This window comes from Myodes glareolus, chromosome 17, assembly GCF_982192425.1.
Source record: "Myodes glareolus chromosome 17, mMyoGla1.1, whole genome shotgun sequence".
NCBI classification, from domain to species: domain Eukaryota; kingdom Metazoa; phylum Chordata; class Mammalia; order Rodentia; family Cricetidae; genus Myodes; species Myodes glareolus.
In genome coordinates, this window is record NC_142042.1 from 12,621,667 (window position 1) to 12,679,418 (window position 57,752).

At 43.9% G+C, this 57,752-nt stretch overlaps 1 protein-coding gene across 3 annotated transcripts; it reads right to left on the reverse strand.

Annotated features, from left to right (window-relative positions):
* Positions 1 to 8,069: 8,069 nt before the first annotated feature.
* Positions 8,070 to 49,821, reverse strand: Syde2 (synapse defective Rho GTPase homolog 2). 3 transcript variants are annotated; one of them, XM_085677601.2, is made up of 8 exons: positions 48,511 to 49,821; positions 39,062 to 39,745; positions 35,655 to 36,739; positions 31,366 to 31,492; positions 15,827 to 16,008; positions 14,184 to 14,415; positions 10,671 to 10,718; positions 10,010 to 10,148 (listed from the first exon to the last, which is right to left on the reverse strand). In XM_085677601.2, exons 1-7 carry the CDS (start codon positions 49,697 to 49,699, stop codon positions 10,696 to 10,698), a joined length of 3,522 nt encoding a protein of 1,173 aa, XP_085533727.2. In that variant the 5' UTR covers positions 49,700 to 49,821; the 3' UTR covers positions 10,010 to 10,148; positions 10,671 to 10,695. The 3 variants fall into 3 exon arrangements, with proteins under 3 accessions (XP_085533726.2, XP_048309621.3, XP_085533727.2); XM_085677600.2 differs by lacking the exon at positions 10,671 to 10,718 and having other exon boundaries at positions 8,070 to 10,148; positions 39,062 to 39,742; positions 48,511 to 49,818; XM_048453664.3 differs by lacking the exon at positions 10,671 to 10,718 and having other exon boundaries at positions 8,070 to 10,148; positions 48,511 to 49,818.
* Between the last annotated feature and the right edge of the window lie 7,931 nt (positions 49,822 to 57,752).

Genomic DNA, 57,752 nt, shown 5'->3' on the forward strand with positions numbered 1-57,752 from the left:
AGGACCACAGATGCTGTGAAGAGACCTCAGGACCACAGATGCTGTGAAGAGACCCCAGGACCACAGATGCCGTGAAGAGACCCCAGCACCACATATGCCGTGAAGAGACCCCAGCACCACAGATGCTGTGAAGAGACCCCAGGACCACAGCAACTCTCAGAAAGTAAAAAAATTACAGACCTAAACAGAGAACTCTCAACAGAGGAATCTAAAATGGCTGAAAGACACTTAAGGAAATGTTCAACATCTTTAGTCATCAGAGAAATGCAAATCAAAACAACTCAGAGATTCCATCTTATACTTGTAAGAATGGCCAAGATCAAAAACACTGATGACAACTTATGCTGGAGAGGTTGTGAGGAAAAGGGAACACTTCTGCATTGCTGGTGGAAATGCAAGCTGATAGAGCCCCTTTGCATGTCAGTGTGGCTATTTCTCAGAAAATTAGGAAACAACCTTCCTCATGACCCAGTAATGCCACTTTTGGGTATATATCCAAAGGATGCTCAATCGTACCACAAGGACATGTGCTCAACTATGTTCACAGCAGCATTGTTTGTCATAGCCAGAAACTGGAAACAACCTAAATGCCCCTCGACCAAAGAATGGATAAGGAAAATGTGGTACATTTACACAATGGAGTACTACACAGCAGAAAAAAAAATAATGACATCTTCAATTTTTCAGGAAAATGGATGGAGCTAGAAAACATCATTTTGAGTGAGGTAACCCAGACACAGAAAGACAATTATCACATGTACTCACTCATAGGTGGTTTTTAAACATAAAGCAAAGAAAACCAGCCTACAAACCACAATCACAGAGAACTTAGACAACAATGAAGACACTAAGAGAGACTTACATAGATTTAATCTACATGGGAAGTAGAAAGTAGAAAAAGACAAGATCTTCTGAGTAAACCGAGAGTATAGGGACTTTGGGAGAGGGTTAAAGGGAGGAGGGGCGAGGCAGGGAGGGGAGCAGATAAAAATGTAGAGCTCAATAAAAATCAATAAAAAAATAAAATAAAAAAAAACAAAAAATGTAATGTATACTTAAGAAATACAGGTTCAAAGATAATCATCTATAATAGTCAAGTTTATAGTCATATTAATTAGATTTTCTATATGTATAGAGATATATTTTAGTTAGTTATGTATTCTTCAAGAAAAATGTAAGGAAAAAAATTAAATTACGGTTGGCTTATAGTTGAAAGGTTTAGTCCATCATTGTCATGGAAGGAAGCAGAATGGCACACAGGCAGATATGGTGCTAGAGAGGTAGCTTATAGTTCTACATCAGGATCAGCAGACAGCAGGAAAAGAGGGAGCCATTGGGCCTGGCTTGAGCTTCTGAACCTCAAAGCCCACCCTCAGTGACACACTTCCTCCAATAAGGCCACACCTACAACAGTAAGATCACACCTCCTAATAGTTCCCCTCTTTATGGGCCGGCCTATAAAGGTCATTTTCATTCAAACCACGCCATCAACTGAACCATCTTGCCGGACCTTAAAAAGATTCCTCAAAGAAATAAGAAAAGTATATTACAGCCAGGGATGGTGGCGCAAGGCTTCAATCCCAGCACTTTGGAGGCAGAGGCAGGTGGATCTTTGGAGGTTCAAGGCCTGCCTGGTCTACACAGTGATTCCTGGACAGCAAAAGCTGTATAATTAAATCCTGTCCCAAAAACCAAAAACAAAACAAAAATTAAGATAGATAAGGATATAAACATGATGAAACAGCTATAGGAAATGTTCCTTTTTATTCATGAGTTTTACATGCATGTATGTATGTATGTATGTGCATCCAGTACATGCCTGCAAAGGCCAGAAAATGGCCAGATCCTCTGGAACTGGAGTTGCCGTTATGAGCCTCCATGTGGGTGTTGGGAACCAAAACCCCACTTGCAAGAACAAGTGCTGTTCACCACTTAGCCATCTGTCTAGCCTAAAATGTTTCTTTTTATAGGTAGGAAAATGTGCTCACCACACCGCATTCAGCTCTGCATTTGAAAGTGTTTACACTAAAAGGCTGAGGAGAGAAAAGACAAGGATGCGGCTCCTCCTGTGCCCATTTGCTCAGCTTTGAGCTAACGTAGCACTCATATCTGCTGTGCAGTTACTTCCTCCACATGGAAAGAGGAAGACTCACCGAGCAGTCAGAAGTTCAGAGGACTCTGAAGCTAGGAAACTGCAGGACTAACAAGAGCCCACCCTGAAGTGTGTAAGCAGCGAGCAACTGCTGGAGGGACGAGAGTCTTCGTGGAGCCGCCTGCAAGTCCTGCAGAGTCCTGACCAATGCATGCAGGGGTGGGCTTCCCGAGGAGGCAGCTGCCTCTGAGTCACCCATGTGCTCGCACGCATGCCAGCCTCATAAAGTTACTTGTTGCTCAAACCACACTCGGTTGGAATTGGTTTGGTTTTGTTGTGGGTGCTACCTGGAGTGAGCAGACATTTGTTCATGTCTCCCCGGGAAACGTGGGACGAGATCAAGTGTGGATTCACAACCTGGGACAGCCAGTGGTATTTGTGCTGCTGTTCCTTATCTGCCAGTCTAGACAAGCTGTTCTCACTTACCTCATGATTCAAACTCGCTCCTCCTTGGTTGGGGTGAGCATGACATGGCCACAGGGGGAGGTTAGGCAAGAATGGACGCAAACCAGCTGGCAACCTAGGTCTTGCAAAGGTCAAAAACAAAGGGTGGCTGTTCGTTATCTGCAGCTGGGGCAAGTACATGGGTGGCAGGCTGCTCTGGTAATGTCACAAAAACACCCTAGATGAGAAAGGGGGTTCCCTTGCTTGACTCAGCATGAACAATACACTTCTAAAGTTGGAACTTTAACTCCTCCATGGAATTTTATTTTGATGAATGGAATTTCCACAGACATATGTAGGGCTATAGAAGGTAACCCAAGATCTTACTACGCCCATGTCTTCATTAGGCAAAACTGATAAACCCCAATGACTTGAAAATGTATTGAGAGGCCTTAAAAGCAAGGACGAAGATTATCCAACCCAGAGACTTCAATGCTGGACAAGAAAAATAAAGTCGTCAAAGGCAGTATCTGCTCTAGGTGGTCTCTCTGCTACTCTGTCAAGGAAGCATTCCACTTCTAAGTGCTGCTTGAGTTTACGAAACGACTTCCTTTTAATAAAGTACAAATTAGAATTTTGCATTTCTAGAAAATAAAATCTATACACACGTGAACTGGGCTAAAATCAAAAGGGGTATATTTTACTCATGGTTTGCGTAAAGGAAGATCCACTTAAATAATCTAAAAACCCAGAGACCGGTCTTGTGGTAAGATACACTTCCCATTCATGCCTCATCTAATCACCCTCACTCTGCAACAACAATACCCAGAATCTAATCACCCTCACTCTGCAACGATACCCAAAATCTAACCATCCTCACTCTGCAAGGATACCCAGAATCTAATCATCTTCACTCTGCAACGATACCCAAAATTTAGCGACTCACTTTTGTAAGTGACTAATTCCCCAAATCCATCTTAAAGACAGATGCATAATTTCTCATCAAGGAGTATTTTCTGTGTAGGTGTGTTCATGTGTCATGTGTGTGCTCATGTCCATGGAGGCCAAAGGAGGGCATCAGGAATCCTGGGGCTAGAGTTACAGCCAACTCACAGCCAGGTCCAATGGCAACAAATGTCCTGAACTACTGTGCCATCCTTACAGCCCCAAGGAGCGAATATTTTTTAATCACATTTTAAGTCACTTATAGTCCTTAGTTTTTGTCGTTCCTTAATAATTAAAAAAAAACCATTCTAAAAGTATCTTTTGAAATCATTCATCTTTTAATAAATAGCTGATTCTCTTCTAAGCTTTTGCCCCTCTAGGCGTATGGCAATGAACTAGACATTACAAGATTCTTGTTGCCATGGGAACACTGTTTACATATGAAAGGCCGATAGATAACAAGGTAACTCCAGATAAACACTCTGATGGAAATAAGCCAGTGCTAGTAGGTGTGATACAGCTTATGTTTTCATAAACTTATTTATCGTGCATGTGTACATGCCTTCATGTGTAATACTGTGCCCTTATGGAAGCCAGTCTCTCCTTCCACCACGTGGATTCTGGGGGTCAAATTCAGGTCCCTAGGCTCAGCAGCAAGCATCTTGCCTGCTGAGCATCTCCAGCCTGCAATGGTTTGAATGACAACGCCCCCCACAGGCTCAGAGGTTTGAACGCTTGGTCCCCAGTTGATGTTGCAGTTTGGGAAGTTTAGGGGTTGTGGCTTTGCTTAAGGAAGTATGTCACTGGGGGCGGGCCCTGGGGTTTAAAGGCCATGCGCCATTTTCACTTTACTCTCTACCTCCTGCAGAGATGGTCCAAGACGTGAGCCTTCACCTTTCAATTCCACCCGCCATGTCTGGCACTTTCTTGTCATAAGGGCTCTTAGTTCTGGAGCTGTAAGTCCAAACACACCCTTCTTTCCTTAAGTTGTCTTGGTCATGGTCCTTATCACAGCAATAGAAAAGTAACTAATACATAGCCTCCTCGAAGTGACATTTCATCAGAGGCAGGGAAGATGAAAAGGAGCTACCCATGGAACAGGAGGATACAGAGATTCCCAAGCAGAAAGGTAAGGAGAGAGAGAGAGAGAGAGAGAGAGAGAGAGAGAGAGAGACAGACCCTGGGACAAGTGATGTCCCAGGGTGGGTAGAGTGCAAAGAATAACAACACCCAGGAAGTGACATACTCTATCCAGGTCACTTTAGTCCTCGTAGAGAGCAGAGACTGTGGACAGAGGGAGGGTCAGTGGCAGCACATATGGAATGGAAGAAACAAATCAGACTGTCAGCAACAACAAAGCAAGAGGCAGGTGGGTACCTAACACGCACAGATCTTCAGGGGTGGATGAGGGATAGGCAGAAAAGACTAACCCTGGAATGGCAAGGTAAGACCAAGAACTGCGGAGTGCTGTGCACATCTGCCAGCTTTGCCTGCTTCCCATGCGGATTTTCTCCTCGTAGTCAGAAAATGCATTACCATATGCTTTAGGTCACAGTGGTTCTCAACCTGTGAGCTGCAGACCCTTCGGGTGTCGAACAACCCTTTCACAGGGGTGGCGTATTGGTGTGGGAGAATTGTCTGTATTCTGTCAATCATATTTTAATAAAACACTGATTGGCCAGGCAGGCAGTATAGGCGGGAAAGCCAGACAGGAAGAGGGGTGGAGCAAAGAGACTGGGAGTATGTCTTCTGGGAAGAAGAAAGCTCTTCCGCCATTCCTGCACAGACCACTGAAGAGGCAACATGTAAGTTGACAGCTGAAAAAGGTACCAAGCCATATGGCTAACATAGATCAGAATAATGGGTTAAGATAAGTCATAAGAACTAATAAGTAGCCTGACCTAATGGGCCAATCCGTTTATAATCTTATGGAGTCTTGTGAGTGATTTTCTTTGGGGTTTGACGGCTGTGGGGTACCGGGCGGGACAGAAACCCCAACAAGCCGGCCCCCTCATGTTACAGCGTATCAGGTATCCTGAATCTCAGATACTTACATTATGGTTCAACAGTAGCAAAGAAATAATTTTATGGTGGGGTGGGGTCACCACATGAGGAACTGAACTAAATGATGACCGCCATAAGAGGGTTGAGAATCGCTGATCTAGGGGAAGGACACAGCTAATTCCTAACTCCTGGAGACAGGGAACGAAACTGGTGTTTCTGTCAGGAAATCCACATCAGAAAGGCTGCAGAGCAGTGGTGACCACGGCAGTGACGTCAGAGTAGCCTGTTTCCGCCTCCTTTCAGCTTTCTTGGCCTGCCGATTGTCTTTAATATACCTTAATAAACTGAAGCATAACTTTAAAAAAAAAATCACAGATTCTAAGTGTGCAACCTTTGAACCAACAAGAACAAGATGTAAGAGTCTGTCAACACCTTAGGAGAACCTTGCCTCTGACTCGTGGTTTTAAGATTCCTTTTCTGCCTGAGTTAGCCAGTTAATTTTTGGCTAAGTCAGAATGTAACTAAGAATTCCTACTTCCAGCAACACTCTGCTCATCAACTGTGAACCAAATGATTTTTGCAAACTGGTCAGGAAATGGGGAACAAAGATCATTTCTCCTACACTCAGATGAACAGGAGCCCAGTTTGGATTTGTGGGGATTTTTGAGACAGGGTCTTACTAAATAGTCCTGGCTGGCCTTGAACTTACAGTGATCCTCCAGCCTTTGGGGGAATTATTAAGTCTTAAGGGCAATTCAATTTTAGCATTTCAAAGTACCTGAAAATGATGGTTTTAAATTCTAAAATTACATGCTGGGCAGTGGTGGTGCACACCTTTAATCCCAGCACTTGGGAGGAAGAGGCAGGTGGATCTATGGGAGTTAAGAGGCCAGCCTAGTCTACAAACAGCCAGGGCTGTTACAAAGAGAAACCTTCTCTCCAAAAACCAAAATAAGTAAATACATAAATATAAAATTACTTTGTGATCAGAAATTCCAAATTCATTTTCTTTAGGGTCCGCAGCATAAGACTACACATTCTGCCATTCTTCGTGGACAGCTATTGCATGAGAGGCAGCGACCCTTAGAGAGAGCACCGTGAGCACGGAGAGCACATCTCGCTGGCTCACAGGACTTCACCACGCGGCTTGACAGCAGCCGCTACTAATACCATCCGATCTAAGACCCACTTTAACAGGAAATCATTTTGGTTTCTTTGTTTGTTTGTTTTTAGACAAGGTCTATGTAACCTGGCTGCACTGGAACTTGCTTTGTAGAACACACTGGCTACCAACTCACAAATATTCACCTGTTTCTGTCTCCTGGGTGCTGAGATTACAGGTGTGTGCCATCATACCTGGTCATTTGATTCTTTTTTTTTTAATGGCAACTCCCTTCTACTGCTTGAGGTATACTTACAAAGCCTACAGGCTGATGCTTTTGGCTCTTACTTCAAAATATAGCCATAATTCTCTCTGTAAGGTTATAAACCTACACACATGCGTGCGCGCGTGCGCACACACACACACACACACACACACACACACTCACACACGCCACCTCTACTGATGCTTCTCGTCTGAATGGCCATGTTTCCGTCTTAGCTCACAGCACAGCTGGGAAGACTATCACCTAATGCAAAAGCCTTCAACGCTCTAACCTAGTTTCAACAGGAGACGGCAAGCTCTATCAAAATAAAGAATGGGCACGGAAGGACGGCCTGATGAGCCCCGGAGAGATTCCAAGCTCATCTCTGGCGTGTCCTGCTCATCCTCGAGCACAGGCAGGACCCCCAGGTTCTCAGCAAGCACTTAGAGATTGCTATGACTGGACGGATCCAGAAGCTGATGAATGGGGGTCTGAACACAAATCAGTGAGGACTTGCTCTGGACCGTGAAGGTTCAGTGGGTAAGATGCTTACACCATGCATGGCGTCTGATGTCTGAGTTTGATCCCTACGGCTTCCATACACGTGCCATGTGAGGTGTCAGTTTCCCCGACCCAAACACACCACACACACACACACACACACACACACACACACACATTAAAATATAGAGTGCCATTTTTTTAAAAAATGTTATGTAATGGCACATAAATGTGGCGATTCTGGAAGCAGCAAAGGCAATTTTAAAAAGCTGTAGTTTAACATAATCAAGTAATCAAGCGACAGAGACTGATCAAGAACTATTCTCATTAAAAATAAAGTAAGAACAGGCCTTGAAGTATTTCAGACTCCAGAAAATTCCAATTTTGGACATATCAATTTCATATATATTTACGGATAACTCACTTAAGAATACAAAAGTGAGCCAGGCGGTGATGGCGCACGCCTTTAGTCCTAGCCCTGCAGAGGCAGACACAGAGGCAGAGGCCAGCCTGGCTCCACAGACAGTTCCAGTCCAGCAAGGGTTACACAGAGAAATAAGAACATGACAGGACTAGAAAGACGGCTCAGGGGTTAGGAGCACTGACTGCTCTACCATAACACCAGGGTTCAATCCCCAGCACCCACATGGCAGCTCACAGCTGTCTATAACTCCAGCCCCAGAGGACCCGACACCCATGGCAAAACACATAAAATGAAAATTTTAAAAAATATATATATGTAAAAGTGATCCTTACAAATCAGCTATAACAGCCCGGCACTGTTACAATATTTTAACTGGAGCCACTTCCTTAATTTCTATAATGTGCATGACACAAAGGGAGGAGAAGAGAGACACCGTCCTTACAAAGCATTTAAAACACTGTTTACTCATGACGTACACCTGTTACAGTCTCTGGGATTTGTTACAGGTTTTAAAAAAATGGAAGTCTCATATAAAAATAGTTCTTTTCTTTATACTAGTGGCTTTCAAATTAAATACCTGGATGTTATGTGTATTACATAAGAATGGCTGTTACATTAAAAACTTTAATATTTAGAAAAACACTAAGAAACCAGTTTCTGCATAGTTATCACACTTTAAACTCGGCAACTCAAGTTGCCCACACTTTTAAAACTACACATTCTGTAAGTATAAAAGTTTTATACACATTACAATCTAATTTTTAAAAGCCTTCTAAATTTACATTTTTCAAACACCACTGTGATTTCTGTAACAACCACCCCATAGATGTACTTAGCCAAAATAAGTTAATTTTAAAAAAAACAAAAAACTGTACCATGTAGCATCCTGGCAAGATGACTTCTTTAGAAACAAGGGCAATTATGAAGCCAGTGTTTTAAGCGTACCGCTACAAACACTTAAAGCCTCACAGAAAACAAAAAGGCACAGAACAGGTGAAGTTTCCTTAAGTAACGAGTGCAGGTCACTTGGCCCGGTCAGCTGAAGGGCTCAGCTGGAAGCTTGAATTTTCTTGGGATGCCTGGAGCAGCATAGGGGCTGCCATTTCTACTCACACATGTCTGCTGTGCTTCTATTCAAGTGGTTCTTCTGTAACTTAGCTTTTAATTTAAATAATCTTTCCCTGAAGAGCACATTTTTTAAGCTAATAAATTTGGCCTCATGACACATAGTTTTTAAAATACATGGAATTCTACAGTCAACCCCTTCCCTCAGGTAAAGCCTAAATATACAGTGCACTTATATAAATATATACATATCCTCAGAATCATAAAAATATTTAATTTTATAAGCTTAAATAATTACCGAATGTTAATACAAAATACATTAATATCTGTATAATTTTACATTTATAAAAAAGTTTTCCTATAGCAGCATTCGTATTGCAAATGAAATGTGACCAAATGGCATTGCACAAGGACTCTGACTGCATATCAGCTGGGCCAGCTGCAGTGTCCTCTGCAGGGGACATCTGTCCCCACCTACAGAGGAGCAGTTCTCACAATGCACCGAGGTTGCGCAGGGGTAATAACATCCCCCACCCTTATAAACACCTCCAGGTTTCCTCCATCCAACCTGCAAGGTTTATTAAAATGTCTCCAAAGTTACCTCTACCCTAAAACAGTTCATAACTAAAGTAACTGTATTAATGAATCATGATTATCGGTGAATCACCTGAACATATTAGGAATTAACTTGCAGTTTCAACATTTAAAAACAAAACAAAACAGAGAGACACCATGAGGAACAAGACAGGAAGCTGAGGATTGACCTGACACCTAATGACGTCATCACAAATAAAACTGCCCGTCCTCCCATCTCAGACACTCATATTCAGCTTGTTTTTGTTGAGCTCACGTTCCAGATTGCCAATCAAGGTATCGATACTTTCTTGCAGATCTCTGAGGTTAGCTTTCTGATGCACTGTAGACTCAAACGTCTCCATTGTCAAGTACGTCTGAAATGTGCACGATTTAGAGATGGGGATTGGCTGCTCAAGCGTGACCTCTGCTCCATCCACTTTGCTGTAATCGGTATTTTCTCCATCTTCTAAGGGAACATCATCATAATCCAAATCTTTGAGATTTTCTTTCATATTTAGAACATAGTTTTCCCCACAGCTGCTCCAGTCTCCCGCGTAGCGATTGCTGAGTGGACTATCCAACCTGGCCTGCCGTGGCCTCAGCACCCCCGATGAGTCCGTGCTGCTCAGATTCAATACACATGGTCGCTCTTTCTTTCGCCTCAGATAATGCAGAGATGACTGCTCCAGGCACAAACTGTCGGTGGGTTCTTTCACAGTTAAACGTTGCACTAGAAATGAATACATGTACTTTAGTAACGGCCACCGGCCTGGGACAGACGGAGCACACAAAGAGGCCATTTAATAATCAACTACAAACATGCACTTGAGACATGCGGTCTACTGAGAGCATCCCATAGTGATTTCTCTACCACCAGATGCAATCAAGATTAGGCACAGAGACTAGTAGGACGTTCAGTGGTACTACTTCATGCTAAGTAAAAACATTCCCCAAGAAAACTCGCAACGCTGATCAACTTTCTGTGCAAGTTAATTGTCATCTAGCTGTTACTGTAGGCTCGTAGCTCCTCCTAAAGACTACAGCGGAAAGCAGACAAGCCATGGTGCGTAAAGGGCATGGAGCAAGAAGCTCCTTCTCTACAAACATCTAGCTGAGGCAAAGGCTTCTGCAGCGATCATTCTAGCTCTGACCTCAGTGGGCTTTTTTGTAGTTAGCAGTGTATCATCATTTACCAAGCAGCCCAGATTTCCCTTTGGTAAAATGCATGAATGTTAGATTTGGTCATTGTTACCTGAGTGATTACACAGCATTAGCTACTAACAGTCTTCATTTTTTCTGCCTGGAAATAGCACAGATATTTTATTTTTCCAATTCTGGTTAGAGATTTCACAGCCTCAAATAACATTCTTTGGATTTTGACTATCTTCTTCTGAGATAAGCTTCATTCTACCATACTGTGTTGTACTGGTCATACAGCAGATGACAGACACACGTGACTTCACACAAAACAAGACTTACATTGCTTACTGAGAACAACGTTTATTTGTCTAAGGTTCTTCTGCATAGAAAACAGACTGTGTAAAATGCTAAGACATAGTCATTTAAGAATAGCCACATTATCTATCTCTTTCTGCTCCTTTATTCTCTTCTGCCTCTCCCTTAGAGCTCCCCCAGTCAGAGAAGGGGACACGAGCCAGTGATAACATCAATTTTGCAACACAGAATGAAGGTTTGTTTGCAAAAGAAAGCAACTTAAGAACGGTACACACATCTGAGTCTTCCACTTAAAATAATATTCCCCATGTTGTACAGAGATATTTTACATATTTCAACTTTTCTTTGAGCAACTGTACACTGTATGTTTTTAACATTCTATTTATTACATTTTTAAAGATCTATTTTGTGTATGAATGTTGTGGCTGCACGTATGTATGTGTACAGATTTGTGCGGTACCAGAGGAGGACACAAGAGGCACCTGATCTTCTTATCTCTCTGCTTAGTCAACAGCACACTGGCAATCTGGAGAAAAGCCCACGTCTCCTGCTTAGTCAGGACTCTACTGAAACTCTACTTTTAGCTTCTTTGGAGACCACTCAAGAAACCAACTAAATCTTTATTTTACATTATTCTAGAAATTCAATTTCTGAAACATCAATGTGGCTGGCTTCTTAGACTATTGATACGGCGATGTTTTCCTACAAATTTGTAAGGAAAATGGCTAACCATAACCCTGAAGGTCTGCCTTTCCCTGTGGTGATACCAACTGCCTGTTGTCCACAGAATGAAGAGAACACTGCTAAACAAAGGTGCTGGAAAGGCTTCAAAGCATATTAAGTACTAAGAGACTTTGTTTTCCTTATATTTTATACCCGTAGATTCTCATTCCCTATATTGCTTTCATTTAGAAAACAACACCTTTATTTAATAAAACTATATTAGGTGACCACTAGTGCCAGGAACTAAGACTATGGGGCAGGTAAATATCATCGGTGACCTTACAAATTCGAGAACCTAGTAAGGGGCAGGAAACCCGCCCCAAATGTATTCATCATGAGGAACGTGGAACAGTGACAACCTTAAATCCATGTCCCTACTCTGAAAGGGGGGACTCAATAGCACCCAGGATTCTTTCCAATTGTAAACCCATTGCTTTTTTTTAAAGTCCCAAACACAAAGCATATAAAAAGAAGACGTCTTGTCCCATAAACCAAACACAAAGCATATAAAAAGAAGACGTCTTGTCCCATAAACCAAACACAAAGCATATAAAAAGAAGACTGTCCTATAGAAGTATAAATGTTTCCACTGCGCCAGGACCCTTGATCACTCAGCTGCAGAGCCGCTGGCAGAGAGAGATGGGCAGGGTGTGCGGAAGGCAGGGTAGTGTTACCTTCAGGGGCTAACATAACAGGCTTCTCACTTTGAAGACAGGACTTTACCAACAGAAATCTCAAAGTAAATTACCTCTTGCCCCAATGAGGGGGCAAGGGTAAGATCAACAGAGAAAGCAAAATGCGTAGCAAAATCATAAATAGATAGATAGATAGATAGATAGATAGATAGATAGATAGATAGACAGACAGACAGATAGATGGCAGAAGAGGCTGAAGGAAACTCTTTGACAGTGGAGGAGAACCCCAGAAGAGTAGTTGACTGTGCGCCTTCCATGGAATGCATGGGACAGTTCTGGCGCTCTCTATGCCACACCTCGGTTGTCAAAGACGCAGTAACTGCACCTTACTGACACGCTGTCCGCCTTTCCCAAGAGCCGGAACAGGCAATTTAGAGGGGGAAACTATTGTTTCCCCTCATCCTCTGCCAGGTTTCGTCTTTTGTCTAGGGTACTTTCAAGGAAAATAACAGGCTACAGAAAAAGGTTATGATTACAACCAGCAATGAAAGTCTTTGGAATACAATGCTGAACATGAGACGGTTGCTTAAGCTATCGTTGCAATATAGTCAATGGGCTGGCGAGATGGCTCCGAGGTTAAGAGCACTGGCTCTTTCTGCAGTGGGAATGGGTTCAGTCCCCAGCACCCACAAAACTGCTACCAACCGTCTGCAACTCCATTCCCAGGGGCTCTGACGATTTCTGGCCTCTACGGAAATTTAAACATGCAATACATAGACAGACATGCAAGCAAAACACACATACAAAATAAAATAAATCCGAGAAAGATAAAAGGTAGTCAATAATAAATCTATTCCAATTTACATACACATAGACGTGTGTGTGGCACAGAGAAGGGTGGAGGGAGGGCTGGGAAGACAGCTCCGTGAGTAAGTGCTGACTGCACAAGGGTGAGGACCTGAGGTTGCGCACGGTGGAAGGGGAAAAGCTGTCCTCGGAGTTTAGGGGCACATTCATAGCCCCACGCATTCCATTCACGCACAAAATAAAGAAAATGTAAAAACCAAATTTTAAGGATTTTTATATTATCTATGTATGCTTCTTTTCTGCATGTATGTAATATGCACTATGCGAATCACTCATGCCCACAGAGGTGAGAAAGAGGCTATCAGATTTCCTGGTACCGGAGATACAGACGGTTGTAAGCTACCCTGTGGGGCCGGGAGTTGAATCTGGGTCCTCCGGAAGAGCGACTAGTGCTTGAACCACTGATTCACCTCTTCAGTACCATGCAAACCAAAATTTTAAGACCCAAATATCAAAGATAATTGCTAGCAGGAGCTGAAGTAATTTAAAAATAACCATCTGTACAATAATTCTGTCAGAAAGACTGGACGTGAGCTGGAGAGACGCCTTGGTGGTTAAGAGCACGCACATCTGGCAGCTCACAGAGGTGTCTGTCTAACAGCCTTTATTCTGGGCTTCTCAGACTCCAATATACACAGGCACATCACATAAATAAAAATAAAATTAATCTTAAGACTACAACAAGGAAAATGAATTTTGCTTCAGAACAAATTAAATACAGGTGAGAAAATAAATTAATAATAGTTGAGGATAATGTGCTACAAACTGTGCTGCATGTGAAGGACATCCTTGTACTTAATAGCCACACGCAGTCTAGAAACTTAGCTTGCCAAGGCCAGAGCACTCACTGTGTGTGATTTAAGGAGCGCCCCGATTCAGGACTTACTACACACAAAATATATCCAATGGCTTAAATTTCTACAACATGATGAGCACACGTAAAACATAAATGGCAAGCGTCAATTCTTCTGTATTGAAAAAAAGCAAAAACCTAGATTTTCCCCCCAACTCTATCCAGGCATTTTAATCATCAGCTAACCCATACATCCCATGGTTGCTAAAGAGACGTCCAGAGACCCCTTTACCTGGCCAGAGCTGAAGGAGGTAATGAAGAACTTCAATGTGTTTTTTAAAATCCAAAGCGCTGGCGAGTTCTTCGGAATCCGTGAAGACTCTGTTGTTGTGGGTCGAAGTCTCTTGCCTCTGATTGAGCAGCACTGGTCCAAAGCACACAGCCAGATTCTGGCAGGTCATCTTATTCACTTCGTGGTACGAAGCCACCAACTTCAGGTGATCTAGCAACATCTTTAGGGTTGCCTGATAAACGCGTCCAAACACAACTTAATCCACTGAGTGGTTACACGGCCACGTAAAAGACTAGCAACATACTCTGAATTCCGACGGGCCCCCTTCAGAAAATACGTTTCCCATCAACTCGCTCCTTCGCCCTCGAAGTGACCCTGGGGTTGCACTAGGGGGCTGGACTGCCACATCAGGGAGCCTGAACTTAGAAACGGGCCAGGACTGCAGGGATTGATCTCCTAAAAGAGGCCACCATGTTTCTCGTCTCCCCACCATGCTTTTTAACCAATAAATATTTTATAAACACACAAAATTATAAAAAGGGGAAAATAATGGTTAGAATTTTTTTAAAAATGTATTTTCTGAATTAGGCATAGTAGTGCGTGCCTTTTAATCCCAGCTCTTGGGAGGCAGAGGCAAGTGGATCTCTGAGTTTGAGTCCAGCCTGGTCTACAGAGAGAGTTCCAGGTAAGCCAGGGTACACAGAGAATCCCTATCTCAAAAAATGAAATATTTATATTTGGGTATTTATTTCCTGAGAAAAAACTGTTTTAAATCCTTAAGTTAATTAAGGAAGTAGACTATCTAAATTTTAAGCACCTAAGGAAAAGAGTAATTTTTTTTTGAAGTAGTAGTATATTTTATCAGCATTCCAAGAAATGAGGTGTACTTTCTTTATAAATTATATTAAACCAAAGAATGTGAATTTAAAATTGCTGTTCAGGGACTGGAGAGATGGTTGAGTGGTTACGAATGCTTGCTGCTTTGGCAGAGGACCAGAGTTCAGGTCCTAGCATTTATATCAAACAGCTCCCAATGGCCTGGAACGCCAGCTCCCAGGGGATCCGGCACCCTCTTCTTGCTTCTTTAGGCACCATGCAAGCATGTGGGGCACATACATACACAGTAGCACTTTACATACACATAAACTTTTTAGATAGACAGCTAGACAGACAGACAGACAGACAGACAGATGGGTGATAGATGGACAGACAGAAAGACAGACAGATAAAGTGTTCCCTAGTTTTGATTTGCTAGAAATTTCGTTCAGTTTCTTTTTTTCTTTTTCTTTTTGTAGCTCTGGCTGTCCTGGAACTCACTTTGCAGACCAAGCTGGACTTGAACTCACAGAGATCGACCTGCTTCTGCCTCTCAAGTGCTAGGATTAAAACTGTGCACTACCACTGCCCTGCTAATAAAATAAACCTTCAAAGCAGAACTTAGAAGTCACATAGGCACATGCGTGCTTGGGCTAATGTCACACACAGAAAACACAAAACTGACTTCTGCATACATTCAAGAAGTGGGAAAGGCAGAACCTAAACCCGAGTGCACGAATGTCAGGGACGTAAGAGACTGTGCGGTGATGGAGCTTCAGCATGCTTCGTGCGAGCTCTCAGGAAAGACGTCGATCAAGTACACCCACCTTCTCAACATCCGGCAAGCAATTCAGCAGGCTGACGGTGAACGCAGAGTCACTGGACTCGGACTCACAGCCATTTGGTGGCATTTTCAGAGGACTTTTCACCATCGCGTCTAACAGAGCCTCGTACAGCTGCTTCGTTATCAGCGGAGAAGGGAGCTCTCTTAGATAGTCCTTAAGGACACCTGAAAACAGACCAGAGACAGCCCTGATGGGTCTCCGCAGTGGAGTAAGCGCAGGGAACGCTTTAAAAATGCAAACGCTATGGCAGTCACCTTGACATTCTGAAAACAATATAAACAGCAAACAGGAAAAGCATTATCAAAACACACTGGCGGTTTGCAGTCGTGTAAGTTTCCTTAGTAATTAACTCTGTTTGGAACATGCTAAAATACAGACATAATTTCCATAGCTTTGCTAAGTCATGATGAAAGATGTTCTTAATATATAAGCTCTCCTGACTCTGCCCCCGTGAGAAGATTCTGCACATGCAAGCAGTTAAGAAAGTAAGGCATTCATATGTTAGCTGTAAACTGTTCAACTGCCCAAATTTTGAGCTTCTAAACTTTTAGTGGGTACTGAAGGGACACCAACTGCCCAAAGCCTTTGTAAATCGGCCAGGGACATCAGGGACATCAACATATCTCCTCTGACTCTGCACATGAGTCTTAGATATACAAGGTCGCGATTCTCCAATGCTAAGGTGTCATACCAAGTACATTAAACAGAAGTCAAGAATGGAAGGCATCAAACTTCTCACTGTGAAAGTTAAGAGAAGTCTGAAGAATACGACTATAGCACGTGTGTTTTAAAAAACACTTTAACTCAGCAGCAAAGGAGAAGGTAGAACCTGCCTCTATGCCATGTCTAGGGCTTAGCCATCCAAGTGAGTCTTAGTGATATTGCTTGAAATTAGGGGACACAAGAAGAAACGACAGCTTCGCAGGTAGGCAGAGTGTCTATGGGATGCGTAAGTTTGCTCCATACAAAACCTAGGAGGCTTAGGAAGACAGGAGCAGAGAGCTGGGCCTGAAAATGAGCAACTTAAAGATGACTGTGGAAGGTGTGAGGATCTGAAGTTCAAGGTCATCTCATCTTCTGCGACACAGCAAATTCCAGGACAGCCTGATAACTGAGCCCCTGTCTCCTATGCTCAGCTGACCCCCAAGTGTGTGTGTGTGTGTGTGTGTGTGTGTGTGTGTGTGTATGTGACAGAGAGAGAGTTTTGGGAAGCATAAAAACCGTGTCAAGAGATGACTAGGAAATAGCTCCAAAAGGAAGAACTCTCTCAAACACAGCTAAGGAAGAATGACAAAAGATCCACGTGGTCAGAAAAGGTGCTCTCGGGGATGAATAGAAAGGCATGTATGTTGCCAAGGAGGACAAGGAAAAGCTGCTTCAAGACAGACTCTGGGGTATCAAATGATACACAATAATAACTTGGTTAGAAAAGAATGGCCAGAAATGCCAGGGGGCGCAGCCCATTCCTGCCCCACCGGATCAGGATCTCCTGCCAGGACCCATGCATGTATTTATAAACAAATTCCTCTTCTGAGAGTATGGCAAAGGGTTTCTGTAGCAAGGTCTAGGAGCCAATGACCTAACGGCAACTAGAGATAAGGACCACAAAGAGAAGGGCCCTGAGAAAAGGCGATCAGCTGCCTTGGCAAACGGTAAAGGACAGAGCCAGACGGCTGGCTAGATGAATGGGCACGAAAGAAGACAGCAGAAAGGGCTCCAAGGCCCAGGAGAGAGCGGCTGGAACCAACTCGGGAAGTCCCCAGAGAAGAAAGCAGAGACTCATGAGAAAACAGGAAGGGATGGAATCAGTTCAAGATGTCAGGAAGATCATGTGTATCCCACACGCAGGGAAGCGGGGAGGACGAGAAGACTCACTGAGCGGTCAAAGCAGAAGGCACTGCTCGGCCCTGAAGGCGGCGTCCTTCTCTGTGGTGTGAGGAGACAAGGGTATCAGAGGGTAACGGGGTGGGGTGATGTGTGAGGAGTGATGTATCTGTAGACACCGGAGAACAAGGGGTGTAGCACAGCGGGGGGGCAGGGGGGGAGAGAAAAAGAGAGAGAGAGAGAGAGAGAGAGAGAGAGAGAGAGAGAGAGAGAGAGAAGCAATCCCAACACATTAGCACCAAAAAGAATTAAATAATTGCGGGAAACAAAAAAGGCACAAAATTTTACTCAGAAAACTAACAATTCCTCTTGAAAAAAATTATAGGAGAGCTTAAAAAAAAAAAATGCAACAACAGTCTGTGTTTATGTACCTGAAGATAACAACACTCCCTAAACTGATTACAGAATCAATGCAGATCCTAACAACAAGCGGCAGAACTCAGCGAAAGAGTGCTTGCCTAGCATGTATGACCCTTGGGTTTGATCCCCATTGTCCCCAAATAAGTAAAACAAAATCAATTTACTCTGTCACCAAAACGTATAAACTGATCCAAAAAGTTCTGTCCCACTCCCTAACCTGCCCCCACCCCACGCCCCCTATCCCCTCATCCTGCCCCCACCCCACACCCCACTCCTCCAACCCCCACAGCAGGGGCAGCACTCTGGTCAGGAACTGAACCTAGGTTCTCACGTGCTGGACACAGCTTCAGCCCTCAGGAGGCCTTCATTTATCCACAAAGTGATTCCTGCAAAGTTATACGGAACACAAAGGACCTGGACTACAAAAATGAAAAGCAGGAAAGCTGGGCAGGCTGGTTCCTGTATCAGTTTTCCAACCCTGTGACAAAATATCCGAGAAAAGAAACCTCGGGTTGTTGTTTCTGTTTTGTTTCATTGAGCCTCTCTACACAGCTGGCTGCCCTAGAAATCACTACGCAGATCAGGCTGACGCTGAACTCACAGAGATCCACCTGCCTCTGCCTCCCAAGAGCTGGGATTAAAGGCAGGCAACAGCAGGGCTGACCTAAGACAAGTAACGTTTTAAAGAAGAGTTTAACTTGGCTCACGGTTTTGGAGGCTTCAGTTCGTGGCTGGCTCCATGGCTAGGTCTGTGGTAAAGCAGAAGCTCAATGGAGGGGCATGGAGGAGCTACCTTCCACCTTCCACCTTCCACCTTCTACCTTCCACGTTCCACCTTCCACGTTCCACCTTCTACCTTCCACGTTCCACCTTCCACCTTCCACTTTCCACCTGCCACCTTCTACCTTCCACCTTCCACCTTCTACCTTCTACTTTCTACCTTCTACCTTCTAGCTGCTGGGACGCCAAGAGCAGGAGACAGAAGGCAGAGACCAGGGACAAGAAGCAACCTTGAAGGTCACAAACAGGAAAAACAGTTCCTTCAACCAGGCCAGGCTTTCCACCTCTCCACCATCTTCCAATAATGCTATCAGATTATAAATCCACCAACTGGTTAATCCACTGACTGAGTCACAGCCCTCATGACCCTGCCATGACCCCAAGCTCTATCCCTGCACACTTTCTTCAGGGACATCTCCCATCCACACCATAACAGTACCTGAAAATGCAAGTCTCATCGTACGACCTAAACAAGAAGACAGGGTGGCTTGGGCATCACTAGACAGACATATGCTGACGACAACTTGCACATGAATGTCACAGCAGCTCCACCGTAACAACCCCACCCTGGGAACCAGGCAAGTGTTGGTCGAGAGATGAATGGATGTACCAACGCCATCCTACCCACTGCATCCAGAGAGTGGAACACTGTCTGGCATAGACACTTGGAACGACATGGGCGAATTTCAAAATAATTTTGCAAGGAAACAAAACCACACGCTTCCGTTTGCTTATAAAAAAGAAAAGCAAAGTCCCTCCTGTATGGTTCTAGTATATAACCTCTAGAGAACGAAACCAACTTATAGCAATAGGAAGATCTGTGGCTGCCTGAGAGTGGGGGCAGTGGGGTGACGGTGCATACAGAGGGGACTACGGAGCATATAAGGGGACACTTGTACCCTTGGCACTCATTGTGGCTATGGCCTCATGGCGCATACACATGTGGAAACACCAGCTGCATACTTTAAATACATGTGTATTAGTTTATTATTTTATTGTATGGCAATTATGCCTCAATAAAGCTGTTATGTCAGACTAACTACTGGCATTGTGGTGCGGAAGCTTTGCCAGACGGGAGAAACAAAAAGAGGCCATGGAAGGACACGCAGGACATTGGATGGAAGTAACTGAATAATGAACCACAGGAAAGAATAGTGTAACAGCGGGAACCAAGGAGAAAGCAGCAGGCACACGTAAATTGAAGGAGGCTAACTCCGTGGGGAAAAGCAACTGGAAAATGAATGAAGAGGCCTGAAGGGCAGGAAAGGCTAGAATTGGAACGGAAACAATTCCAAATTTTAGCAATAAACGGATTCTGGATCTTAGGAGTGAGTCACTGAAGTCGAGTTGACCCAAAGGTCACCTGGCACCAGGCCAGGAGGCACACGTGTCATGAATCCTACCTGGTACTTGAGAGGCTAATGCAGGACTGTAAATCTGAGGCCAGTCAGAGCTATTTAGCAGGGCTCCGTCTCAATAAACAAGTCACTTGGGATAACAAACCTAAGCATCTAGTGTTCGGAATTTGGTGTTTGCATGTTAAAGTCACTTAAAATGATGGAAAATATAAGCAGAAACAAGGTACCAAAGATTTCACTAGGCAGACTTCACACACTCTGTCCTGCGCCTGTTCTAAAACAAAACGCACTCCACTCGGTTCCAGACGAAAGCACTACTGAAAACACATCAGCATCTGAGCACACAACGCATGCATTTCGTTCCTTTCCTGCATTTAGACTCACTTAGCTATTATTTTCCAGAGTTTATTCAGAAATGTAGTTTTTACAGAGTAAACACATGAGGCAACTTCACCACTGGCTAAGTCCAAACCCATAGCACTCTCTCTTCGGCCGCACGGTGGTCCCGTGTGTAATTTATCCCAATTCCACCGCTGTTTCTCAAACAAATCATGTCACTGGTTTTTTGTTTTTTTTTTTTTTTTTGTATTTTTTAATCAAGAAAGGCGCTCCAAATTCTTTTGTAAAATAGTTTAACTGAAATGGAATAGTGCAAATAACAGAGGCAAGAACCATGTAGTTTGTGGCTTTAGACTCTCCTATTTAGAAAAGAAAGTTACAAACCAGGCCTTTGCGAACCTATATTCATGCCTACAAACACAGCAAGTATCCAGACTCCAGGTCCCTTCTTAAACAAAATAGTCAACTCAAATCACACCTTCCATCTCTAAATACTCAGCGGCACTCTTATTCCCAAGCAAAGGCTTCACTGAGACAAAAATTCACTTTTAGTTTACACTTTCCTAGAAATAGCCACCTCTCTACAATTTTCCTTTAATGAATTCTTAAAGCGAATCCTTTGCTAATTTTACAAATTATATGTTTGAAGGCGTAAGTCACAGACAATCCCACACCAGTTTGGAATTATGATTAATATAATGGTTATTTATTCAAAGGGGAAAAAACTTACAGATTACCGTCCCAGACAACAGCCCCTCCGCGCGAACAGGAAAGGAGTCCAGGGGCCGGAAACGGAGCCGGAAGACAAAGAGAGAGTAGAGGACAGCCGCTGCTTTTTTTAAAGGGAGAGACCACGCCCCAATGGGCTGGTAACTCAGCGGCGATTGGCTGAAGGAGCTGAAGGAACTCCCACAGCATCTCCCCCTTTTGTTTAAGTAAGAGAGTTCTAAGCCTACTACGCAATTATATACAATAAGTACAAACCTACGAAATTATATACAATAAATACAAATATCCTATTCTAACTAGCTTAAGTCTTGTATAACAAATAACTTGGCCAAGTCATGAAAGGAAAGTAACTACATTTATATAATCTTCAATCCCATCGAAGATCTGAGAAGGGAAATAATGTTATCTGAGTAATTAGGAAGTGCAATCAAACAACTTCCAGAACATGTAACAAATCGCAGAGACAACTGGCTACCTGGACAAACACCCAAAGTCACATTTGCAGCGTTGAAGCAACCAACTTTGGCTAAGGCCTGATGTAACTGACATACCATTTTCAAAGGCAAGAAACTTCAAAACTATCCTACCCTGTCTTGGCAGGATATGACAGTCTTGTTTTATCCATTTACGGATATTCTGTAACTCTGTCAGTAGTTGAGGTATGAGCATTTCTTTACCCAAAGGCCAGTTCTGCCAAGAAGAAAGGCTCCAGGTGGAGTGTCTTTGGTGCTCAACATTCTCTCGGGCATAGATCAGTGTTGCCAGGAGTGATTGTGTCTCCCTACCATAGAACTCTGAATTAGATTAAAGGCCATTTTCTACAGCTCTTTGAAGAGGTTGAAGATTATCTATCTATACTGAATATAATCTCTATATATCAAAAGAACCTGATTAGTCTAATTATAAATGACAAACTTAGATGACTGTTGATCTATATAATTCTCAATATCTATCTAACTTAAAGACTGAGATAATAAACAAGTGTGCAATAAATGAGGACAATGAGACCTCCAAATATAAACAATGTGCAAGTATACATTGCAATATGGTAAATATATATCAATACATAAACAATATATAAGTATCTTAATCAGAGGTAGAAGTGTACAATGCAATATGGTAAATATACATATATCAATACAATATATATATACAAATACATAAAAATGTTTTAAACAGAGGTAGAAGCATGAAGCATGCATGCATAAAATAGTCAACATAATTTAACTTTGTATCAATATATAAGAATCGATACCAATATGTTTGTCTAAAAGCAATAACTCACAAGTACAAATCTATTTATCCCATAATCCAATTATCCCTCCTTTTTTTTTTTTGGATTCCTGTGCTTATAAAATTCCTCCCCCAACCCTCAACCGTATACTAATTATAACCAACCCCTAAATGATGTCCCTAAACCCAAGGACAAACTTTATTGGGAGAGGGGACGTCGTTCTCTAGAATTACTTCCAGCTGTCATGGGGGCGACGTTCTTTCTGGGGGATCCTGTGAAAGTAAAATGATGGTTAAATTTCAAGATCAATGTCTTTTAAAATTGCAAATAGTCTCTGAGTATTTTGTGGAGGTCTGGCCAGAATGTTGTACAAGATGTGCACCATTTCAGCACGTTGGAACCGTCTTGTGCAGCTGGTACCCAAAACAGGTCTTGTAGTAGCGCTATCAGTATCATGACGTCATATCAACCAGGTGGAGTTGTTGTTATGGGGCCCCATCTTCTTCCTGGAAACTTCAAATGTCACTGTAGGAAAAACTCATTGTTCATTGTGGAAAACTTAAACATTAATTATATAGACATATACATGAATACCTATATTCAATGAGAGACATGATAGATATATTTAATGAAGGTATGATAGATATGAAGAAAAGTAAAGATGTTTTCTAAACTCATATTTCTTTCTGTCCCATATCATGGCTCTTGACATGAGACAGAAACTCCAGAAACTCTGGGTTTTTCTTTAAACAACAGGCTTGGAATTAGAGAGGGACTGAGCCAGAGTCCAACTCTAAAACCAGCTCTATAAATTTAGAAATATGATTTAGTATATGGTACTTACAGAACCTATTCAGTTTTCTTGATAGTCCCTATTGGGCCGTTATTTTCCATCTGTCAGTATTCAAATATCCAGGGTCCCTTGAACTTTTCAAAGATCAGTGTTTTCCTGTGGAGATAAGAACAGAACCCTGCCCCCATTCTATATGCTTTTCTTACCACCTGTATGGTTATCATCATTGTAGATGCTGTCATTTCTCCTTTCCAAGAGGTTTCTCCTCTTCAAATCGAACCTTTATTAATTTTGATGGTATCCACAATTTTTCTTCTCCTGTGGAAACAAGAGCAAAACCCCTTCCCCAACGTAGCACATCTCCTGGCTTCCATTGAGAGGTCAGCACGTCTTTGAAATAAACAGGTTGGTTTAGTTCAGAAGTTTTTTCCATTATCCAATGCCTCTCTGCTGCTGTTGTTCCTTTCTCATTAGCATTAAGAAAATTCAAGGTTAATAAAGCATTATGCAATCTATTTCTGGGGGTATCTTTCGTCCCTTTCTGTTTGTTTAGCATATCCTTTATAGTACGATTTGATCTTTCTATAACTGCCTGACCTGTAGGATTATTTGGTATACCTGTAACGTGTTTTATATTATAATAAGCAAAGAAGCGTTTCATTTTCTTAGATACATATGCTGGACCATTGTCTGTCTTTATTTGTGCAGGTATACCCATGATGGCCATAACTTCCAATAAATGTGTGATTACCGAATCAGCCTTTTCTGAGCTCAGGGCAGTTGCCCATTGAAAACCTGAATACGTGTCTATGGTGTGGTGTACATATTTTAATTTACCAAATTCCATAAAGTGGAACACATCCATCTGCCAGATTTCATTCCTTTGAGTACCCTTTGGGTTACTCCCTGCAGGCAACGGTGTTTGATTATAGAAAGAACAAGTAGGACATCTCTTTATAATGTCCTTAGCTTGTTGCCATGTAATGGAAAACTCTTTCTTTAAGCCTTTACTATTGACATGATGTTTTTTATGAAATTCTGAGGCCTGCAGAACGCTTCCAATCAATAATTGGTCAATTTCAGCGTTACCTTGTGCTAGAGGCCCAGGCAGACCGGTATGGGACCGGATGTGTGTTATGTACATTGGACAAAGCCTATTCCTAATTATGTCCTGTACCTCGATAAACAATGAAGTCAACTCTGTGTCATCTGGTATGAATTCAGCGGTTTCAATATGCAAGATAACTCTTTCTGCATATTGTGAATCTGTAACTATATTAAGAGGTTCTTTAAAATCCCTTAGCACCATAAGAATGGCATATAATTCTGCCTTCTGGACAGAATTATAAGGGCTTTGTTCCACCTTACTCAATTCTTCCGATTTATAACCTGCTTTCCCTGATTTATTTGCATCGGTATAAAATGTCCGAGCTCCAGTTATTGGAGCATCACGTACAATTCTAGGAAGAATCCAAGAAGTTCTCTTTATGAGGTTAAGTCTATCACTTTTGGGATAGTTGCTGCTAATTTCTCCCAAAAAATTAGCACAAGCTCTTTGCCATGGTTCATTATCTTCCCATAACTTTCTTATTTCCTCAGTAGTAAAAGGCACTATAATTTCTGCTGGGTCTATACCTGCTAGTTGACGAAGTCTCAGTTTACCTTTTATAATTAATTCTGAAACCTTTTCTACATAAGTTTTTAATTTTTTACTTGGTTTATGAGGTATAAATATCCACTCTAAAATAATATCTTCCCTCTGCATTAAAATCCCTGTAGGAGAAATTCTGGAAGGCAGTATGACTAGGATGGAACTAAGATTCGGGTTGACCCTATCCACATGTGCCTCCTGTAATTTTTCCTCAATCATTGTCAGTTCCTTTTCTGCTTCAACTGTCAATTTTCTGGGACTATTCAAATCCTTATCACCATCTAAGGTTTTGTTTAAATGAACTATTAGATCAGGTGTTATCCCAACAGCTGGTCGTAGACTGGAAATATCTCCTAACAATCTTTGGAAGTCATTAAGAGTCCGTAACCGGTCTCTCCTAATTTGTGCCTTTTGTGTTCGAATTTTCTCTAACCCTATTCTGTAGCCTAGGTAATTAATAGAATCTCCTCTTTGAATCTTTTCAGGGGCAATTTGTAATCCCCACCTAGGCAAAACTTTCTTTACTTCTTCAAACATACTTTCCAAAGTATCTTTATTTGAATCAGATAATAAAATGTCATCCATGTAATGATAAATTATGGACTTGGGAAATTGCTTACGAATTATTTCCAGTGGCTTATTAACAAAATATTGACACAATGTGGGACTATTGAGCATCCCCTGTGGGAGGACAGTCCATTGATATCTCCTAGTAGGCTGAGAATTATTATAAGTAGGCACTGTGAAGGCAAATTTTTCTCTATCCTTTTTTTGCAAAGGTATAGTGAAAAAACAATCTTTCAAATCAATAACTATAAGAGGCCATCCTCTTGGTAATAGAGAAGGCAAAGGAATTCCAGATTGTAGCGGACCCATAGGCTGAATTACCTTGTTGACAGCTCTTAGATCTGTCACCATTCTCCATTTACCAGATTTCTTTTTTACAACAAACACAGGAGAATTCCAAGGGCTGGTTGATTCTTCAATATGGTTAGCATCTAGTTGCTCTTGTACCAGCTGTTCCAAAGCCTGTAACTTATCTTCAGCTAGAGGCCACTGCTTGATCCATATTGGCTTCTCAGTTAGCCATTTTAAAGGTAGGGCTGTTGGTACCTCTAAAGGTTTGCTATTGGCTGTGTGTTCTTGTACAGCCTGAATGGCTGGTGACCTTTTTCCATAATACCTCATTATATCCTTCCCAGAATTGTGAGTTCCTGGAACTACAGGAATGTTAATCTGGGTATTCCATTGCTGTAGCAGGTCACGGCCCCATAAATTTATTGCAATATTTGCTATATATGGCCTTAATCTTCCTATTTGCCCTTCAGGCCCTATGCATTCCACCCATCTTGTGCTTTGTTTTACACGAGATAGGGTTCCAATTCCCAGGAACTGAACATCTACCTCATGAAGAGGCCAATTCAGATGCCAGGATTCTGGAGTAATTATACTTACATCCGCACCTGTGTCTAATAAGCCTTCAATAAAAATGCCATTTATACAGACTCTTAGCTTTGGTCTTTGATCGTTAATATACGTTTGCCAAAATATACGTTTACTCTGTCCTCCTGAATTTTTTGACTCATTCTCCACATGTAATTCATCATTTAGACCAGTATTACTTTTTACGGCAGACATTGGAGTTTTTAATTTTCTTGGTGAGACACATTTTCGACTGTAACTGGGAATGACTGGGCCACTTTTGGCTTGGGGGCCTGCGAGAGGCCCCTCAAGGAGTTTCCCGATGGTATCGGGTTGCCTTGTCTGTCTGTTGTTGACCTGCATTCGTTGGACCAATGTCGGCCTTTACCACATCTTCTGCATATACCTGAAGGCTGAGATCTCCTACTTTTGTCATTCCCAGAGGAGATATTATTCCTAGGATTTCTTTGCCTGCAATCCCTTTTCAGATGTCCTAATTTACCACAATTAAAACACCTGGTAGTTTGATGTCTCCTCATAGCTTTGGAAATCGCTTCTCCTACCCAGGATTCATCGTTATAGCTAAACATCTCAACATTCATTGTATGCTGTATCCATTCTTCCATTGGTGCTGATCTAGATCTTAAAGGCCCAATTATCTTTTTACATTCAGTATTTGCATTTTCAAAAGCTAGAGATTCAAGAAGTATTCGTCTAGCTTCTGGGTCTGTTACCCCTATGTCCAGAGCCTTAATTAATCTTTGCACAAAGTCAGTAAAGGGTTCTCTCTGTCCCTGCCTAACCCTGGTATATGATTCGACCCTTTTTGCTGGATCTTGTATTCTATTCAAAGCATTCAAGGCTGCTTTGTGACATAAGGACAGCACTTCTTCATCATAAAGAGCTTGGACCTGTGGATCAGCATATGCTCCTACACCAAGAATTTGATCTTGGGAAACCTCCACACCTTTTGCTCTTCCTTGCTGTTCCATATGTTTGGATTCTTCTCTGAAATAAATTCCAAACATCAAGGAAGGCCCATCATCTAAAACTGCAGACACTAGCTGAGAGAAATCATGGGGGGTAGCTCTGACATTAGAAGCCCAAGTCCTTATCATTTCCTTAACAAATGCAGAGTGCAAGCCAAAGTTAACGACAGCTTGCTTAATTTCTTTTAAATCATTCATTGCTATTGGTGTCCATCTAGCTTCTTTAACTCCCTTTGAGCCTTTGGAAGTTAACCCTTTGTCAGAATAAATTACAGGGTATGTTGTTAGGACCCTGGGTAAGCCAGTTCTAACAGCTGGTGGTGGCATTGTATCCTGTCCTTGTGCCTTCTTACTCTGTTCACCAGCTCCAATAGTTTCTTCAATCATTTCTAATCTTTTTATCATTGTATCCCTTAAATCCTGAATCTCCTGACCTACCCATGTTTCTAGTAATTTCACTAAGGTATCAGTTTTTTGGTTCCCATTCTGGAGGTTCATTCTATCTGTTACCTTATCAAAACTTTGTGGTAACATCTGAACGTCAAATTCAACAGCCTGTACCCTTTCAGGTAACTTCCTAATACCCTTGGACATGGAGTCAATTTTGTCTATCATAGTATCCACTTGTTCAGATAACCCCTGATTTTCAATAATTTTAATCCTTTCAACTAGTTGTTCAATATTAGTCCGTAAAAATCGTATCTTTCTTAATGATAAAATATTGAAAAGAAAACTGAAACCTAGTAACAAGTAAATTAATATATTCCCATAGTCATATAAACCTTGCATGACATAATCCATTGTATTAATAAAGAAAACAGTAAAATTGGCGTTGGAAACAAAAACTGCCATATTACCTCTTGTCTAGTTGGTGGCGCTGTTGCCAAGTTGCAACTAGAACCACTGCAAAGGTGACTTAAACAGGTCCTGTTTCAGTGTCTGCCTTAGTATTTGTTAAAAACTAGGAAATATAAGTTGCTCAAGAAAGAAAGTTTAATTAAATCAATTCCATACACGGAACCAGAAACCCAGAATCCAGGGGTAGAAAAGAGCAACCCAGAAGCCGCGTATGCCTCCACGTGACCGAGTCGTTCTGATTCACGCCACTAAAGCGCCGCACTTACAAGGGAAATTTGAAAACAACTCAGAAAAGAGCAAACCAGGCAGGCAGAGACTGTCCCGAGCCTGTGGAGCTTGGGAGGCGTGGGGTTTAACTGAACTGCTGGCTCCACACACAGGGCACAGGCCGCAGCTGAGGGAGGTCTCGTGACTAGCCGAGCTGGTAGCAAGCAGTTGAGTGGGGGGGAAGGGGGGGTTCTACAACCAAACGTGGGGCGCCAGATGAAGGCGTAAGTCACAGACAATCCCACACCAGTTTGGAATTATGATTAATATAATGGTTATTTATTCAAAGGGGAAAAAACTTACAGATTACCGTCCCAGACAACAGCCCCTCCGCGGGAACAGGAAAGGAGTCCAGGGGCCGGAAACGGAGCCGGAAGACAAAGAGAGAGTGGAGGACAGCCGCTGCTTTTTTTAAAGGGAGAGACCACGCCCCAATGGGCTGGTAACTCAGCGGCGATTGGCTGAAGGAGCTGAAGGAACTCCCACAGCATATGTTATCTTTTTTTTTTTTTACGTAACAAGCCTTTCCTTACCAAAAAAAAAAAAACAAAACAAAACAAAAAAAACGTAGTTACTGATTTGTTAAAACTTCATCCGAGCCAGGTAGAGAAGGCACGGGTGGGGAAGGCGGGACAATCTCTGTAAGTTTGAGGCCAGCATGATCTATATAGAAAGCTCCAGGTCAGAACCACACAGTGAGACCCTGTCTCAAAGCATAAAATGAGGGGCTGGAGAGATGGCTCAGAGGTTAAGAGCACTGGCTAGGAATTGAACACAGAGGACCTCGGTTCAATTCCTAGCACCCACATGGTGGCTCACAACCATCTGTAGCTCCAGCTCCAGAGGATCCAAAACCCTCACATGGACACATATGCAGGCAAAACGCCAATTCACATAAAATAAAAATAAATAAATCATCTTTAAAAAGTTTCAAAAGAAAGTAAATAATGAAATATTCCTAAGAGAGGAAAAATACCTTGGTTTGCTTCTCTTAGTAGTGAACTGCTTGAGATCAGAGTTACATCATTCAAAATGAAAGAAAACACTCTAGAGAAATAAGGTACTCAGCATCCTGAGCCAGAACCTCAACTATTCCTAACCTGCAATGCTAAAAGTAAACTTCAAGGTACAATATCAGTAAGCAGTAAGTGAATTTTTCTTAAATGCTTACCTAAACTTAATCGTGTATAAAATAAGAAAACAAATTAGGAGGTAACCATCAATACATCAAGAAAAAAACTGTTAAGACAATCAAGCATAGAAAACAAAACTATCAAAATACCCTGAGGCCAGAGAAACCCACTGAGGCATCCATGGATGGAAGGCTCTGATGCCTGGGTCTGCTTCTCAATAGAAGTGGGTTGGAGGGGATCACACAAGCGAGGGAAGACTAGCCTGGTCAGGAGCTGTGAACTATGAAAACCAGGTGAACGAAATGGATGCACCTCTATACTGGCCCCCAAACATTAGTAATTAAAAGGTAAAGAAACTGTAGGTGGAAGAACAGACCCAGAAGACCATCGGTAAGGTGAGGAGCAACCATAAATTCCACATGCTGCCTCACACCATCTGTAACCTCTCCTGGCTCCGCTTTCCCAAACTTCCCGTCTCCTCCAAATTTTCCAAGGCTCTTCCTTCTTCGTCTGCCTCCAAAGTTTAGAGATTGCCCAAGTTCTTGCCCTTTTAAACTTTTATGGGCAGTCCCAGGATTGAATTTCCTTTGTCAGTCGCTCTCAGCAAGCTCCCATTATTCAAGTTCCCACAACTGCTAGTGCTGTTTCCAGTGCTAGACAGCGGGACAGCTGTCATCACACTGGGACAAGATGTCTCTGCATGCTGGGCACAGTGGCGCTGACCCAGAACCCCAACACATGGAAGGCTGAGGCAGGAGGATGGCAGAGTTACCTAATGAGACCTAGTCTCGGGGAGAGGAAAGGAACACCTCAATCCCCAGCAGATGAGAACTCACTCCACCTGATCTCTCCATTCCCATCCCCTACTTCTAAACCTCACAGACAACCTCCCCCAACATTTCTGCAGCTAAAATCTTAGGGACAACCTTTCCCCAACATTTCTGCAGCTAAAACCTCATGGACAACCTTCCCCAACATTTCTGTAGCTAAAATCTCACGTACAACCTTCCCCAACATTTCTGTAGCTAAAATCTCACGTACAACCTTCCCCAACATTTCTGCAGCTAAAACCTCATGGACAATCTTCCCGGACATTTCTGCAGCTAAAACAATATCCCCGCTCTAACACATTTATTTCTGCTGATAGTGCATGACCAGCCACGTTTCAGAATCATTCATCTTATTTGGCTTTGGATGCTTGTTTGCACCCTCCATCCCCCTACCTCCCCACCCCCACTCCAGTCGCACTGGAAGAATTGGGAAAGTGTTCCTTGACTTCCTTCTCTTCAACCCATCACACAGTTCCCAAATTAACATCCCTGAAAACAGCCTTCAATGGCCCCACTCAAATATCTTGAATGGATCCCTTCTGCCAATTAAATAATCTAAATTCTCTGATCAGGTGGGCCATTTCCTTTCCACCAATCACCTAAGCACCAGTCAAATTGGACTCCTGAGCCATTTTAGCTCTCCCCATGAAGATTCGGATCTGCTGTGGTGAATGTCACCCAGGTCTCACGTCCCCCATCACTGGCTGTTTAAGAATGGAGCCGTATCTTAATAACTCCCCTCAGAAAGTAAGACTCAGCAGTCTATGGGGGAAGAAAAGTAAGACTTCAGAACAGAATCAAATCAAACGCAGGTTATAAAAGCGTATTTACGCTTTCTCTCCTGCAGGTGTAGTCTTTCCAGAATGAACATAAAATGAAATCCATTTTTTTTACCTGTTATTACATTTATATCTGGGTACTGGTTTTCACACAGACCAACAGTTTTGCTATCCTTCTCGAAAGCTTCCCGAAGCTCTTTCTTGACAGCTGCTGAGCCACACAACCGGTACAGGCCTACGACCTAGAAACAAGAGGATAATGGATATGAGGGCAGACATCACATGAACTTGGCAACCTGCATTGCAACGCCGCAAATACAGCTTCTGAGATCTCAAATTAACTGATTATACAGTGACGGAGAAAAAAAATGTTTTAGGTAAAAACAGGCAATAAAATAAATAAAATTAAAAAGGCAAAATAAGGTCTATTTTAGGTAAAAAAAATAGTTAATAAAATAATAGAAAAGGTAAAATAAAGCCTACTTTAAAAGTCATACAAAAGTTCCACAGACAGCGCTCCCCAGGATCTACAAAAGTACATGTTAGGAACCCACCGCTAGCTCTTCTAATTACTAAGTCTTCGGAAGTTCAACACGCACCCAAGAAGAGGAAGCCAAACTGGTCTCAAAAATAAATAAATAAATTAATTAGTTAATTAATTTTTTGAAAAAAAATCCTTGATTAATCTACTGGATTCTTTTGAAAAACTAAACCTCAAGAAATTTAAGGAGATGGGGTGGGGGAGCGGAGTCCGACTACAATCTCCCACAGCACCAATAACCTGGTGTGCTGGCTCACAGGTGCAGTTCCAGGCCCTGGGAACAGGGGGTCAGGAACTCAAGGTCACTCTTAGCTGCAGCTGCACAGTCAACTCAAAGCCAGTCTGGACTTAAGAGCCTGTCTCAGAAGGGAGGAGGGAGGGAGGGAGGGGAAAGGGACTGAATTTAAGGAGAATAAGGGGTTGTTACCCATCCTTTCAAATCAAAAGGCTATTTAGGAAGCAGCCACCCTGGGCTGAAGGAACAGTTACAGAAAACTATTTGACAAGAATGAGTCATGAACAATCCTCAAAAGCTTGAACTGGGAATCTGCAGAGATACTTCAGTGACCTAGAAGACGGGGAAGACACAGCAGAGAACTGGGTGGGAGAGCATCACCACCAGCGTGGCGGCAAATGTTATCAGGAGAACTCGACGACTCACTGGACGAACTGAAACATGGTCGAAAACCTGAATCTACTTCAAAGAAAGATCCACGCAAAGTGCTCCTACTTGCAAAAGGATCCACACAGAGGGAAAACCAAGGAATGTGCTAGAAAGACAATTCTCATTTCAAACTGTCAACTGAAGTCCCGAGCCATCCATACTGAGAACAGCATGTTAGGGCTAGCATACCACCTCAAGAAACATGGTGAAAACACACGTAGGTGCGCACACACATGGTGCATAGACATACATGCAGGCAAATACCATGCGCATAAAACAATAATTAAAACAGAGACTGCAGCTGGCTGGCAAACATAAAATCTAGAGAAATCACCTGTCATGGTCCTGACTAACAGAATCCATTTACTGGGAAAAACCCACAGATAAATTAAGTTTGTTATTTCAGGCTAAGCTATATGTTTAAAATGTGCAGTACAAAGAAAATAGAGGCCAAATGGTAAATAAGATCAAGGGAAATGCTTCCATAGTAAAGGAACCAACGTTATTATAGTCCTTTTGATATAGGCTCATTTAAGTATAATGAAGTCCTACAGTAAGAATTTATACCTTTGAACCTGAAGACAAAGTAAGCCTAAGACAGACTAAAGTACTAGTGAAGACAGTAGGCAATAAACTGATCAAACATTTTACCCCATCACAGACTTGTAAAGGCCAAAGAAGTGAAGATCTGCCGTGTGCATCAAAGGAAGGACATTCAGGACACAGCCCTCCATTCAGAGGCTGACTGGGGCATGAACACTTCAGTTACAGTGGACAGGCCACGACTGTGATCGCCGGAGTGACTTCTGCCATTGGAAGAGGCAGAGGCAGCAGTATGCAGAGCCGCTACAAGATCACATGTCCACGTCACACCTCCTCTCTGGACGAATCTCAAACGGTTTTTGCAGTGAAAAAGCAAAGGAGCAAAAACACTTAGGCTGGGGACTGTGTGGCAGGCCGCACGGCACAGGTTTAATGTGCGGCACAGGCCACACGGCACAGGTTTAATGTGTGGCAGGCCGCACGGCACAGGTTTAATAGCCTCTGTCCACTTGGCTTCTTAGATGGGGAAGAAGGGCAGGACTCAAAACAAATACTTCTAAATATACAACTTTCTAAAACAATTTTTTAGTTATTTTTTATTATGTGTATAGGCATTTGCCTACATATATGTCTGTGTATTATACGAATGCCTGGTGCCCATGGAGGCCAGAAATGGATGTTAGGTCTCCTGAAAACGAACTTGCAGACAGTTGTAAGCCACCATGTGGTTGCCGGAATCAAAACCAGGGCCCTCTGCAAGAGCAGCCAGTGCTCTTAACTGTTGAACCATCTCTCTAGACTCAAAAGACTTACTTTTAAGTGAGTGTGTGAGTGTGTGAGTTCGTGCAGGTGTGTGTGTGTGTGTGTGTGTGTGTGTGCGTGTGCGTGTGTACATGAGTGCAGCCTCAGAAGTGGCAGCTCCCCTGAAGCTAGAGTCACAGCCAGAGATGACAGGCCAGACATGGGTGCTGGGAACAGAACTTGGGTTTTCTGAAAGAGCGGTAAAAACTCCTGACCACTGAGCCATCTCTCCAGCCCTCCGAAACACAATCCTCACAGGGCAGTGTTGCACACCTGCAATGTCAGGACTTAGGAGGCAGAGAGACCAGGAGTCAGGAGCTCAGGAGCAGACTCCCCTACCTATCTGGTTTATTAAAAATAACACATTAGTCCAAATGTACTGCTGAAGGCTTTCAGGTCACAGAAAATCTTTATTTTGTACTACAGACATTTAGTTATCTGTCCTGGGTGTGCCACGGTCCACACGTGAAGGTCACGGGCTCATTTTCTCCTTCCATCCTGTGGGTCCCAGGAACCAAGTCAGGTCGGCAGCCTTTACCTGCTGAGCCATCTCCCTAGTCCAGGAAATCTTCCTTAAACTTTTATACAAATAAGAATCACTGCTAAAAGCAGCGGTCTTTGTTTTTCTTTTTTTTGAGACAGAGTTTCTCTGTGTCGCAGCCCTGGATGTCGTGGAACTCACTCTGTAGACACTCAGCGAGCCACCTGTCTCTGCCTCCAGGGATTAAAGGCATGCACCACCATCACCTGGCTAAAACAGCAGTCTGTATGCATCTGTTTTCTGCCCCTTTCAGAGAATAAACTACTAGAGTACGGCTTGAGCGCCTTATTTTAATTTTAAATTGAAGTTTCTATTAAATGATTAACTAGAAAATCTACCTAATCTCTGAGCTTCCACACAAGGTGGGGGTGGGGACAGAAGAAGAACCGGAAAACCTTATGCATAAATTAGCTGGCTGGAAGCCGGACTGTAATGCAAAAGACTTGCTCCAAAGGCAACGTAAACTGGAAACTGAATCACGTGTCTGCCTTGAAGTCCTTGCAGAAGATTACACACCATTTCTGGCTACCATTTTCACATTGTGTTACAAAGAAGAACAGATTTTATTTCTTCTACAGGTTGCCTTTGTGTCCTATTTTAGAAGTGTGGAAAGATGTTTCTCTGGTTAAGAGCACTGGCTGCTCTCCCAGAGGAGCTTGGTTCAATTCCTAGCATCTATACGGCCTCTCACAATTGTCTGTAAATATAATTCCAGGGCATTCCAACACCCTCTTCGAGCCTCCATGGGCCCCAGGCACACATCGAGCAGGCAAAATACCTGTACACATAAATAATAAAATTAGCAAAAAAAATGTGAACATGGGTTCTGATCAGCAGGGGCTCTCCTCATCTTGTGTGCAGACCCAGAGTAAAGGGTCGGGTAAGTTTGGACTTCTGAAGAGGGAACTGGGAGAATCAGGTTGAAGTTACTCTCAGGTGTCAAGCAGGTCCTGTGACCCACCGTTGGAACAGTCCCAGAACTTCAAAGCACACACAAGTATGTATTAAAAACCTGAGTCTTCCTGTGTTAGCAGCTTTTCAGGACAATTCGCTGTAAAGCAATCTAGTCCTTTCCAGCCCTAAACCCCATGTAGTTCCGTCTCACAACTTAAACCATGGCATTGTCTAGCAGGCTCTCAGATCACGGGCAACAAAAGCTAAGCTACGACACACTCCAAAAATAATGCGATACAAATTCAGCAGGGTTGGGGAGATGTCTAAGTCTCTCTTGTTTCTTCAACCTTACCTTGAATTCCTGTTCCCCAGACTTAACAAGCAATCAATAAAGGAGAGAGCAGGGAAAGGCAGTATTACCTGGCAGCCCCTCTTCTCAATTTCCACGATACATTTCTGTATCAGCAGCGGCACCATCGACCCCGCGTTTTCTTTCTCCACAACCTTCTGAATGTCAACACCAAACATGACTGATTCCCGGTTCTTATCCAGGCCATGGAGAGAATTCTCCCACTGTTCCATGAGGGTCACCTTGACATAAATAAGGCCTCTGGGTTCAAGTTTGACCGCCAGCTGGTGTGTCTTTGTCACCCTGAATAAAGTGGGCAGGACGATGGTGCCGTGACAGCACACTCGGTTTCTCCTCGGAGTGGGCTCCCAGCTGAACACCACCAGCTTCAAATGCTGTGCGTTTTCGATCTCTATGTTGAAAGTGTGGTCCATGTCTAAGAACGTCGTCCGACAAGTGAGCAAAGCTGTCCTGGCTTTGTTCACCGAGTCTACCTGAATTGCACAGAAGACGTCTTTGGAATCTATCCGGGGTGGCTTTAGCCCCTCTGCTCCATAGAAGTGCACACTCATGAGGCCCGATATGTACTGTGAGCACTTGGGCTGATCGGCAAAGCTGTAGTGTCTAAAGGCATCTATATCTATATCGTTTTTGCTACAACTGCTCGGAATGGCTTCTCTTCCTTTCCCAAGTTTGTGCTCGGATCCATGCTTGCTCGATTTAGTTCTAAGTTCAGGTGAATCTCCATCGCTAAGGTAACCACCCTTGCAGGAATATTTTGAGCTCCCAGTGGCTTTCTTCTGGTAGCTGTGTTGGGACGATACTGTGGTATCAAGATGGTACCGGCTTATAACGTTCCTGGTCGGGTTCCCAGAGGGGAGAGGGGCTCCACGAGGCAGCTGGCGACAGCTGCACTTGGAAGGGGTACTCTCTGGACTGTTCATATAGTGCGAGGGTCCCCTGGCACCCAGCTTCCGGCTGAATTCTGGCAACCTTTTCATCTTCATGGACAGTTTCCTCACAGTGCGTGGAGATTTTATTTTATCTGGCAAAGACCAAGTAATGGAACTGCCTTTCTTCGCAGGGCTGGGGCTCGGAGAAGATGGCTCCATAGCTCTCAATTCACTCCTATTTGCAGAAACCAAGATGCCAGGACCTTAAAGCAAGAAAGAAAGTTACTACAAAGAGAAGGGCACCCGCTTCTTATTTCTACATTAGAAGACAGCCGGTGCTCCCGGGGCCAGGGCCGCAGGGCCCTTTTCACACCTCCTTCTACAATGCTCTCCAGTGAGTGCAGATCCCCACGTGGTGACTTAAGTTTTGGAGCAACTGGAAATGCCTCTATCTCAGAACATTCAACTAGAGGGACAGTTCTAACGTCACAACACTGCTGCATTTACCCCCTCTAAAGCCAAGTGCTGCACAGGGCAGTACCAATTAAAAAAAAAAGTTAAGCCAGGCGGTGGTGGCACACGCCTTTAATCCCAGCACTCAGAGTGCAGAGGCAGGCAGATCTCTGTGAGTTTGAGGCCAGCCTGGTCTACAAGAGATAGTTCCAGGGTAGGTACCAAAGTTACACAGAGAAACCCTGTCTCGAAAAAAACAAACAAACAAACACAAAAGTTAAAAACCAAAGAAGTCTGTAATTGGGCAGCAAGGAGGCCGTCTTTGTTCTGAAAGTCTATTGGGCTATTCTATATCCAATTAAACATCCTGGTGAATTAACTGGTTCTGGCACAATACTGATAGAAGATGCTAAGTGATCAATTTTTCCAGTTAGAAAGGACAGATTAATCAATTTCATTTTTTTAGTCTGTATATGTTCCTAACTAGGTTTTCAAATTAATCAAACAAAATAAAATATGCTCTGAAACAGGTGGTGGTGGAGCACACCTTTAATCCCAGCACCTGGGAGGCGGAGGCAGGAGGACCTCTGTGAGCTCGAGGCCAGTCTTGTCTATAGGGTGAGTTCCAGGACAGCCAGGACTGTTATTTGGAGAAATCTTGTCTCGGAGAACCAAAAAGAAAAAGAAAATGTTCTGAAAACAGAAACAATGCAGGGTGGGCGGTGGTGGCACATGCCCCTGATCCAGCTCTCAGAAGTAGAGACAGGTAGGTCTCTGAGTTAGTTCAAGGACAGCCGGGCCCACACAGAGAAGCCCTGTCTTGACGCCTCCCACAATTCAGCAGCATCCCAATTATTTCATATTCAATTTTCAGACTTTTGTATACTCCTTTAGATGAAGACCTAATAACCTGAATACCAGAATCGAATCTTGGCAAAACTATTGCAGGATTATAGTGAGCATGTTTATCCGCTTAGAATCAGCAAATTAAATCGCTACCATGAAAGTCGCCCTCCGCCCATCCCTGGATCCTAAGGACAAGCATTGTTCCGTGCAGAGAGAGACTACTCTGAGTGTGCACCCTGGGCTTTTCTGGTGGACAGTTAGTAAGAAATGGAGGGCTTGCCTACTGGACAAAGCATCCCTTGTACTGCCAACCACAAAACAGTCCTACTGGCTCACTGGTCTAGAACATTCTATAGCAATCAGGGTCCTGTTTTATCTAACATTAACCTATTTTGTTAGAGAAAGGCTACTCGGTGTACGAAAGTGCTCTGGGTTTTCCTAAATTATTAAGGAATTTAATAATCTGATTCTTTTTCTAAACTGTTAATAAACAGTTCCTACCGGAGTCATTCAGAGATTCTACCGCAGACAAGAGGGAATTTATTAAAACAAAAATGTAGGGCTACAGAGAAGGCTGAGCGCATAAAGCGCCTGCTGCCATAAATGAGAACCTGAGTTCAAATCCTTGGAGTTCATGTGAGTTGGTAATCGGTGTACTGCAGCGAGCGGGAGGTGGAGAGGTGGCCATGCAGTAGTAAACAATGAGAAGAACCTCCTGCCTTACACAAAAAGGGTGAGGACAGACACCCAAGGTTGTCTCTAACCTCCACAAGTTCTGTAGCGTGGGTGTGTTCTGACTTACACACAGGAACAAGCACACACATGCACACACCACACAGGAACAAGCACATACATGCACACACCACACAGGAACAAACACACACATGCACATTCACACACACGCACACTCACACACACAACTGCTTTGATTTTTAATATTTAAGAGTTGAACTACTACAAAATTCTATTGTCACTGAAACTAGACTTATATCAACTAAATCACAATACAGCTATGAGAAGTATAAAATGAAAGATGCTTAAATATAGAAATTTATGCACCAAGCCAGAGGTGCTGGATCCTCCGGGAGCTGGAGCTATAGGTGGCTGACTGTGATGTGGGTGCTGGGACCCAAACTCAGGTCCTCTGCAAGAGCAGCAAGCAGTCTTAATGCAGATCTGAAACGTCTTCACTTTATACACACATACAACCGACATCACCTGGGTTTAGTGCTAGGAACTGTCAAGGAGTAGGAAACAGAAATATCAGGGTGTACAGTCACGTTTACCTGTAAAAGCAGATTTCAGCACGGGGCTGTCCTCTGCCGTGATGCCTTCCTGTGTCCTGGGTCCTAACCTCTGCCTGCGCTGCTGTGGAACCTCTGTGAACTGGATGGAGTCTACAGGGCTAATTTCATCTGACTGTGTGCTCGGCACGTCACCTGCATGCTGGGCAGGACACAGCCGCTCCTCGGCCTTCCTCAGGTCTCTTGCAGACACCAGGTTCGCACGGAGAGCAGGGAGCTTCACTGTGGCAGTGTTTGCCTCCTCAAGACTCAAGGCACCTGCTGCGCCAAGGTCGTCTTCCTCGGGAATGGGGTTGTACCATATCTCCCCCTCATCGTCAGCATCGTTGTCCTCACTGAAGTCTACAGCGCAGCTTCCTGAGAATGCAGAGCTGGCGGCATCACACGCCGCATGTGTGGAGTGTTCCCTTGGGGACTTGCAGAAAGGCTGCGACGGCGCGTGTCTGGGTGGCGACACCGGGGAGAGCGGGAAATTGCTTCTCTCTTGGCATCGCTTCCTCTCTTCCAGACTCTGAGACCTCAGGGTGCTCTGGTACAGCCAATTGCGTTTCTTGGAGACAGTGATGTTGTTAAGGGGCTGCTGACCTCTAAGTTCAGTGTTACCCTTTACATCCTCAGGTTCCCTTTTCTTCAATGGAGATCCATAGACATTTTCAAACAAGTCTGCTTCAAAGGAGAAACGGGAGAGCATGATAATGTCAGGTAAGCAGGAGACACATGTCCCTTAAGATCAGCTATTAAAACATTTAAAATAAAAGTGGTATTAACTATATTCATAGATCAAAATCAAATCACAAAAACTTTTTCCATTGAAATATAATTTTAATTTAGAAATCCAAGTGGGTATATAAGTGTTATGAAATTCTAAGGGATAAACAAGAGAACAACTGCCTTTATTGTAAAATACAACGGTGCTCAAGTCTTACGCTAAGCAAACTGTCTGATCTATAGAAAGTTACTAAAGAATTAAAGTATGCTTTTAATTGATATCCGAGTAACAGTCAAAGGACCAAAAGTCATGAGAAAGCACAAGTAACATTCTTTTACTTTCACGAAGACTAATTTTTAATAAAAGCATTTATATTCTAACAAAAATTAAAAACCTCAAGTAAAGCACAAACATAAGGAACAGATTAAATACTGAGCAAAACAGCCCCTTCCCAGAATCCAGTCAGGATCCCAGATACTAACACATGTGTGCGCGTCCATACAGAGCATCACGATGTTACGAGAATGCTACATTATTACTTCCAAAGGGTTAGGTGGCGGTGACTAAGCTAAGCACACATCTATCAAAACAGGAGCTCACTGCACATAACTAAAGCACAGCTACATTTGTGGAAATCCGAAATCACGTCATGTTTTCAAGTTAGTACCATTATTGTTATATTATTATTAAATTATACTGTTAGGATAGTCTGAATGTATATATGGCTAATTCATCATTCATGATAAAAGAGTGATCTAATAGCAGCGATAACAATGCATTAAGCTATAAGACACTTTATAATAAACAAAGAATTAGGTTCATGTATAATCAAGGCTTTCAGTAACCTTCCATTTACTGAAAAAAAAATCCTTTAAAAATGTAAATTTACCATTCTCTTTTAAACCTAAACATGTACCCAAATGCAATTAGACCAAAACCTTCATCGCAAACTGAGGTTCCAGGCCAGATATTTCTAGATACATAATCTAGATTAGCTCCTTTTTGTTTGCTTGTTTTTCGAGACGGGGTTTCTCTGTGTAGCCCTGGCTGTCCTGAAACTTGCTCTAAAGACCAGGCTGGCTTCAAACTCAGAGATCCACTGCCTCTGCCTCCCGTGTGCTCACTTGGCTAGACTAGCTCTTCAGAGCTCCTACAATGGAAGTCACTGGTCTACTCAATGAGTGACCACTGTGTGCCAGGCAGGAGAGAAAGCCGCAGGGAAGGGCCCAATTCCCTGTCCCTCTATAGCAGTGGTTCTCAATCCTCCTAACGCTGGGACCCTTTAGTACAGTTCTTCATGTTGTGGTGACCACAACCACACAATTATTTTGTTGCTACTTCATAACTGTAATTTTGCTACTGTTATGAATTATAATGTAAACATCCGTGTTTTTAAATGGTCTTGTGACCCCTGTGACTCACAAGTTGAGAACCAGTGTTCTGCAGCAATCCTGCGAGTGAGTATGAGTGGTGTTCAAAACTAGGTCCGTCTCTAAAACCAGCAACCTTGCTGCACCTTTCCAGACCACAGCAGGAAGTGGCCGTCTCTGAACATAAGACAGCTGGCATTTTACCGTATGGGGCACTGTTGATAAAAGATTGCTGCTATGTAAAAACCCCTACTCACCAGAGCCAAGTTCTTCTCTGGGACCAGCCAGCTGGTAAATAGAATCAAGAGGCAGCTTCCCCACCCCCAGCCCTTCCTTGCAGAAGCCTGCAAAGAAAGGACCATCTCCCACCTCCAGGACTGAAGATGCAAACATGACACATACTCAATAAGTATCTTGAAATGATTTCCTTTCAGTATTTTTAATTAAGGAAAACTCGATTCAAGTGTCTCTCTTTGGGGCCGGAGGATGGTTCAGTTAGGAGTACTTACCGCTCTCGTGTAATAGACCCAAGTTGCGTTCCTAGCACCCATATCAATCAGCCTACACCCCTGGAACTCCAGCTTCAGGGGATGACTCCTCTTTTGGCCTCCACAGGCAACCGTATTCACACGGATATAGACACATAATTGAAAAATAAGCCAGGTCTAGTGGTATACGCCTTTCATTCTAACACTTGGGAGGCAGAAGCAGGCAGATCTCTGAATTCAAGGCCAGCCTGGGCTACAGAGGGAGTTCCAGGACAGCCAGGATTACACAGAGAAACCATGTCTTGAAAAACTAAAATAAAAATAAAATACATATTTAAAAAAATTGTTTCTTCGGTTCTCCCTCCTCTGCGTCCAAAGATAACAAGAACAAGGATCTCGGAAGTCGCTAGGGCTCTGGGTTCTCAGGGACCACAGGCTCTTGCCCAGGGCTCTGAAATCTAGAACGACCTCGCCTTTCAGGCCACATCTCCCTCACCGTGTAATAGCATATCAGACCTGGACGAGACACTGTTTACACATAGTTCAGACACAGTTACAAAGCTGAAACCAGAAGTCACACCTTGTTGATCTTCTCAGAGTACCTTAGCAACACCCAAAACTTTATGTAGCTGGACACTATTTTGTGTCCTGCCATTGTTTTTCACACACTATCCATCCCACACCATTCCTGATGGGCATCCACATGCACTACATTCCAAGGAACTGGAATGAGAAAAATAAACCTATGAGCAGTTTATATCTAAGCAACTTGGTGGGTTTAATCCAAGTGTAATACCACTAAAAGGAACAAGGGCATTGTGAGACACTCACTATTTTTGTTATTGTGCGTGTGGTGTATAGAGTGTGTGAACATGTGTGTGCATCCATGTAGAAGCCAGACGCTGGCATCAGGATCCTCTGGAACTGGAGTTACAGAAGGCTGTGGGCCACCATGTCCTCTGCAGGAACCAGGCTCTAAACCCTGTGCCTTCTCTCCAGGCCCTCCCATCATGCTTTATTGAGACAGGGTTTCTCACTGAGCTGGGAAGGCTGTGTTAATCATCTCTCTCCTCTCTTCTTAAGTTAAAAACTAATGCCTAATTCAATTGCACAGATTTTAGAGTTAAATCTTGCTTCAGATTACAGATACACAGAAGATGGAAGTAAAAACAAGTATGCAAAGTTGCAGGGCAAAAAGAAAAAAGCACTCTCTTACAAGGATACATTAGTTGCTATAGTTTTCTAAAGTGATTTTATTTTGAAAATCTGTAAGAGAATGCAACAGTGGCGGAGTTTTTCACTGAGAAAAGTAAGCTGCATAGTGGTGAACTACTTGAGCCCATTTTATTCTCTCAACAACGATTTCATAGTAAAGGCAGACAGTGTTTACTGAACATTTAACATTTACTTCTCTTGCAGCATCAGCTGAATAAGCAGCAGTGCATTTCGTCGCGGATTGGAAATGCCCAGCATCCACGGGCATCTTTCCATTGCTCCAGAATCTCCGGAAGAAAGCAGTGTCCTTCCTTCTCTTTAAAACCCTCAAACAAAACCAATTCTATCAGCATCAGGCGTTGAAGCCTATGCTTAGGTTTTGTTGGTTTAAGAAAACGAACCTGTGTGTGCACTTCCCAGATAAATCTGAAAGGAGGTGGAGGGTAAGAAAAGACACATTTTCTTTTCTTTTTTTATGACTAGCAATAAAAACCCTGAAGCAATATGCTCACATTCGACACATCAGAGACTGAAAAAGTAGAAAGGAAAAGTTCGAGACGGTTTTCTTTTGTTTGTTTGCTCTTTGCTTTTCCAAGTCACGGTTTCTCTGTGTAGCTCTGGCTGTGCTGGAAGTCACACTGTAGACCAGGCTGGCATAGAACTCAGAGATCTGCCTACAGGGATCTCAGGAGGTGTTTGAGAGGGCAGCACAGAAGAGAAGGGGAGCAGGATAAGTAAGAATGGCTGGGGGTGTTTTCTAGCTCAACCTCAAAGGTCCCCCAGGCCTAACTCCTCAATCTTCTCACACCGACTGGGTGAGGCAGTATCCTCATGAAGCCTGCCAACCGCCTACACTGTACCACATCATTTTAGTATTCTCGCAGCGGCCCAAGGAAAGAAGCCACAAGAAGCTGAGTATCTTGTCTAAGGTGAAAGAAGCAGGGAAAGTCTGTCCAGAAGTCCAGAACCTATAAACGACTGTTCTTCCACGCTCATGTCTCTGGCAGATTCCAAAATCGCCAACACTGATTGGTGAGAGACGGGATCAATTAAGATAACTGCTCAAATACATCACATATTATACGTAAGTACTAATTATTAATTCATGCAAGATTGAAGCAGAGAACTCTGCTTTGCTCCAATTGGGGTCAGTATAAGCATCAGGTATTAAATAAGGAAAGTCATTCCAAAGCTGAGGCACGTGAGAACTCCAGGCCCTTACTAAAGAACGGCCTTCCAAACGGCACCATGTGTCCACCAAAAGCCTATTAAAATGCAGAAGCTCAGGACCCTGCCCAACTCTAAGGTTTTCCAGGAATCCATAGGCACACTGTTTGAAAGCATCCTTCTCAAACAGCGAACACCAAACCTTCTGCAACAAGGGCCTAGAAAACAGCCTAAGACGTTCTCAGAAGATACACAGATATCTCTTTGATGGCAAACCATTGATTTAGAAGCACAGGACTTTCAAACCAGCAGGACACTATTTTCTGCTGATTTTGTAATTCTCGAAGTTTTCCAGCCACCAGCAACGCCAATGTTCCATGGCGCTCTTCCAAAACAACAAACAAAAAAAGCTGCACTTGCTTCCAAAGGCCAGAACGCCAAGCTGTCCCACACAGGATTTCAATGGAGAAGACTGTCAGAAACCGTCCACTTGCTGCTGCTAATGTTGAAGATGCTGGGGTGGGGGACCATGCAAGAACAATAAAGAAACCAGAGTTTCAAATACTTCAGAAAAGTTGTAGATGGGAATCTGTATCACAGTATCAACTTTACTTAAGATGGTTAAAAATCATACCAGGTGGGGGTTGGGGGGTCTGGAGAGATGGCTGAGTGATTAAGAGCACTGACTGCTCTTCCAGAGGACTCAGGTTCTATTCCCAGCCCCCCACAGGGCAGCCAACAACTGTCTCTAACTGGGTGGGCACCTGGCACACTAGTGGTGCACAAACAAAACAGCCATACACATTAAGATGAAAAGAAATCAATCTTAAAAGGGAAAGAGGAGAAAGGGGAGGGGCAGAGTCAGTCACAGTGGCACTGGTCTTTAATCCTAGCACTCAGTAAGCAGGCAGAGCCTGTAAATTCAAGGCCAGCCTGATCAACATACTGAATTCCAGAGCTATTGTAGAGACTCTATCTCCAAAAAGCAAACAAATAGAAATGGGGAACTGGGACTGGGACTCAGTGGGTACAGTGCTTGCCCAGTGTGCACAATGCCCCGGATGCCATCCAATGGGGTACGGTCATGCACAGATCTGGAGTTCAAGACCAGCACTGGCTACAAAGGCAGCAAAAAGACCATGTCTTCTAATGAACACTACCTTAAAATCTCTAGGTTAAATTATTAAGTAACATAGCAAGTCCTTCGCAGAAGCAAAAGTGGAGTCAAAGAGGCTCAGTTAAAGAATAGCCAAAATAACTCAACCGATGCTCCAAATATATTTCTAAAAATTACACGCTAATTAAAATTAAGACTTATAATGAAGTACAGTTGGCAAATTAACTATGATTCCTTCATAATTTTAAGGCTTGCAGAAACTTGACAATATTTACTGTGTGTAATGACTTTAGATTTCTTAAATAATCATCTCAATTAGGAACAAATTGGCCAATCTGTGAACACTGCACACGTAAATGCATCCGACTTCTGGCATCATGATACAGGAAACGTTTAATGGTTCTTGGAGGAGCCACAGAGCAAAACAGAAAGCCACTTGCTTCCATGTCATAACAGCCCATAAGAGTCTCCAAACATTTTAAAAATACTCAGAGTAGAGAGCTCCAGGTCATTACACAGCTATTCTAGATTGTAATCTTATTTTGAAAAAAGAAAATCCTTATAAATACTTAGAAAGTGTGATATGAACCCTTTAAAATACTTACCTTCTTTTGTACAGCTAAGAATAGACTGCTTCAAAGCTAGACTCTGTAGTTTCTCAGAAAAAAATAGTTTTGAAAATTTTTATTTTATTCTCCTTTTTGTGTTGGTGGAAGAGTGGATCTGTAATCACATTTATGTCTTGACCCTACTCAGCATATACTCTAGCACTGAGCTATATAAACAACAAATTGACTCAAAAGTATACAGCAAGTAACATCAACTTTAAACAGTATATAGCAAGGCTGTAGAGATGGCTCAGCAGTAAAGAGCACTTGTTCTTGCAGAAGACCTGGGCTCAATTCCTAAGCACCCATAGGGAGGCTCACAGTCATTGATAATTTCAGTTCCAGCGGATCTGGTACTCCCTCCAAGGCACCAGGCAGACACGTAGTGCCCATAAATACGTGCAAGCACGCAAACACATAAAATGCATCTTAAAAAATATTTTAGTTAAAATAAATGAACTAAATTAAATTATGAAATTCTTTTTAAAATTTTAGAGACTATTCTAGAATCCCTCCATCTTCTATGCATGCACTCTAAACCGCGTTTTATAAAACTCCATTTCTTCAAGCCAAGTCATTTAATAAAATTAACTGGATCAAGCCTCTAGAAGATTTTGAGTCCCTTGGACCTTATATGGAGAGGTTTTTGAGTCCTGAGAATGAAGTATGAATCCAGCAATGCTGTGAGTCTGCACCCCAGCAAGATGCCTTCAGCAGACTCCTTACCTGTAGGCTCTTTGTGCTGCATGACAATGGCCTTATCTTGGGTGGGGAGAAGAGATGGGAGTGGAGCTGGAAGAATCCAGGTTGGTCCAGACCAGCAAACTACCAAGAAAACTATCCCCATCCACAGATGCCGGAAAAACTATTTTGTTATTTTTACTTCCTAAAGAATAGATGTGTGAGATGAACAGAAGTAAGGAAGCCAAAGTTTAGGTCGGAGATTTTGGCAGCTTTAGGCTAGATTTCTTACAAAATACTGCTATAGTAATTGCAATATTTAGTTTTAATTTTAATTGTAGTATTTGGTTTTAATATTTGTATTTAATGTCATAATAGAAGAGCAACAAATTCATCCTTCAAGGAAATAAACTTTTAATTCCCTGAGTATTTACACAATGACTCACGGAATTTGAGGGCGACTGTTTTCACCAGGAGTTTTGTTATCAGTGAAAGTTATCAGAGAGTTGAATTAAACCAAGTCAAAGGAGCTTGAAGGCTGTCAGACTTTAACACCAGTACTTTAGATCTGGGAAAGCCGGGGGAGGGGGTTGATTTGGGTGTTTTATCCTTTGGGCTTTTGTTTATCATGTGAGCTTGGTAAAGTACAATTCTCTTGACAAAGACAAGACTACTCCTTTACTTGGGTGAAACAGAATCTATTGTTGAGTATATATTGTCTATATATCATACAAAAATCATTGCTTAGTGAGAACTTTTGTGATCTTTGCTTCTCGTCACATTTGTGTTTTATTGATTAACGTTGGTGTGTAATAACCCAATTCTGGGGATGTGTAATCTTCCCTCTTTCTTTTTTTAAAGACAGGGTCTCACAATGTAGGCCAGGCTTAGAGCCATTCCTCCAGAGAGCTGGGAGTAATGGCGTGCGCCTCCACACCTGGGCTGCAAGTGCACTTCCCAGGAAAGCCTCAAATACTTTCAGTACTCACTATTTTTTAACCACTTCACTGAAAGTCCCTGTAGGTAACAGGGAGTCAAGACACCACGGGGTTCTGATCGGTTTATTTCCCCAGAGATTTTTGATATTGACAATAAAATTCAGAGATTTCTACAACTGATAACCTTCAGGGCTTACGAAAAACAGGCGCATACCAAACCAAGGAGTGTGAACACTATATAAGGACAAACAGACTTTAAAAAATATTTTTCTACTATAAATGTTTCCCAAGTTTTCAAGTGACCTTGGGTACTTGGGTGTGGATCTGAGTGACATTTATTTCCATTACCAAGCCAGTATCCTAGATTGTTTTTCTTTTTTTTTCATCCTACAAGTGGATGGAATCTTTGATTTGGGTTTAGTTTGGTTTGTATGGTGTGTGTTTGTGTGTGTGTGTGTGTGTGTGTGTCTGTCTGTCTGTCTGTCTGTCTGTCTGCCCAGCATGCTCACATGCATGTCTGAGCTCAAGTAAGTGCCTGGAGGAGAAAAAGAGCTCAATCAGTAGAATGACAGTTTATGAAGCCTGTAAAATTCTACCTTGGATCCAATTCAAGTTCACAAACTTCCCAAGTCTTAGGGTTTGCCGAGAGCTACGCAGCAAAATCAAGGTAGTGCCGGTCACCTCAAAACCTACAGAAAAAGCAGGTAAAGAACTCAGCTTCTGCTCACTGTTGTCCTAAGGGAGGAGACACGCTGACTCTTGGAGAAGAGGAGGAAGAATCAGAAAAGAGAAAGGAAAAAGCAGGCGGGGGGGGGGGGGGGGGAGCGAAAAGAACACAGCTCTAATGCATGACATTGGCAGAGTCACGCGACCTACTGCAAAAACACTGGCCGGGACAGAAGCCCACTTCAAAAACACGAGAGCCATGGTTCTCAACCTATGGGTCACGACCCCCACCGGCCGCACATCCGATATTTACAGTACGATTCGTACCGGCAGCAAAATTAGCTGTAGAGTAGCAGCGAACTGCTTTTGTGGTTGGAGGTCACACAGCATGAGGAACTGTATTAGGAAGGTTGAGAACCACCGCCCTGGAGGCTCCTCGGCGTTGCTGAACACACTGACCGCAGTGTCCTACCTGTCAGTGCGATTCTTTGGTCCGCAGTCACCGAGAGGACGTGGTTTTCGTGCACTTTCCAACTGCCCAAATTTGGAGAAGTTGCCTGCGCTCCGGGAACTTTGGGTGCTGTCCCACGAGCGCGACCCTTCATCCCCAGGGACAGCAGGCGTCCTTTGTACATCCACCTCTGCAGCTTCTTGACTGTCACCGCAGGTGGCTTGAGGGGAGGCCCCTCGGGACGGTCCTCTTGGCTGCTGGGTATCGCAGAGGTCCCCACAAGATTCCTATAGGGACGTCCCGAGGACCGGCCCGGGTCCTGGCAGATGGAAGGCAGGAGGGCGGCGGACGCAGCAGCCCGGTGGTTGTCCCGGCTCCAGCCGTCCATCCCACCTACACGTGGCGGGGGCTCGTCCCTGTCCCGGTGCGCGGCGCACGAGATCCAGCTGTCGCTCACCCACCGCTGGAGCAGCGGCGACTGGGGGTTCACGCGGAGGCTCTCGAGACTTCTGCAACTGGACAGCCTCATCCGAGGACTCGGCGGCCGTCCTACCCCGGACTCCTCCGAAGGCGACCGGGGCGGGGACACCTGCTGCGAAGGGCGGTCGCCGCCTCGGGGGCTGCGGGCTGGGCGCACGGCTGCGCCGTGTGGGAGAGGTGGCTGCTGGCCCCGAGCCCAGGCTCCCGCGGGTCCGCCCCGCCGCGTGCCCGAGTCAGGGGGCAGGTCGTGCATGGCCTGGATCAGCAGATAATAGGCCTCTCGCAACTGGGTCTGCAGCCTGCCCGTCTCCCGGCGGCCGCCCTCCACCCCCGGGGAGGAGCCCGCCGCTGGGGAAGGCGAGGCCCGCAGCGCCTCCGCCCCCTCGGGCGCGCAGCCCGCGGGCAGGTTCTCGTAGTAGTCAGCGCCCTCGTCCTCCCCGTCGTCGTCGTCGTCGCCGCTGCCTTCGGGGCCCGGGATGGCGCGAGCGATAGCGCGGCCCAGAGCGGCGGCCTCCCGAACCCCGCGAGACCATGCGACCCGTGTGCCTGGTTGCTCGGAGAGCATCCCGCTTTCCCACGCGAGCTGCTCCATGCCCGGGCCCACGAACCCACGGGGCGCCGAGCGTCCCCCGGAGAGCGAAGCCGCCACGGTGTCCGCGCGCAGCTCGAGCGCCCCCGGAGCGTGGCGCTCCCGGTGCCGGCCGAGAGTCCTCCGCCAGGGCTCCTCCATGCGCGCAGCCTCAGCAGCGCGGCTCGCCCTGGGCTCGGGGCTGGCTCCGAGTCCCGCGAGGGCGGAGGCGGCGGCTCTCCATGACCGCGGCCGGTCCTCGCCAGCTCCTCACATACTTGGCATAACTCTGCCGCGGCGGGCCGTGGGGGGGAGGGGGGAGGGAGGGAGGGCGCCGGCGGGCGGGCGCGACAGCGCGCATGCCCCGGAACTGGAGCCGCGACGGGGCGCGCGGGCTGCAGCGCTGCCTTCCAGAGGTGGGCGCTCCGGGGGCGGGGCCAGCGGGACTGCAGGGAGGGAAAGGTGGAGCGGGTCCGGCTGCCACCCCGCCACCTTCCCCGGCTCCTCCCCGCTGCCCCCCGCGCGAGGCGTGGCTCCGGTGCAGCAAGTCCTAGCTTGAGGGTAACAAAGACTGTTTGGACGGATCGAGTGCAATGCAGGTGTACCTCTCTGGAGTGATGTTCCGATCAGTTCCCTGCCCTCCTCCCGGATCTGGTGCAAAGGAATCTGCGGGCCTGGAGAGGTGGCTCGGCTGTTAAGAGCGCTGCAGGCTGCTCTTGTACAGGACACAGGTTCGATTCCCATGCCTGATGACTCAGGGCAGTAACTCCAGTTCCAGGGGTTGATGCCCTCTTCTGGCCCCCGCGGACACCAAGTAAGCAGACGTCGACTCAGGCAAAACAACCATGTACATAAAAATAAACAATAAAAAATGGAATTTTCAGTAATTCCTTTTTGCTAAGGATTTTTTAATCCTTTATGTCCTAAGTCACCTTGATTTCCTCTCCTTTAAATTTGTTTTTCCTTCTGCAAAAATGATGTGTGCTCATCCGACTTTAATCCCTACATCAAACAAAACATGTCACACCTGCACTTAGTAGGTACTCAAGTCCTCAAAAAGCCGTAACTGAGTAAATTGTGCATGCATTACAAAACCAGATAGCTCGGTCCTTACTCCAATATGGTGCTTCATATAAGCTGTTTTTTCCGCACCAAAGGTTCCATTCTCTAATTCCCACCACTTAGATCTGTAGTCCAGTTGTTAGCACCCGTCCCCTACATCTTTATCTGTAGAAATCTTACCCGTCCTAGGCTTGGTGGTATACAGTTTGTAATCTCAGCACTGGGGAAGGAGGCAGCATAGGATGGAGGCAGTGGAGGACAACCTGAACTATTTAGTGAGACCCTCTCTCACAGTAGCTAAAGTAAAGAAAGGACGGAACTGTTCAGCAGACAAAGGTGCAGGACTTCAAGCCTGACGGCTTGAGTTTGAGTTCTAACCTCGGGACCCACATCTTGGAAGGTGGGGACCCTCTGTTTTCTAACTTCCACATGTGGCTGCGGCACACTCGCTCAAAAATAGAAGAATGTGAAGAGGAGGAGGAGGGCCCTACCCATCCTTATCTTCAGTTGCCATCGTCACCCACCATGAAGTCAACTCCAAGCAGGATATGATCACGAGTTCTACCAAACTCCAGTAGTCCTTTATTACTATCCAGTACACACACAAGTGCACGGCATGCACAAACAAGCCACGCACGCACAAATCTTTGTCATGTTTGTTGACACAGATTGTTGTAACTACTTAATTTTCATATAATTTGTATGCATGTTTTGTCTCCCTTAAGAAAAATACATTCAAAATCCGTTCACTTCTTAAGGACAGAAACTGTTACCCCCTGTTGAATTGTGTTGCATTCAGCATCTTAAACACTGTACATGACAGTGTTATAAAAAACAGTAGCCAGTCTGTTGCTTGGCTCTCCACTAGACCATAGCCTATTGGTGTTGTTTTAAAATTCTTTCAACAACAAATAGGAAAGACAGTTTTCAAAATAATCCTAATTCTTAATAGGAAATGTTACGCTATGACGTTCATACCTCCATATTGGCAATGCTGGTATATTTTTATTGCAGGAACCCAAGGCTATATTTCATGAATAGTCAAGGCATAAAAAATACTCCCCAGGGAATATTCCCACAGGAAATGACTGATAGCAAAGCTGCCAATAATGGGTTCTATAAACACAATTTGATCTCTATCTCAGAAATTGTTTCCCTTCCAAGTGGGTTGCACAATCTTTTTATTCTTTGTAGTTAACAGAGTTTAAAAATGCTGCAAGCTGCATGCAGACACACACACACACACACACACACACACACACACACACACACACATCTATATATTGAACTCTGCCCTTAATTCAACTTACTAACTTGTTCAGAGGTCATGAAATCCTCTGGTCAATGTAGTATGCCATGCCATGCATTGCTTTGGGCATGACTCAGAATATAGCACACCACAATGAAATTCAATACTACTTTAAACTGAAGATGTGAACTGGGCTGAGGCTATGGCTCAGCTGGCAGAATGCGTGCTGAGTGGGCACAAAAACCTGGATTCTATCCCAAACACCAAATAAACCACATTTGGGACCCATACCTATAATCTCAGCACGTGGGAGATAGGGCCAGGAAGGTGAGAAGTTCAGGTTAACCTGAGAATGTTCTATAATGTGAAGTCACAATTTTAACTTTATTTTGGGTCACAGAAATTAATAATTCAGCTGTGACCATGTAACATTACTTAATGGTCTTAAATACATAAATCCTATTTTTTCTGTAAGTGTATTATACTGCAATAAAAGTTTGGAAACAGGTCATTCCAAGGCATCATACCCACAGAACTGATGTGATCTACAGTGTAATCCACCATAGCAAGGTTTTGGTCTTCTATTGTTCGATTATCTCCCTGCCTTTTCTGTCTTATCTTGCAGATTCCCATGTAAATTAGGGGCTGACCAAGACATCTTCCAGTGTTTATACTTGTTTATACAGAGGCTTGGCAAACACTTTGGTGCTTCATGAATTGACAGCTACAGCACTGGCACTGTCACCAAAGATTTAACACTGGGAAGGCAGGAAGCCAAGCAGTTTGGAATGGCGCTGGCTCAATGGAGGAGAAAGGAGCAAACAGGCAGGCTGAGGCACGGGTTCCTTTAGCAGTCGTGTGTATTACAATCCCATGTGTTCATGTCTCACATGTCTCACTGGTTCTCAGTCTTCTGTCATACCCTTAAAGGAACCAAAGGCAAGTAGAGCCCTGAAATTTTTGCAGGTCTCTCTTCCTGAAAGCCTGGAGTGCAGACCTGTATGGTCAGCCAGGTAACTCTCATTTACAATAGGCCCTACCAGCTTTTTTTTTTCTTATTTAATTTAGGTTTCAATTTTACCTCCATTGTTGTTTTGCCCACATATGTGTCTCTCTGTTGGATCCCCCTAGACAATTGTGAGCTACCACATGGTTGCTGGGAATTGAACTCAGGTCCTCTGGAAGAGCAGTCACTGCTCTTAACCACTGAGCCATCTCTGCTGCTCCCCTAGCAGCTATTCAAAGCAGCAAAAATTTGAAGTCAGACAAATACACAAAGGCGAAGAGAACACTCAAGTCGGTCCCCAAAGCCAGAATTCCAGGGCAGACGTGAAGGCACATAAGGAAATGTCGGCAATCAGGTGGGACTTTTTTCATCCTGCCTTTACCAGTCACATGCTCACAAACCTCTGACCATGACACTGAGCCTTGCATGACTCACCTCTGCCAAATCCACACACCATTATTCCTTCTTCCTAAAACACTGCAGCCTTCTGAAGTGCATGGCTTCCAGGCATGCCTGGTCTTTTCACATTGGTAACAGTGTGGTCAGTACAAAGTTCAGGCTAGAAAACTGTATGGTCAACTGACCAAAATCAGTTGAGAGAATCCTCAAGGTTTTCGAACATTCCAAGAGAAAAATACTGAAAAAGATATTTAAAGAACAAAACAAAACAGGGTCTCACTACGTAGCCCAAGCTGGCTTCGATCTCATAGAGATCTAACCCTGAGCACTGAAATTAAAGGCTGGAGTCACCACCACAATCAGTGTCGAGCTGCATGCCATACTTCATCACGCCTGTCCTGTCACACGCTGCCCTGATGCTGGCACATGCTTTGGGGAATGTCCATGGACTGGCTTTTTTGTAGGCACTTGACAGTTTACTTTATTCCGGCATCTACCTCATTATTTTATTTCTATTATTTCTTGTCACCTTGGTGATTCTACTTATTTTTTTTTTGAGATAGAGTTTCTCTGTAGCTTTGGAGCCTGTCCTGGAAGTAGCTCTTGCAGACCAGGCTGGCCTCAAACTCATAGAAATTCGCCTGCCTCTGTAATGGATTATTAAAAATTGCTGCGGGAATCCCGGCGGCAGCAGGCAGTGGGCAGGGGGTTCTGAGAGTAGCCAGTCATAGGCATGAGACCTCCTCGGCCTCCCAAGTGCTGAGATTAAAGGCATGCACCACCACCACCCGGCAATGATTCCATTATTTACATAAGGATACACCAATACCCTGACCTAGGCTGCCTTCCTTCCTTCCTTCCTTCCTTCCTTCCTTCCTTCCTTCTTTCCTTCCATTCTTTCTTTCTCTCTTTCTTTCCTTTTCTTTCTTTCTTTCTTTCTTTCTTTTTCTCTTTCTTTCTTTCTTTCTTTCTTTCTTTCAGACAGGGTCTCATTTTGTAGCTATGGCTACTCGCAGAGATCCTCCTGCCTCTGCCTCTCAACCAAGTGCTGAGATTATTAAAGGCGTGTATCACTCTCCCCAGCCCTCATATTTTTTTTTAACGTTTCTGGATCCCAGTGCTAGAGTCACACTTAGCCCTTGTCACAAGCAGTTAGCTACAGTTCCACACACCACTTCCTCGTCACAACCAGTTAGCTACAGTTCCACACACCACTTCCTCGTCACAACCAGTTAGCTACAGTTCCACACACCACTTCCTCGTCACAACCAGTTAGCTACAGTTCCACACACCACTTCCTCGTCACAACCAGTTAGCTATAGTTCCACACACCACTTCCTCGTCACAAGCAGTTAGCTACAGTTCCACACACCACTTCCTCGTCACAACCAGTTAGCTACAGTTCCACACACCACTTCCTCGTCACAAGCAGTTAGCTACAGTTCCACACACCACTTCCTCAGTTCTAGCACACTCACTGACACCCAGACGGCATCTGCACATGGTTACCTAGTCCCTGTCCTTTCTTTCTGCTTTCCTAGGGGAAAGGGCTGATTCCTTATATGTGTCCCAACTCTCCCTTTTCCACTGCCCTACTCACTTGGTGAAACAACCCTGGTTCAAACTAATTTTTCTTCATTCCTTGCATTTGCACCAGAGGTTCACCAGGGCTGCCATGCCACACCCCCAAATATCCAAACCCACCCTTTCTCTTGTGTATCTGAACTCTGATAGACACCTCCTTATCTCCCCCAACCTTTTGACTTTTCTCCTTGGTACTTTGTGTCTTAATCAGTGTTCGATTGCGGTGAAGAGACATCATGATCATGGCAACCCTTACAAAGAAAGCATTTAATTAAGTTGGTCTACAGTTTCAGAGGCTTGGTTCATTATCATCATAACAGGGTAGAAAGCAACACCCTGGCACACATGGTGCTGGAGAAGGAGCTGAGAATTCTACATTTAAATTAGCAGGCAGCAGGAAGAGACACTAGGCCCAGTTTGAGCTTTTGAAAACTCAAAGCTCACCCCTCAGTGACACACTTCCTCCAACAAAGACACACCCACCTCCTAATGCCCCTCCCAAAACATTTAAAGATGACTCTATGGGGGCCATTCTTACTCAAACCACCATACTTGGTATCACTAGCCTAGCCATCTCACCAGCCCAGAATAAGCTCTTCAAGTAACTGATTTGGGAGCTTGGGAGATGGCTTAGCAGTTCCCTGCAAATCCTATTAAAAGTTAGAAGAAATGGCATGCACCTGTTTTTCTATCCCTCCAATGGAAAAAAGGGAGCCAGAAACCGGAGCGCCTACAGCACGGTTAGAGACTAAGCCTGGTGTGCACAGGTGTGCACAGAAAACAAGAGACTAGGATGTCCTCCAGCCTCTGCACAAGCTTCATGACAACTCAAATGCACCCTCACACACTCACACATGCACAGTCGCACAAGGCACTGACACAATACATTAATTAACTATTTTAAAAAGTAGTAAAGAAATTTGTTTTCTAAGGGTAATAGGTTCAAAGAACAAGATATTTAGGTTTTGTTTATATTGTTTTGTTTTTGTTTTTCTTTGTTTATTTCTCTGTAACTTTGGAGCCTGTCCTGGAACTTGCTCTGTAGACTAGGCTGACCTCAAACTCACAGAGATCTATCTGCCTGCCTCTACTTCCCAAGTGCTGGGATTAAAGGCATGTGCCACCACTGCTGGCTCAGCTTTTATTTTGATGTTCCATTGGGAAGTTCAGACTATTTCTTTGTGCTGAGAAATCCTGTCTCTAGTTACATAGCAAAGCAGCCTTCACCAAAGGAATTTTTTCCTGGATTGTATTTTCTCTGAAAGCTGATAGCATGCGCTACTCTTCGAACCCACATGGCTCACCATACTATTTTCCTACCCAGCTCTGGACTCTGGACACGGGATTCAAGTCACAATCCTGTTCAAAAGTCCATCTTCTTGGCAATTTCACTCTCCAGTTCTCTGGGAATCAAAGTCCTTCACACATTAGTAATGATCTGAGGTGTAGATTAGGAAGACTAGGACCATCTATTTTGTCTTCATCAAAGACAAAAGTCACAGCTCCAGCGACCACTGAGGCAGATAATGACAATTTTCCACAATGCACCTAGAGATGCAGAACCACTCCAAAGCTTGCCTCACCAGAGCGACTATCACACTCCATATTCTGGTCTCCAATAGAACCTTCGATTCTACGCCTTCAACAAATGACTGTTTAGTTAAAGACCTAGAGCCACCAAGGTCACTGACAGCCACTGCAAAGATCGACGCCCTTAGGAAAAGTCAGTAATTGCGCAAAAAAAAAAAAAAAGAGGATGGGGGCTTGAATTTGTTCAACGATAACTTGATCTTGCATATCCTTCATAGGGTTCCAAACTTAGTAAACTTAGTGTCTTCTGGGGCCAGACAGGCCCTGCCAATGTGGGCACAGATCCAGGTAGAGCAATCAGCCTGCCTAGGAAAATGGAGTAGTGGCTTCCTCAGCCCCGGGAGTGGAAACCTATCGAGAGCCCATCCCTTATCCTTGTCTCCTGATCTTTTCTATCATCCTTGCCTGAGGAAGTGAGTTTTACTCCCCTTTTTAAAAAAGAGTTCATTCATGTCTTTATTTTTAACTTTATGAGCATGGGTACTTTGCCTGCTTGCACTCATGTGTTCCATAATACCTGCAGTGCCTACAGGGTCCAGAGGAAGGTTTTGGATCTCTGCTTGATACTGGAGTTACAGGTGGTTGTGAGCTACTATGTGTGTGCTGAGAATCGAACCCAAGTCTTCTGGAGGAGCAGTCAGGTGCCTTCAACAACTGAGCCCTCCAACCCCTAAAGATTTTATTGTTAATTACATGTATATTTGTGTTTGTGTATGGTTATGTGCACATGTGAACAGAGCCCATGGAGGCCACAAAAAGGTGCTGGATCCCTGGAATTACAGTCATAGGCAGCTGTGGACTGCCGAGATGGATGCTGAGCTCCGGGCTCATCCTTTTAATCTCTGGACTGTCTTTCCAGTCACTGCATGCTTTGTTGTTGTTATTGTTTGTTTGTTTGTTTTTTGTTTGATTTTTAGAGACAGGGTTTCTCTCTGTAGATTTGGAGCCTCTTCTGGAACTCCCTCTGTAGACCAGGCTGACCTTGAAATCACAGAGATTCACCTGCCTTTGCCTCCAAAGGTGGGATTAAAAGAGTGTACCATCACCGTCTGGCAGTCACTGTATGTTTAAGGTTGCTGTATAGGATACTGTGGGGCAGGTCAGTCAGATATGTGTGCTTCTTGCTACTTTTTTTTTAAACCTCTGATCTTTAAGAAATAATGCATTGAAGTTGTTTCCAGAATTAAAACAAAACAAAACAAAAAAACAAACAAACAAACGAAAAAAAAACACTAAATAACTAACGCCAGCCTCATGACCACAAGGGTTGACATGTATGATCATGACCAAATGTTGTCTTCTTGCCCTATTTTCACCATAGCTGT

What these genes read in the sequence shown, in the direction of transcription:
- Syde2 (XM_048453664.3), bottom strand. Translation starts at nt 49,699, where the DNA reads ATGGAGGAGCCCTGGCGGAGGACTCTCGGCCGGCACCGGGAGCGCCAC. An exon ending in TTGAGAAGAGGGGCTGCCAG is followed by an intron (nt 31,493 to 35,654) that starts GTAATACTGCCT and finishes TCTTGTTTCTAG; the next exon opens with GTCGTAGGCCTGTACCGGTT. An exon ending in GCTTGCCGGATGTTGAGAAG is followed by an intron (nt 14,416 to 15,826) that starts GTGGGTGTACTT and finishes CGCGTTTATCAG; the next exon opens with GCAACCCTAAAGATGTTGCT.